This window comes from Pogonomyrmex barbatus, unplaced genomic scaffold (genome assembly GCF_055798465.1).
Source record: "Pogonomyrmex barbatus isolate J1 unplaced genomic scaffold, ASM5579846v1 scaffold11, whole genome shotgun sequence".
NCBI lineage: Eukaryota > Metazoa > Arthropoda > Insecta > Hymenoptera > Formicidae > Pogonomyrmex > Pogonomyrmex barbatus.
In genome coordinates this window covers 7,754,446-7,826,534 of record NW_028297107.1, presented here as the reverse complement: position 1 = coordinate 7,826,534, position 72,089 = coordinate 7,754,446, and positions in this window count along the sequence as shown.

Genomic DNA, 72,089 nt, shown 5'->3' with positions numbered 1-72,089 from the left:
CTAAAACATGTGATTACGAAAAGCATTTGTGGTGCTCGTGCGTGCGAGCGTTTGACAACACGCGGATCCGGTTGCCTAGCAACGTGCTGCGTATCCGATCCACGCGCAATACCGCGAATTATATCCGACTACGCTGCAAATCTCATAGCTGCAAACGCAACGTATACGAGCGACGTTACGCTTTGAGGAACAAAAATGTCTTTTGAATCACTTGGCTACCAACTTTTGTTTACAATAAATTTATTTTATTAACTAACCCTGGTGTCTGTGAATTTTTTTATCAAATTCGGCATCCGACGAGCATTTCCGAACTCCCGATATACGACATCCGAACCGCTCAGCGCTCCAACCGCGCAGGGACATTACAAATCCATAACCGTACGCTAATAATACTGTAATCGTATGATGACCGTAATCAAATGCAAATAGTGCAACTTTACAGTTGGTAAATCGATCGATATTTTGTTTGAAACAAGAGTCTCCTTAAAACTATGCGAGATGAGTTTAAAATGTTATTTTAATTATCGATGAAATTTCAATGATTTCTAATATTACTTTAATGTACATACATCTTTGATTGACAGAAATATTTAATACTAGTGAAAGACATCTATTAGATTCGGAAAAAATTAACGGAGACCGACTGGATTTGAACTCGGGATCCCTCGTCTAGCAATCCGACACTTAGTCTGCACGACCACGACGGCTCCTCTCTGTTAGCTGTTTATATTCCGAATCTCTTTCATGACCGCTTACGGTTGTCTAATTCTTACACTAGCGATTGTGATAACGGATGATGTGGTAAAAAACATATAGTATACTTCTTTTTGGATATACAGAATAATACTTTTAAATATACGTTTGAATATAATATATGAGGACCTTTAATATATCAGGGCACGCCAAGTGTTTGAGTCCCAAATAAGAAGGGAGGGTGTGCGTCACGGCGGGGCCCGACCACGAACCAGTCGTGAAAACTCGTAATTATTTTGCGAAAAAATATCACCTCAGTCAGGAATCGAACCTGGATCTCTTGCTTACCGGGCAGGCATCTTATCCCTTCGATTACCGAGGCATGTGATGATATTTATCGCAAATAACATATTTAGAATAACAACAATACAATGATACATATATATATATATATATATATATATATATATATATATACATACGTATATTACAATATACATATATACATGTATTCTTTTGAATCCCCACGACCGGTATTCCAGAGAGATGATAGTCCTATTCTCGATATAGAGCTTTTCCTCTGTCAATTTATCATCTGGATATTTGTTATTAAAACTTATAATACATATAATGTCAATTGTAAATATTAATTAAAACATAAAAATTATTTTTGCTCGATTTTTTGGAAAAATATTATGTCTCAAATATATACATATAGAAAACCAACAGAAGAAGAATAGATAACATAAGAGGAAGATAGATTAACATAAGGAAGAATAAATTAAAAAATTAGATACTTCTTTAATATGTGGACAGTATCAGTAAAAATTGTAACATTCAGATTATAACATTGATAATACATAATTATATACTTGGTTAATTGTTTTGATCTCATATCTATTTTGGTTGCAAACTTATTTTTTATTTTAAAACATCTGCTATTTTCAAAGTCCGAATATATACTTTTGTTATTATATTTGGTTATCTCTATTGTGTTCTTTAAATAACATTACAAAATATATTTGGCGATTTTTTTACATTTTTAATATCTTTTTTTAAGCAGATATAATATTACATATTATAATAAAATAATTTATATAATAATTATATAATATCTTAATATCTTCTATCTTTATTACAGGAATTTATTGCATAATGAAAGAGCGGAGGCGGAAATATGCAATATGGCGGAAATTCCGCTTATAAACGAGGTAAATTTGTAATTCTTTATGTAATTGTATTTTGAACAGAAACGTCTATAAAACGTTTTTAAATGTTTATAAAAATTAAAATACTTATTCACATTAAGGCACACAATTCTGATGAGCATAGCCTTGGTGTATATGTTATATGTATAGACGTGTGAATATCTTATATCTTCTTTATAAATTGTTTCATTATTTTCAGCACGTTCTCTGTCATTCGGACGAAGTTGTGGCCGATGCCATCCGTGTTACAAATTCATTCAAAAAGTATGTTGAAGTATGCATGTTGGAGTCCGATCAAAAATTTTTCATATATAATTATATACAATTATATAAGATTTCCACTCCTGGGGAGAAGAATGCTAACCCCGAGATCGACCAATCCGACCGATCCGACCGAAAATACCCGAGGTATATTTTTATACCCGAGGTCGATCTCGGGTATAAAAAGGCATCGCTCTCCATAGGAAATCACTCCTGTTCCTCGCTCGTTTTCCGAGAGCACGTCTTAAGGAAGCGAGCATCCGAAGCCTGGTAGAAAGCCTGAGTTTTGTTGGGGCCCTCCACAACGCGCCAAGTTCGCTTGGCTTGGCCGAAAGCCGAATCTTCGAATCTCTCACGGCAAGCCGAGAGCTGCTGGGGTCTCCCCAGCGCGTCGAGTCCGCTCGATCCGACTCCGCCGTTCCCGAGATTTCACCGCCGGGCATCGGAGTTCTCCCTATCACCATTCTTTTCCGAGCACCAGGGTACGCCTCGGTCGGCCGAGTACACTCGGCACCGACGCCTCTTTCTCTATACACAGCTGGGGCCCTCCCCGGCTGGCCGAGTTCACTCGGCACTCACTGAGACAGACGAAAGGTACACCCCCCCTCAGCCGAGCCCTCTCGACAGGGAACGGGCCCACCCGTTCTCCGACCTAAACGGTCAAACGCCCTTGCGAATACTTCACCCTCACAACAGCGCTTTAACATCACCGTCGATTTAAAGATCCGCGGCGAGCACGTGCGACACCGCCGCCGCCGCGCGCGTCCCGCGCCGAAGTTCGCGCAGCGAACAGTATCGCGCCGACCGCCGAAGCGATATCTCATTTCTATACGCGCGCCGATCGCCCGTCCAGTGCATTCTAATGCACCATCCACTATCGTTCTATTAAGTGAATAAATCATTGTTTCTTTATTACACGTCTAACACCAACAAGTGAATTTCTGTCTTCAACATCCTCGCTTCCCTCTCCTCGTAACTGACTGACCGCTCTCCGCGCGGGAAAGCGATTTTAATATGAATTGTAAGAATTAGACGACCGCAAGCGGTCATGAAAGAGATTCGGTAGAGATATAAACAGAGAGGAGCCGTCGTGGTCGTGCAGACTAAGTGTCGGATTGGTAGACGGATTGGTCCCGAGTTCAAATTCAGTCGATCTCCGTTAATTTTTTCCGAATCTAATAGATATCTTTCAGAATATAGAGAATGAAAGCTTTCCTATGTAGAACGTCATCTGTAATACTAATAAAAGCATATTATCTCACTCACTCTTTCATTTTCTACTTTCTTACGTGTAAATAAGTAGCTAAGGCCGTCAAAATAAACCCCCACCACTTTTCCACTGGCGCCAGAGGCGTGGCCTCCCGCTGTTAGAAACTGTCAGTCACATGGAAATGGAGCGTTCTGATTGGTCGGTGGACGTGACAGGTAATAATTAAGTAATTAGTTGGAGCGTTCTGATTGGCTGAAGCCATAGCTGCCCGGCGCGTAATTGGCTCTGCCCATATGTATGATTGGTTGTCGAAATGCTAGACGAAAAAGTAGGGGAAGGGAGAGAAAGTGTTTGGGATCGCTCGGGATCCGAAAACAAAATGGCGTCTGGAAAAAAATGTTGGGCATGTGAAAGGAATATATTTGACGAGAATGGAATGCGATTTTTATGACGCGAAGAATGGAACAAGGAGAAGGAAATTGATTTTTTGCGAGTTTTTATTACGTATATATGGGATATGAAAAATCACGTTTTCTTAGGACGAAAGGTTTCTTGGCGCCTCATAGCTAGCGAATTTAATAAATAATAGTTTCTCGAGTCATTTGACATTTTTTATATGGAGGAAATGTATAAACGTTTTGAAGATGAGAGATTTGTCGGAGTGTAATAACTGTTAGAGATATTTATCGAGTCATATGGTATTTGGGGGAGGAAAACAAAAACGGACAGTTTCGCACTAGAAGTTTCTGACGACGAACTTGGAGTTATACGAGGCTTTTATCCTATGACATACACGTGGGCTGAAAAAAATTTTCTTTCGCAATGATAACTTTGCAGGAATACTGAAAGGAGAGAGAGAGAGAGAGAGAGAGAGAGAGAGAGAGAGAGAGAGAGAGAGAGATAGAGAGAGAGAGAGAGAGAGAGAGAGAGAGAGAGAGAGAGAGAGAGAGAAACGTGCGAATCAGGAAATTTGCAATAAAAAAGCATAGAGATACTAGGAGACAATAGGAAAACACGTTCGTGCAGGTCCGCGTAAATGGCTTTTAAAAAAGGGAAGGAGTTGTGAAAAATTTAGGATAAAGGAAAAGATAAAGAAATGATGTAAATTTGAATTTATGTTATCAAATATAAGCTAAATTTATTGTACATTTTTCACATACATATGAATATATTTTGTTACAAAATTAAATACATGATTCAGTTATTATATAAAAATTATAACTCTCGATTCATTAAAATTATATTAGTAATTTCTTTAAATTTTAATGTAATTAATTCTAAAAATACAATACAATACAATATTTAAATATGTATCCAAAAATGGTAAATTATTTATTTGCGTTCTCACAGCAAGTTCTTTTTGGTTGCCTCGGAGAGTGAATTTGATGATATCGGCGTTGATGTAATTATTAGGTAGACATAGTTCTATCTCCTTGATTAGATAACGAGCGCACTCGTTAACAGTATCGACGACAGACGCTAGCTGGTTTATACGAGTATTGACACATTTGATGATATTCTCCATTCCTTGAAAAGTAGCTTGCTGCATTACAACTGCGACGGAGTAAGTGAACTAAGACGGAGTAAGAGAATCGTGTATACTTAGCATCGATCGTATCGACGAATCTGACGAGTCGATCGAATGTCACATCGATACATTCACTCAGATCAAACATTCGTAACGTCGATTCGATCATCGTTATGCGTACGTTCAAGGATTCAAGGCGTACGAGTCGTAACATCGTTCATCAGACAAACTCTAATGATTAACGGTTTATAAAATTCCAACATTTATAAAATTGTCTTTGTAATCGTTTCGCAGCAATTTATAGATATTCCATTGCTGTTTGTAGAATTCCTTCCGTTTCGAGAGACAGTATCAGTTCCTGTTTTCGATGATCTCCCAGAGCGATCTCCACGTAGCTCGGTGGACCAACATTAATTCCAATTTTCAAAATTTTTAAGCCGTGGCCGTCAGAGTATAACGTCTACTCAGTAAGCGCATCGCGCGACACTCCACCGAAATACTGTGGAAATTAAACATATAATATTGCACAATATTGGAAAAAAAAGAGAGAAAAAATGCAATTGAAACTTACGCGTTACGTTCCTTCTTTTGTTTTTCACCATCGTACGGTGCGCTGCTTTCTTTGGATTGGAATACATTGATCGTTCATACAAACGAATGATGGAGGAGTGGAGTACTTTTTGTGCAGCTCGTTCGATGGAGAACTGATCGCATCCGCGTAAATTTTGACATGGCAAATCGTTAATCCCTCCGCCCTCCTCCCATGTTTAAATTTTTATTACGGAAAAAAGCTTTGATAAGATGGCTTTTCCTAGAAATCGACGTACGTGTCGCGACATGTTAAGAGAAAGAAGCGCCAATACTCCGGCTGCTTTAAATAAATTTCAAAGACCATGCTCCGATTTAGACAAAGGGACAAAGAAATTACAATCTTTAATCCCCCTCTCTCTCTCCCTCTCTTTTTAGGAATTTCATTGTTGCAATTCAACGTTCGCAAAGGAGCGCAATGATATGTTTAAATTTTTTCCAGGAAGCGCCGATACTCCGGCTATAAACAAAATTGCAAAGATAATAAAAGTTATAAATAAATAGATAAACAAATTGCGAATCGGTTGCAAACGTCTGATGACTCTTCGGTTTAGACAGAGGGACAAAGGGACAAAGAAATTGTCGATGATATATAATGGGTCATGGGGCGCGCGAGATCACATTAGATGCAAGTCTAATGTGAGAGAAAGAAATAATTGACCATATAAATATTGTGATTTGAAAATATGGGAGAAGACATCGCGAATATAATGGACGAAGAAAAAGATTTGGAGATGAAGAAAAAATGGACATTAATGTTGAAAATATTGACATGGATATTGAAAACGAAGATGAAGAGCACGCATTGTCTGACGACAGCGATTACCTGAGTGATCAGAGTGAGGAGCTTACGGATTATGTAAAGAAAATTGTTACACATTCGGAACTCCTTGCACTAAATGGTAATAAAAAAACATTGTACAGTACAATTTTACTATTCGATGGATGGTGCACTAATTGTATGTGCCGAATGGTTCGTCTGGCGGACACTGACATTGGAATAATATATGCCGTTAGGAAGCATGAGATAAATACTCTTGATGTGCTATACGATCGATTTTGCTTCAATTGTAGTCAGTTCGTATATGTAACAATGCCAAGTAACATGTGTCCAATTTGCATCGCGTAAAAAAGACAAATCACGTGCAAGTGCTCAATGGGGACGTAATATAACATAAAAAAATGGAACACCTAGAGCGAGTGGAACGCGAACTGCTGGAACGGTGCAGCCAGATCGCTAACTTGGTGGAGTGTTTCGCATGGCTGCAACGATACGATGAGTGCATCGAACAACTAGAAGAACTTAGTCATGTTAAACGTTCTCGACTCACCGTTGCAAATAGACAATCTGTGGTGATGAGGATCGTACGACTCGCAGGTGCAAAGGTACAATTAGAAAGATGTTTCGTTGGTGACGAGTACGCGAGTAGAGACACTGGATCTCTTATTTGGCGCGATTGAAAGCCGTATATTGACTGGTGTGATGACCAACGTGGACTATATCGAGCCGCGACGATTTTTGGAAGACGCTAGTGGTATAGTGCTCGAGCGAGTGCGAGACATTGTACAAAGACACGATAGTGTGAAAATGAACACCGCGTTCAATGGCAAGTTTGTGACGGGCGATAAACGCACCAATAAAAGTATAAACACGAAAAATTATGAACTCTTTCGAGTGTCAAATTTGAACATGGTACGAGCAACACGTCATCGAACCCACGTTGGCGTCGCTCGAAGAATTCCAAGAACGCGACAGTGGATGGGCACTGTCACATATATATTAAATTTGACAATTAATGTGACTAAATATAATCCAATGCACGCGGGATGTTACATCGAATTGCTGCGGGTAATTATGTTAAAACGAGTGATGATCAACGATCCAAGGACAATGCGTGTTTCGCGTGGTCGGTGATCACGGCTCTGCATCCGACTGAAAGACATACGGATCGGGAATTGTTGTATCCGTATTATACGACAGTGTTAAATCTCCAATCATTACGTTTCCGATGACATTGAATCAAATTAAAAAGTTCGAACATCTCAACGACATCTCCATCAACGTCTATGTCTATGTCTACGTCTATTAAGGAAAAGGAGATGCTCTCGATATGATTGACAGATAAGAAGATGGAGAAACACACAAATCTATTGTACGTGCAGGTTTCGCGCGACGACAACGCGGGGCACTTCGCGTACATTAAAGACCTGTCCCGCCTTGTGAGCTCGCAACTGAATAAATACGAACACAAGAAATACTTTTGCAACTAGTATGTATTTTAACTAGTATGTATTTTAACAAATTTTATTATTTCTCTTATAAAATTGTTTATTAAATACTAAAAAATCATATTTTCTGTTTGCAGATGTCTACATTACTTCAGTTCATCTGAAAAACTGCATACAACGGACTGCGAAAAGATGAACAATTGTGTCATCCGACTGCCGAGCGAGGATGACAAGTGGTTCGAATTCAAGAACCACACAAATAAGGAACGACTTTCTTTTGTCATTTATGTGGACTTGGAGTGCGTATTACGGCGAATGGAACCGGCAGAGAAGGAAGACGCGTCGTACACGTATCAGTAGCACGAAGTATTTGTCGGATATTACGTGCGATGCTCGTACGACGACGGGTTATCAGTATATCGATTTCGTCGCGGCGATGACTGCGTTGCGTGGTTCGTTCGGCAATTCGAAGATTTGGCGCATCAAGTAAAATTCTGTTATCCGCGAATGTCCTTATAGAAATGTTGTCAAGAGAACAATGGGAGGCATATCGTAGCGCGACGCGTTGTCATATTTGTGAAAAACCATTTGCTTCGGACGACACGTGAGTACGCAATCATTGCCACCTTATCAATTGTTACCGCGAACCCGCGCATTCGAATTGCAATTTAAACTATAAAAAATCGTACTGCATTCTTGTAGTCTTTCACAATTTATCTGGTTATGACGCACACTTTGTTATCACGGAAATAGCTAGGGCGTACGAAGACAGGATCGACGTGCTACAGATAACAAAGGAAAAATACATTTCGTTCACTAAACATGTCAAAGATACCGCAGACTGATCAGATTCGCAAAATTGTATACGGTTCATCGATTCGTACAAATTTTTGAGTACCAATCTTAATAAATTGACATCTTTTTTAAGTACAGAGAAATTGAAAATTTTACATTCCAATTTTCCACATTATCGAACGAGGATTTTAATTTGTTAATGCGTAAAGGTATTTTTCCCTACAAATACGTGGATCGCGCGGATCAAGCTGCAGAACACGCGCCTACCATCGCGTGAATCATTTTATAGCTCGTTAATCGGTGACACAACATCGGAGAACGATTACGCGCACGCCGCGAATGTCTGGCAGCGGTTCTCTATTGAAATCCTAGGCGAATATAGCTGTGGCGGTCACTGCCTCGCGACCGCACCACCGACACACTGTCGCGCGCAGTCCCGCGCAGCATGGTGGTTCGCGCGCCCGCCACTAGATGGTGAATCGACAAACCACTTTCTCGTGTCTGAAACGCCGCAACGGAGCTATATAAGAGCGGCACTCAGCATCGCTCTTCGCTTCAGTCGCCTCCAACCAATTCACTGGTTACGAGCTGCACTGCGACGCCTGAGCTCTGGAGGTTAGCCCTGGCCTCATTGCTCAGTACACGGCAGTTTTTCCTGCTGGAAATCATTGACCAGCCTTCGATCGTACTCCCCGCGGCAGTTAACGCCGCGGATATCCTTCCGGCTTTACGTCTGACGGCCGTGAATGCCGCCATATCCTTCCGGCCTACGTCTGACGGCCGTGAACGCCGCCATCCTTCCGGCCTTGCCTCTGACGGCCGTGAACACCGCCATATTCATCTCGCCTCTCTCCTACGGACGTGTTCCTGTCGGCCGTGAACGCCGTAGCCGCACCACGTTCAGGAAGGACTCTCGCGGCCAACGACGCTGCCCAATCCGCCCGTATCCGGGCGACCTGCTCCAGGCCGCAGTCTCAGCACGCCGATCTCCATCGACTCGGGGAGCCGCTGCGCAACAGGAGGACCTCCGCCGGCGTGCCTTCTCTCTAGGGGCCGCCCACGATGACTCGTCATCTCCGGGACGATCGACGCTGCCCATCATCTGGCAGTCACCGGCACCACAACGCTCGCCGCCGCCCACTTCGCGGCCATCTACGCCACTGTCTGGGCGCACACTTCCCTCGCCGTGCACCGACGAGGAGAGACGAGTTTCCGGACGACGAGTCAGGCGCCCAACCGGTCGCTTCAAGCAACGGCTTCTGGACCTATTCGGGTCAGCTTCCTCCTCAGAGGATAGCCTGCCCCGGCCGCCGACTCCGCCCGCAGAGGATGCATCGAGGCCCTCGACCTCCTCGAACTCAACGGCACCCGAGCGACCACCGACTCCTGGCCGCTCTTTGGAGCTCGGCACGCAGCAGGACAGGCCGTGGCAACTCTGCGCCATCGAGCTCGGCCACGTCCAGCATCGGCCGCCGCGCCGTGACACTCGCCGCTTCTACATTGAAGCCGCCACGCAGACTGCGGGACTGCCACCGGCCCAGGTCGAGCCATCAACACTCACCCCCCGGCCACGCCGAGGAGGAACCGGGGCTCGTGAGAGACGCAGGGAGCGGCTACAAGAGCTTGCGCGCGCACGCGCAGAGACCGACGCGACAGACTCGCCACGCGTTATTCTCGCGGGACCCAGACGCAGTCCCGATAGCCTTGTAACATTTTTTATTTTTGTGTTTGCGAGAATATAATGGCTTTATATTAACTCGGAGTTCCTTGATTGTTAGCGTGCATGCAACCTTCACATATCCTTCAGTTTGTTGCAAAGCGGAAGGTTTAGCAGCTAAGTGTCGCTATGCGTTTAACACTCCCATTGTTAAACGCATAGCGACACTTAGCTGCTAAACCTTCCGCTTTGCTTGGGACCGACACCTGCACCATTGGTCTGCCACACAGCTGGTCGAGGACAGACACTCCCCTCGGACTGAGAACCAGCTTTCACCAGCCGATTGCGGGCGACGCAGTGCAGCAGGCCACACACTCGCTCGAGATGTTCGAGACGCAGTGTACAACACGCAATCATCATCCACACCACCAAGCACAGCCAACGTCCAATATATCAACACAACACTCACCCACATAGCGATCTGTATTTAAAAACCAATGTCTTGTTATTGGCCGACGTTTTTGAAAATCTCCGCGAAAGATACATCAAAAGTTACAGCCTCGATCCCGCTTATTACTACATATTGCCAGCTTTCACGTGGGATGCCATGTTGAAACATATGTGTATAAAATTTGAGTTGCTCACCGTAATCGATATGGTTATGTTTATCGAGCGTGATATACGTGGTGGCCTCAGTCAATGTTCCGACAGTTACGCGCAGGCCAATAACAAGTACGCGTTTGTACGACCCGTCGAAACCGTCGTCGTATTTGATGTACTACGATGTGAACAATCTATACGGATGTCAACCGCTGTCCTATGCCGAATTTCGATGGGGTAAAGACGTTGCGAACTTTGACGCGAGCGCGATCACTCCGGATTCACCTACGGGTTATATTCTTGAGATCGATCTCGAGTATCCGCATCATCTGCACGACCGACACATTGATCTACCTTTCTATCCGACGTGCAATAAATCATCCGGCATGCGGCAGAATAAACTTCTTGCGACGTTATATGACAAGAAGCGGTACGTCATCCACTATCGCAATCTGCAACAATGTACACGCCACGGTCTTCGTATCGCAAAGATACACCATATTACAATTTACTCAATCCGCTTGGCTCCGCGATTACATCGACTCAATACACACTTTAGAATGCGAAAAATGATTTTGAGAAAAATTTATACAAATTAATGAACAATGCGGTATTCGGTAAAACAATGGAAAATGTTCAGAATCACGTGGATATAAAATTGATAACAAAATGGGCGCCGAGGCAATGATCGCGAAACCAAATTTCCACAGCCGCGTCTTTGCGGAAAACTTAATCGCCGTCGAACTGCGTAAACTCGAGGTGAAATTCAACAAGCCGATTTATGTGGGTATATATGTATACTCAACATATCGAAAATCTGCTTGTACGAATTTCACCACGAGTATATGTCACCGCTATATCGCGACAAATGTAAGATCATGTACGAAGGATTATCTGCCGGACAACGTGTATGGGATGTCTCTCATGAATAAAAAAGTACCCGGCCTAATGAAAGATGAAAATAACGGTGTGATAATGACGGAATTCGTCAGACTTAGAGCGAAGATGTACGCGGTGAGGATTGATGACAAAAAGGATACTAAAAAAGGCGAAAGATGCGCCGAAAGATGTATAGGAAAAAGTAACGTCGTAGTGCGAACAATAACATTCGACAATTACACGGTGCTTGAATGAAGAGATCGAAACTCGTCGTCAGTCATGTATAAGATCCAAGTTACACCAAGTATATACGGTGTCCGAGTCGAAAATCGCTCTGAGTCCGTACGATGACAAACGATACATCGTACCGGAAACGTTACCGTGGGGACATTAGCGGATATCCTTGTAATATACATATAAAAATATATACATGTATATATTTTTTTATATATAGTTTTATACATATATATGTATGTATGCACGTATTTCTTGTAGTTTATACGTATATATATATATGTATGTACATATGCATGTATGTATGTATGTATGTATGTATGTACGTATGTATGTATGTATGTATGTACGTATGTATGTATGTATGTATGTACGTATGTATGTATGTATGTATGTATGTATGTATGTATGTATTAGATGTACAAAAAAAGGTCTGAGCTTTTTTTTGTAAAATTCAATCTTTATTCAAAAACAAACAAAAAAATATTAATCAGCGAAATATTCCTTGTTTGCATCAATGACTTTTTGCCATCTTTCGGATAGGTTGCGAATTCCTTGACGATAGAAATTCACCGGCTCCGAAGCGATAAAGTCATCAATGCATTTTCGTATCTCTTCAAATCTCACGAAATGTGTATCAGCCAAATGATGCTGCAGCGACCGGAATAGGTAATAATCGGAAGGCGCCATGTCTGAGCTATACGCCGCGTGCGGGAGAAGTTCCTAGTCTAACGCAAAGATATGGTCCTGAGTCGCTTTCGCAACATATGGTCGAGCATTGTCATGAAGCAAGATCACTTTACGTCCTTGGCCAGTAAATGGCCTCTTTTCTTCTAATGCATCGCTCAAATTGGTCAATTGTTGTTGTAGCGATCTGCCGTGATTGTTTCACCCGATTGTAACAACTCGTAATACAACACACCTTTCCAATCCCACTAGATACAGAGCAAAACCTTCTTGGCATGGATATTGGGCTTTAGCGTCGATGTCGAAGATTGACCAGGGTCAACCCATAATTTTCTATGTTTAGGGTTATCATAAAGAATCCACTTTTCATCGCCTGTAATGATTTTGTGCAGAAAATCTTTTTTCCGGAACTTTGAAAGCAAAGTGAGTGCAGTGTCACGCCGACGATTTTTGTTGTCTTCGGACAATTCATGCGGAACCCATCTGCCTTCCTTCTGAACCTTTCTCATCGAATGTAAATGGCTTGCTGCGTAACGCCAAGCTGTTCTGCAAGCTCCTTTTCAGTTTGCGCAGAGTTTATATCTAGCAGTGCTTGCAATTCGTCCGTTTCAATCTTTTGAGGGCGTTTGGATAATTTACCTCGAAATCAATTTTTCTTAATTTATATTTAGGAATTTGCTTAATTATTTTAGTTTTAGTTTGTCTTTCCAAATTTGTAAGTTTTAGGGATAATGAGAAGGGATTTTTATTTAAAATTATCATTTGATTTAACTGAAATCTTAATCTTTTAATTTGTACTTTGGGCCCTCCTCTTTTGGGCATGAATACATTTAAAAATAATTATTTATTATTAAAATTCTAAATTCAAATTATTCAGTCGCAACACCATTGGTTGCGACTAAATGCTACGCTACGCTATTGTTAGCGACCGGTTTTGGATTTAGAATTATGATCTTGATTTTAATTAAGAAGAATTTAAGATTTCAGTTTTCCCAATTATTTTAGTTTAAAATTACCTTTATTTAATCGAGAAGGCTTTTAAATTCTCCTAAGAGAAATATTACAGAAATTGATTATAAATTTAAGAATTTAACCCTAAGATTGACCACGCGCTACTGACTAATGTCACCGCCTAGTTAGTACCAAAGAAAGGCCGCGGCTGCTTTTTCCGCACGCATATTTATAAGTGGAAATGGTCAGAATCCCCGCGCGAGCTTCTCACCACTTCCTTCTTTCAAACATAATTAAGAGGGGGAAGGTTCTTTCTCAGAGGTGTCATTTGAATCTTCGTTGGTAACAATCGAAGCCTGGTACCGACAAGAATTCAATCAATAAATCAATAAATCAATATTTTATCATATTACGCGCATTCCTTCATTTAAAATTATAAGATTTAGATAGCCGTGACACCTCCTCCCTTAAGTCATACGTAGTACCTTATGTTACTACGTATGAATAATACTAATTAATCTGATACAAAATTAGCTTATTTCTATACAGAGATTACTATTATTCTTATTATCATTGTATTTATATATTTGTTATTATTTTGTTTTTTTTTACGAGCATGCATGCCTTCAGAAAAATATTCTTAGAGCGGGGAAATGTGTGTCCATTCGAGGAATGTACAACTATCCCTTCAACGTGCATGAGAGTTTTTCGAAAAAACTTTTTGCGCGAAGGAGAAATAGGAATCATTCCATCGGGTGGATACAGAGTTAAAAATAACCAGTCGCGCATAGTCGTGCAATGGCTAATTTTGAAGGAACGCGAGATCGGTCATTGAATAATTCATGCGGGACGTGGATGCGAGTATTGATTAGAAGGTATGCTTGTCAACGGATATTACGAATGCGAGAATGGAGATGAGACGCAACATCATGTCTTACAATTTCACGGATGCTTTTTTCACGGATGCCCGTCTTATTATTCAATAAATCGCAATAAAACGCTTGAAAAATTTTACGTTTGACGCGCATTATGAACGAACGGTTGCAATGTCTTGGTGATTATGTCAGCAGGGATATATCCTAACGGAAAAATGAGTGCATTTTTGATAAAGAAATGTGTGAGAATCGAGTGACACGAGAATTTCTTGAAAAGAGACATCAAGTGACACGAGAATTTCTTGAAAACCCTATGGTGCAAATCTCACCTGTCAATCCTCGTGACGCATTTTTTGGCGGATGCACCGGCAATATCGCGACTTGATATGAGGTTTCGGGTACCAAGAAGATACATTACGTAGACATATGTTCTCTGTACTTGTACGTATTCAAGACTGAGTTTTTTCAATCGGTCATCTAGATATTTATCGGGGCGAGGAATGCAATAATTTAATTGGAATTGCGCCAAATTTTAATTTCAGTCCAGTCGAGGGTCTCGTACGTTGCCGAGTACTCCTCCCACGTCTTTTCCATCCGATACTGTCGTATCGTGTACGCGGTAAATTATTATTTGCTCTTTGCGGCACATGCTGAAATATTTTCTCGCGATGCATGCACTCACGATCCTGCGAAGCGTGAGTTCGAGGGCACATAGATGTCCTGTGAATTACGCAAAGCAATCGAAAAAGGATATCTCCTGACGCGAGTAGACGAGATTTGGCAATACAAATCCATGCGATATAATCCCGAAACACAACAGGGAGGGTTGTTTGCCGGGTATATCAATATCTTTTTACAACTAAAATAAGAGGCGAGTGGGTGGTCGAGCGAGTGCGAGGACGACGATGTTGCTAAAGAACGTTACCTGAGGGAATATGAAGTAACCGAAGGTATCATTCTTGATAAAAACAATATTGTACGTAATTCCGACTTACGCTCTGTCGCTAAACTCTGTCTCAATTCGTTTTGGGGGAAATTCGGCCAGCGAAGTAACTTGCCGAATACGGAAATAATAAGAATCCCTCAACGTTTCGCCGAATTGTTTTCAAGCTCGGAACATGAGATAGTCGGCATATTACCCGTCAACGAGAAGGCAATATATGTTTCATGGCGATTAAAAAGCGAAACGATGATATCTTCATCAATAATGTGGTGATAGCGGCATATACGACACAGGCGCGTTTAAAGTTATACGAGTATTTGGAAAAATTAGACTGTCGCGTATTATATTATGATACAGATTCTTGTATATATAGCAGCAGTGATCCCAACGAGTACGAACCGCGTACAGGTAATTTTTTGGATGATATGACTGACGAACTCGTGAGTTACAGATGTGATAGCTTCATCGAAGCGTTTATATCTGACGGACCGAAATTTTACACGTGGTACGTACACCAGACGGACGCAAATATGAAATATGTACGATAAAGGAGGTCAAATTTTAAAAACTCGCGGTTACTTAATTTTAACAGTATTTATAATTTATTATAGAGAAAGAGAGGAGAGAGAAGAGATAAATTTGCGATTTAAAGCAATTCGTCGCACCGCGTTTCATGAGGTAATAACGCGAAACGAAGTAAAAACATGTGCTCCAGTTTTATTAAAACGCAGATTTATCGACAATCCTTTCTTATTCGTACGGTTTTACGTGATGTAATATTTTAAAATTAAGTTAGATTCAAATTTTCCCCGTCCTCAAATGTAAATATGCTAAATAAATATGTTTATAAAAATTAAGTTTATTTTATTTTTATTAATTATTAAATTTAAGAGAAAAATATAATTCGAAAAATGTTTTATTATTCTTTAAAGTTTCGATTAGAAAATGATTGTAAAATTACAAATGTAAATTTGTACTTTTAGTTATTAAGAGAAAATGTAATAAAAATGTTTATTTCTCTAATTGTAAGAAAAAGTATAATAAATCTTTTATTTATAATTTATAATTTAAAATTAAATTTTTTTTTAAACTCCTAATTTTCCCCCACATTTGCTATAACTTTCTTTTAAAATTTGCTATAACTTTCTTTTAAAATTAATTTGTTATACAAAAAAATTTTGAATTTTCGATAGAGAATCGCGTTAAAATACTTTGTAAAAGAAAAAGTACAAATTTTTACGTCCGCGAATAAGTATTCAATTTTTTTCTGCAAGCAAGTTTCTTTGGCTTGAATTAGCTTTCGAGGAGCACCGTGTACAAGCTCGTTAGCGTCGGTGCTCTCGCAGTGGACGCTCGCACGAGCGTACGACCGAAGCTTGTCGTGGTCAAATATGAGTTCGCTATTCGAAGATGCTGGCGCGAGCACATCCCCGCCGCGGAGGAGCCCTTCCGTGAATTAGCTAATCTCGCTCTGAGAAAAAAATCAAGAACCTCAAATGTCCCAGCTCATTGTTTATTAAACTAAGTACGACATTCATTGCGTAAGACATTCATTTCGCGAAATGGATGTGCGCTGGAAACATCCGTGAATGTCGATCGTGTGCGGACCGATGGGATGTGGGAAAACAATCTTTGTAAAGAGATTTCTTCGTCATTTACCCGTTATGTCAACTGTCTGCTTTGAGAGAATTTTGTTTTATTACGCCGAGTGGCAGGATGCTTATCAGCAGCTTCAATACGAAACTCGAAATTCCGATTCGAATTTCACGAGGGATTACCACATCCGGAAGATTATTCTAACAATCCATCCCATGCGAAAATGATAATAATTGACGATCTTATGAGGGAATCATCCTCGAACGAAGCGATCGTAGATCTGTTTACCAAGGGAAGTCATCATAAGAATCTCAGCATAATTTTCATTACGCATCTCTTTCATCAGGAACGTGGACAACGCGATATATCTCTCAACGTGAATTACTTTGTAGTTTTCAAAAATCCACGAGATCGCGCGCAAATTCGTCATCTCGTCAAGTCTATCCGAACGATCCAAAGTTCCTCGAGAAAGCATATCATGATTCCACATCTCAACCTCACGAATATTTATTGCTCGATCTGAAACAATCGACTCCTGACGAGTATCGTTTTCGCACGTGCGTATTTTCCGGTGATACGGCGAACTACGTTTACGTACCGCGCAGATCCTTTTCCGGAAGTTTCATATAAAAGTATCATACTCGCATTCTCTCGCGACTGTCGCGCAACTTCCTTGCAATGAAGAGAACGTCTTCGGTTAATGCGAAAAAATTCGCAGAACATTCGATCGGTAAGAAAAATATGTCTTCTCAAAGCACCGTATTATTTGAACAAAAATCAGCGCGTCTCTTCCTTAGGCCAAGCGGACGAAAAATTCATTCGTTGTATCTGCGAGTGCGTTTTCAATACTCTCAAGAGTAACGTTTCGCTCGAACGCTGAAAAAAATCACCTAAGCAAATATAAAACAACTTTGCGTCGCATAGCGAGAAAAGTCGATAATTGGAAAAGTAAGAAGAAGCTATTATTACAGCGAGACGGATTTTTACCGTATCTCATCGGGCTTATACTATCGTTCCTATTTTTGAAAATTATCGGTGAGTAGTCAAAGAGAGAGAGAAAGAGAAGAGAGAGAGAGAGAGAGAGAGAGAGAGAGAGAGAGAGAGAGAGAGAGAGACAGGTAAACCAAGTTATGGAAAGGGCAAAGAAAATGGTCTTGATTTCCACAAAAAGTCTCGAAAGAATGCAGCACCGCCTCCAACAACATTAGCAATCAGTAATAGACACGAGGGAAAATTCCACGCGGCAGAATTCGGAGACGATACATGGAGAAAATTTAAATTCCGTACAAACACCCGGTACGCCTTTATCACGATTCGATTCAGATATGAGCAGGATTCTTAATTCACCCGCTCCGCGCGATGTAAGCGAAAAATGGAAATTATATAAGGAAGTATTTTGGCGATATCTTCATTTTGATAAAACGCAAAAGGAAGATTCGACGCGTAACGCCGCCGATGAGAACAATTCGGCGTGGGAGGGAGAGTAGCTAAACTGGCGCGCGAATTACCGAACAAATCTCCTCCTCTCCTCTCGAAGAGTACGTAAATAATACACTACGGCCGAGTCTTTGCGTAGGCGCGAGCGGCAAAGCGTCGAAAAAATATTAGAAAATGTGCCGAAAAGTTTTCGTACTAAGGCGCGTTTACTTTTGACATATTTAATTGATAAATCCGTACCCGCGAGAATTACTTGGGACGAAGAAATCGTGACTATCGACGTTATAAAAGATACGGTTATAAAACGTTATAAAAGATTCGAATATCACGGATAAACGATGCGCGAGAGAAAAAATGAAAGCAATAGGAAGAGATCAGTTTGCGTGATTACTGCGTTCGGCAAACACCTCGGCTGTACTTGTAGGAAATAAGGAATTATTAGCAATCACATTTGTCAAAATACCATAATCCATAATACCAAATATCACCACCACGAGCGAATTCCACTCCGAAAGTACCTAGAAAACTTTCAACAACAACGACAACAAGGAGGAGAATATGACGCACGAGAAAGTGACAAAAACGCAAGACCGGTGAAGAAGAGCGAGCAAACTGCGCATTCTTTTGCCTCGTTTTCGTAAAGCCGATAACCTTATAACCTTCATGAAAGATTCTCCATAGGCGAGAAAGAGACGCCTACTCGCTTGGAGCGAATTGAAATGATCGGACTCGAAAATTTGTACTACGATCCTGCATACTATGCGGGGTATTTGGCAACGGATAACTGTCGCGTGCTGCTAAACCGAATTCGTTGGCTCGAATCGCAAGACGCGTATACGCTACACCATCCGTCGAGACGAAAATTTCCACGATTACGTTACAACATGACGAATCGACGATCTGTGGGAGGCCGATTTGATCAAACTCCGTAATCTCAAAAGTTACAACGACGGATTTTCTTATCTATTCGTGATTATCGACGTACTTAGTAAATTTGTCTGAATCATTGCGGGATAGAACGAGTAATTGCGTGACAAAGACCTTCCAAAACATTCTCTCGAGAAGTGTCGAGTACCCGTGTACTTACAAATCGACAAGGATAAAGAATTTATCGCGCGTCCGTTGCAAGATTTTTTGAAAGAAAGAAGCATACGTTACCGAATAGTTCGCAATTATGGCCAGGTGTTTATGAAAATAAAGAGGATCTTATCTACGCGATTAATAGAGAGTATAGATACGTCGATTCGCATTTTATTTTTGTACTACAAAAAGGCTGTGGTGGTAATATCCTTATAAACATCGAATGTGATGAAAACTGTACTCTCGTCCATTATATAAATCTGCCAGCTAATATTTTTCAAATATTGGGGAAAATCAACACAATAATGCTTTTTTATCATCACAAGTTATTTAATTCCAACGATTTAACTCCGTTTTCTAAACTTTACGGTTTTATCATCGGTGGTGGAGGACGCGTTATATCTTCCTGGACTATAGAACCCTGTAGCCTATGGCATGATATCCCTGATAAAATGTACGTTTGGGATATTTGCGAGCCTTACATAACCGGCGATACGCTTCTTCAAATCATTCCAATCGAAATACCCGGCTGTAATACATGTACGGGACGAATCTGGTAAAATATTTCCCCACTCTACAATATACTCCATTGCGTCAAACGAAATTCCGTAAAATTGAAATAGATATAAAAGATCATCGTGGAAAAAAATATCATTCGTATCCGGAACGCTGATAGTGACATTACACTTTAGACGTGTCCGTTAATTAGCATTTGCGGTGAAAAGTCTACGGAGCTTTGAGAAAAAACTAATCTCCCATAGAATACGACGAGTGTTACGAAATACAGAACGGTGGAGGTAGGGAAGAATGAATTCCTCGAATTTTCGTCAGTTCAGCTTATCAGCGTGGTCATGGGATCGAAAGTTTCCTCGGAGAATTATTTAGAAGAATACTTCCTTATCTAAGCAGAGGAATGCGCAGTCGAAAAAGAAACTTTACGTGCCGGAATTGACGTTAGAGGATGTTGAAAACAACACTCCGTTCAAGGAAGTAGTCAAAACGCGGCTCAAGGAATCGGGCAGAAATCTCAAGAGAAAAGCCAAAGAAAATATAAGTATATAATTTGATGAAGGAGTCAGGATATAAAACATCCGCGAAAATACGAGTGGTTCAGTTTCCCTTCGGAAGGCACGACGCACCCACCGGTATCCGGGAGAAGCTCGGTTCGTAAACACAGACAAATCGGAAAAAAGAAATCATCGAAAATCGGCGTGAAAAAAACGATTAAAAAAAAAATCATCGAGGAGGAAAGCGGGAAAAAATAAAAACGCAACGAAACATCGACGAAATAGCGAGAAAAAGCGTATCGTATCCGATATATTCGCTTAACTGACGTGAGTGCGATTCGTAAATTTGAAAGATATGTCTTTTCTTCATACTCACTCGAGCGAGTGTTTAAAGAGCGTTCGACTTTTTCAGTTTACCTCCTACCTCAAATCAATGTCGAGAGTTCACAATGGATTTATTACAAACCGGTAACCTCGCTCGCGGACGACGCACCTATAGAATTCGTCGTATCTGGATACGGAGAAGGTTATCTAGATTTCACGCATACCATGTTAAGCCTTCGCGTACAAGTAGAAAGTTTACCCGATCCTGGAACATCAACAGAAGGGGGAAACAAAGTAGGCCCTGTAAATCACCTACTACATTCGATGTTCAACCAGATCGACGTGTACTTCAATCAAAAACTCGTATCACTCCCAAACAATGCCTACGCGTACGGCGCATACATTGAAGCATTGTTAAATTATTCTTCACCGGCAAAAACTTCCCATCTGACTTCTTGTCTATGGGACACGGATGAACTCGGTTATATGGACGCTACTAGAATCGGACAACTCCAATCAAGCTCTCGTGAGATGTGCCCGATACATCCAAGGAAAATATTCGCTAGATCTAATAGGTTATCTTCATTGCGACGTCTTTAATCAGGATAAAATTTTAATTAACGGAATGGAGGTTAGAATGAGAGATGCGTCGTTCGCTCGAGAGATGCGTTTTGTCTCATGGAAGGCAACTCAACGTTGAAAATATGTCGCAAATATTCTAGATGCTAGTTTTGTTCATAAAAAGAACAAAATAAGTCTTGCAGTTTTACTTGAACGTGCGAGAATGTTGAGTAAAACAACCGCCAAGTATCCTCTGACGCGAGTCGAAGTTAAAACATTCATGATTCACGTCGGAATGGTAGGAAAATTGATCGATAACGCGATACTCGGGCAACTTCCGAAGCGTAATAATCGGATTCGTTGATAACAAAACATTTAATGGTGATTTAATGGTGAGAAAGCTAAATCCATTTAAAAAATTATTGGTTTAAATTTCTTCTCGTTATATGCTGATGGCGTGCAAATTCCGAGTAGACCACTGCAACCAAATTTCTCAAAAGACCAGCCGCTCTACATCGAAGCTCATAACACCCTTTTCTCGGGAACTGGCATTTTCTAAACGGGAATTCTACAAGCAGAGAAGATTATGCCTTTATAAATTATAAAGGTTTCATGCTTTTCGCTTTCGATCTTACTCCCGATCTATCTGTAAATTGCGCGGGACATTGGAATTTTATCAGACATGGAAGTTTATAATTAGAGAAAGTTTATGATTGCGATTTGAAAAAGCTATTACCACAACGATTAATTGTATCGTATACGCAGAATTCGATAACGTGTTAGAGATCCTCGCATCAAATTATCATTGATTTTAGTGGATAAGGTACTCGAATTTCTCCCCTTTTCTCCGTTATCTACTTTTCATTTCTATTTCTTCAAAAGTGTAACGAATAATAGCTGCAGTTTTGCTTTAGACGCGAACGTCGTCACTTCGTGCAAAACTGATTGAAAGTGCATTCTACGCATCATGAATACAGTTATTGATATTTCCGCGACGCTGAGAAGAAGTTTATATCGAAGGAAGTGGCAATTGTCGCCGTTAACGAAGCATTCATAAGCTGCATTATAATGCCTCCATATCCATTTGTCGAATTACCCGAAAAATACAGACGAGAAAACAATTGGCTCTCTCGAAATTTCCACGGAATTGAGTGATTTGACAGAACAACCAATTCCAAACATTTCATGGCGGAACTACGTGAAATTGCACGGCAAGCGCGTTACATATATACCAGAAGCCGAGAGAAGATACATTATTTGCAAAACACACTTGCAAGAAACGTATATAATCTAGAAGGAATCTTTCCCACATTCAAAAATTTGGAAGGCGAAGAGCATGAATTATGCTGCAGTCATTACGGGTTTCATTAAAATTCCGTCAAATTTCATTGCCCGTTACGCAATGCAAATTGATACTGGCTATAATCGCAAGAAGAGAACTGCGACATAAGCAGCGATAATTCTTTTATCGATGAAAGCTCCAATGACAGCGATACAAAAAGCGGGGTTTTTACGACAAAACGAAATTTCCCGAATCTCGTTACGTAGAGAAATAAGAGATTAGAAACAGAAGCGAGGTGCGAAATAAAAGCGGAGAAAGAAGATCTGTCGAAATTGACGCATAAAAAAAGGAAGCTCCTACCGTACAATCCTCGCAAGAGGATAAAAATATAATGACACCGACGAGCCAGGAAACAACTCAAATCATTCCTCTCTGCGAAAGATGAATTCGTTCGAAATCTTACAAGCGTTGCATCATCTCAGTGTCGGAAATGTGTATCTTGCCGACAGAATCCCGAGGATGTGGACGAAGTCGACGGCCATCATCGAACACCGATAATCACGATCGTTCTGGACAACACTGGGTTGCTTTCTATATAGACAAGCATGGAGAAGGCACGTATTTCGATAGCTACTGACTATCCTTGGATTCCAGATTCAATGTACGACTCTAACGAAACTCTACTACTTATAAATGGAACATCATGCGATTACAAAGCACATTTTCTCAGACTTGCGGACAATATTACTGCGTATTTCTTTATTATTTGTCTCGCGGTTATAAACTTAAACAATTTCTCAAAATATTCAGCGAAAATTACGAAGATAATGATATGCTAATCATACAATTATTTCGTAAAATCTTTCTTCATGGAAAAAGGAAATGCGAAAAATCTCATGTAACATGTTGTCATATACAAATGTGTACTTTTAAAAATAATTAAATATTAAAGAAACATAAACTATTATGAATTGATATAATATGTATAATGATATAACAATAAACTTAATTTTTTTGTAACATAAATTCCAGTCTTTGTTTATTTTTCCCGCCGACCTAAAATCTTAGCTACATAACCCCAAGCTAGAAATATTTAATCATTTTTCAGACATTTTTCGTTTGTTTGCTAAAATTAAGAAAAATAACCTCGATAGTGTATAACTCCAAATGTTAGAAAAATCTAGAGTTTTATCTAGAAAATCTGTCCGTTCGTATCCTCCATCTCACAAAATGTCATTGCGAAAATTTAATTCAATAAATCGATTTTTTGTGAGCAATATATATTTTCTTCTCATTCCCTCTCCTTACTCTAACGTAAAATATAACTTCATAAAAAATAATCACACTTTCACAAATTAATTACAGATACGTTATGTTGTAGCCAGACCTACAACTAATAATAAAAGTAGTTCGCATGGCAATAAAATTAATCCGCATGAAATCGGAAAAAGTCTTTCGAAAGACGACACAAATGCGTGATCGCCAAAATTACGATCAGTCTTTCGAAAGACCGCAGAAATGCATCGCGCGAGAACATTGCGAACATTTGCGAAAAGTCTATCAGCAAATTCCTCAATTTGCTGATCGAACCAGGCGTGATATTGATCAATCAATATCGCGATCAATCGACGCAACTGATCAGAGTGCTGATCGGGCATCGACCAGTCTATATAATCGACCATACAAGGCAGAGTCGAGAGAGTCGAAAATTACGTATCGTCCGGAATCGGATTTATAATAATCGCACGAGATATTACCGAATCTCGTAGCGAAGTTCCCGCGAGCCATACTATCAGCATCTCAGGTGACATATTCGGTCGTCAGAGTAACGCGATACGCACCGAGTCACCCGATGACGTTTAACCGTATGTAAAATATAATCGTTAATATATCAAGCATCTGTGCACTTGTGAGAATAAATCAGTTAAAATAAAGAAAGTGTATGTTAGTGAATTCAAGAAAATCCCTATATTCTTATGATCCTGCTCGGAGTCCCAACTCCTTAGGCTTAACGAACCCGACTATCCCTAATATTAACGTCGTAGCTCATCCGGGGTACAACAGTTACTTCAAGCTAGAAATGTCTAGAAAATTTTTTCAGCCCACGTATTTGTCATAAAATAAAAGCCTCGTATAACTCCAAGTTCGTCGTCAAAAACTTCTAGTGCGAACCTGTCCGTTCCTGTTTTCCTTCCCCAAATATCATACGACTCAGTAAATAACTCTAACGGTTATTACACTCCGACAAACCTCTCGTCTTCAAAAAACGTTTATACATTTCCTTCATACAAAAATGTCAAACGATTCGAGAAATTTATTTAATTTCGTTAATTATGAAGCGCCGAGAAACCTTTCGTCCTAAGAAAACGTGATTTATCATATCCCATATATACGTGATAAAAACCCGCAAAAAATCAATTTTCTTCTCCTCGTTCTATCCCTCATGTCATAAAAATCGCATTCCATTCCCATCAAGTATATTTCTTTTACACACCCGTCATCTTTCTTTTTTGCAGACGCCATTTTGTTTTCGGTCCCGAGCGGTTCCAGACACTTTCTCCTCTTTTTCTTACTTCTTCGCATTTTCTTTAGCATTTCGACAATCAATCACACACATGGGGCACTATGGGCAGAGCCAATCACGCGCCGGGTAGCTATATATAGGCTTCAACCAATCACAACGCTCCCACTAATTACCTAATTATCACCTGCCACGCCCACCAATCAGAATGCTCCATTTCCACGTGACTGTCAGTTTTTGACAGTGAGAGGCCGTACCTGGCGCCAGTGGGAAAGTGGTGGGGATTTGCTTTGACAAGCTATGGCTATCCACTTACTACTTGCGTATACATCACTGCGGAAACTGCAGAATCTTGGACTCAATAGAGATCTTTTATTAATAATCAGCCAATCAGAATTGCGACATAAGGAGTAGAGATTAATTAAAGATATATATTATAATCTGCCCGCAAATGATTCGCTGAGTCTTACAGTAATTTATCGATTTGATGATCCGTGATAAGATTAATAATAATAAATACGTGTTTATCAAAAGGGACATATTATCAGTAATCTAGAAACATTTAAAAGTGCATGAATTATAATCGCAAATAATTGTAACGAGAAGAATACTCGACTAATTACTCAGCATAATTTATAATTCGAAGCACAACATGTTATGAAATATATGTTTATATAGATATAAAAATCGGTACGAATGAATAATATAATGATGAAGATATAATTTATGCGTTTTTTTCTAAATTAGAGAAAGAGAGAAGAAAGATGAAACAAATAAAAAGAATTAGTGTGTTTATTATATTAATATTGCTATTTATTATATATTGCTATGTCCGTTTTAATATGCGCGTGTAATTATTACATTATCTTATCGATCCTGTGGATAAATCAGGTCGATAAGTCAGGGTCACTGCAGAACCCAGCGAATCATTGAAGGACAGTGTATATTGGATCTAACTTGAGTTCAGTAACCTCTCGCGCAAAAATTACAATCGCACAAAGGCAACGACGATAAAAATGATGATAATGACGATGTTTCTTAAAGTAAAAATTTTCAAATCAGATTGCGTAGCAATATCTTCACTCGTAGAGCACATAGCAGAAAAATAAAAATGCTTTTATTATGCAAATCAAACTCAAGCCGTCAATCAAGCCTTAGAACTTGATCGGTTCAACCATTGTTGAGATCCGATAATCTCGGGTGCTCGCATGTCGCCGGCTCGCGTAAAGTCACACAGTAGTGTTCTCGGTTGACTTGACAGATACTATAGTGTCTCCTGATTCTCTTAATAATTATTCTTTTCATATTTTCTTATATACAGTTTTATTTTTATATATTTTTCACACACCTGATGAATACAATTTCAATAATAATTCTCTTAATTTAGCGTAAAATATCTCATAATTTTTTTAATTTTTACCAATTACATGAATTAATTCCGGTCCAGCTGCTACAGAGTCAAGTTTAATTATATACCAAATATGTTTATACATGTCCATACATATTTTTTTTCCACATATAATTTTTGTACATATGCAGCGTATTTCCATTTAATTGCCTGGGTAAATATCTCAGGTGAAAAATATGCAAAATATTTACGAGAAAATGTTTCAAATAAAAGTTTTATGGCTTCGAGGGGGAAAAATTATATCAGTTTTATTATAAATGGTGCCATCTTCGATATTTCATCATGGTGGCCATTGTTTTAAATAGCAATAGATTTTTTCTTGAAATAAAAGTTGCAGCTGACAATGAATACAACGGTTTTTCATTTTCTTTTTTAATTGGATCATTTTTTAGTGAGTTACAGCATAGCAAAATATTAAAGCAAATATCAATAACAAAAGTATTAAGGTAAAATTATCGGAAACTGAAAAAGTATTAAGGTAAAGTATTAAGGTAAAATTATCGGAAACTGAATATTTTATAAGATATTGTATTTTATGTCAAAATATTGTAACAAATTGAATTAGATAAGGCCAATAACGAGCGCAAAAAATAAATAAATAAACCCTTAATTAGATTTGAAAAATGGCTTGTATATGTAAACAAGAACTCTAAATCGCAAATCGATAGTACATTAAATCTTAATAAATTTGCTTAAACGTTTCGGGCTGTACTGAGTCTTCTTCAGTAAGTAATACACTAAATTGACCGAAAGAGAATAAATAAAAAATCTGAACGGATACGCATTAACGAGAGTCGGCAAACGTCCTCATAACCGTTGCACAATCGTCGTCTTTAAAAAGCTGTTTCTTCGTTCGAAGGCGAGAATAAGTTGAGTATCAAGAGGAGTAAAAAGTAGTCTTAATGTCAAAAGAGCAAGGATCAGAATTAACGTACCAAAGTAAATCTATAGGGGAAAGAATGAAAATAAAATAATAACAGTAGTTAAGGAATTTGAACTGTTATCTGAATATTAAATTGTATCTCAACTTACTCCGAGCGTCGATGGAAACTAGTCAAATCGTTAAGACTATGCAATAATTATGAAGAGGCATCGCAATTGAGAGATATTATGCCAACGATGGAAAAATAATAACTGCTAGAGCTGACAATGTTGGGCAGACAAAAGTATAAAAGACAAAAATTCGGAGCTATCGAAAAGAAGGGGAAGAGTTATTGTTATTTATTTGTTCAAAAGAATGCCGAGAAAATATATCAAAATAATATCAAAATAGGAGTCGCTAAGTAACTCCGTGTCTTTAAATTAATGCCTTTCTTTTGTTCTTTTATGTGTATTATTTCTCAAATCTCTTGTAATAATTGGATTCGAAATCAAGAATCTTTACGTTGTTCCAGTCGAATTTATGTTAATAATATGCTTCGAGATGACAAAGTGTTTAGACGGATCAGAATTTATATTATACTTATGTTCTTTAATTCTGATCTTCAGCAATCTTTTCGTCTACCCAACGTATGAAGCCTCACATTCCCCACATTCTATTTTATATACATTGTTGTTTAATATAGTCTGGATGATATATTTGTGGCCTCTTATAAATCGACCTAGGCTATTCACAATTCGATATCCCACCATAACATTCCGCATTTTTATGGCTCCGTATACGTAATATGTGAATGCTCCGTTACTAAACGCGCACTATACGGCCCACACCGTCCGGGACCGCCCGAACATCTCCAATTCCGACCGAGCGAATACACGCGCGTTGCTGATTTGTCACGCACCGACGGCGTCGATCAGCTGTTTTAAAATTATTTAACAAATCGCCTACTGATGCACAAAATAGGTATATAAACCCGGCGATTTTTGTAGAAAAGAACCAGATTTATCCGATTATCCGACCCGTCCGCTAAATCACTGATCCGTTCCGAACGCGAGAATCTTCTCGCACCGAATACCGAGCGTTCTCAGTATTCTATCCTTTCACGAAAAATCGGAGTGTTCTCGGGTTTTTCTTCCACGGGATACCGAGCATTCTCAGTATTCTCATTTCCTTCTCGTCTGGAAAGTCGAAACGTTCTCGGATTTTTCTTCCACGAAATATTGGGCGCTCGCGATATTCTCATTTTCTTCCTGTCCAGAAAGTCGGAGTATTCTCGGACTTTTCTTCTATGGAATATCGGACGTTCGCGATATTCTCGTATCCCTGCCCATTCAAAAATCGGAGTGTTCTCGGACTTTTCCTTCATACACGAAAACACGTGTCGCGAAAGCGTCTACGGTTGCTTAGCAACCCGTGCGTCTGAATGTTTGGCAACACACGGGCCCGTTGCCTAGCAACGCGCTGCGTATCCGACAATCCGACCCGCGCACTATCCCGCGAATATACCTCGTCGCATTCACTATTCGACCGCGCTGCGACAATCTCAAATATAGCAAATAGAATCAACGCCTATTCGAATGACGTTGCGCCTTGAAAATCAAGAACATCATTTTATAAACTGCCAACTTTTGTTCAGAATAAACCTAATTAATTTATTATAAATTAAACCCAGACGTCTGCGATTTCTTTCCCGAACCCGGCATCCGATGAGCATTTCCAAACTTCCGAGCTACGTCCCCGCATTCGTACCGTACATTATCCGGCCGAATCAGAGACGTCCCTCAGATAGGGAATGACAAAAAATCTTTTCTTATTATTATTAGTGGAATTCTCCTGCGTTATGTTGTCATTATGTGAATCTCTCTTTTTTGGGTTTTTTAGATTTTTTGTCATTCCCTATCTGAGGGCTGTCTTTGATTCAGCCGTGTCAGCCATAAAAAAAGCGAAAGTTATGATGGGATGTCAAGTTGTGAACACCCTAGGTCGATTTATAAGAGGCCACAAAGGTGCCAGCCAGACTATGTTAAACAACAATGTTGTATATGAAATAGAATGTGGGGAATGTGAGGCTTCATGGGCAAACGAAAAGATTGCTAAAGACCAGAATTAGAGAACATAGGTATAATATAAATTCTGATCCGTCTAAACATTCTGTCATTTCGGAGTATATTATCAATACAAATCATAAATTCGATTGGGACAACATAAAGATTCTTGATTTCGAATCCAACTACAAGAGATTGATTTCAGAAATGATACATAAAAGAACAAAAGAAAGGCGAACAAAGGAAATTAATTTGAACAAAGACACAATAATTATTTTTTTTTAATTTTGGTTCATCAAATTGAAGCTACATGTGTATAATATAAAATGCCGTTTGATTTTTCTGTTTCAGATTACCTGGAAGATTAATATCGTGCACACCAGTGGACGACGAACCTTGCGTGGCGTGATATTCAATTGTTAATAACTTTTACATTTATTATTAGAATGTAATATAAAAAAACTAAGTTGTTCAAACGTAAATAAAAACATGGTATAAATTTTACATAAATCGAATTGCTAGTTTCTTAAAAAAAAATTCCCAAATTTTGTCATGTTTTTAGCCAAAATAATAGGATTCCTCCTTTAAGAGGTATCATACCTTATCGCGTCCCTCATGTTTGACAAAAGAAAACGCGTCATCTATCGCAAGGTGGTGCGGAAATAATAGCATTTTCTTATCACGGAATAATTTTATTTTGCAGAAGTGAGTATAAAGCACATATTTTGTCGATTTCTGTTATTCAATATTTTTTTCTCATAATACAACTTATTATGTTTTTTATTTTACTTCCTTTATTTTTTTATAATGTGATCTCGCAATTGAAGTCACAAGTGTGTACACTGCAAATCCTTGTACGTTATTTTAGACTCTAACAGGCTCCAATAAAAATTTTGTTTTTTAAATCTTATGATTAAACACAATGAAATATATTAATTATATCACTCAATATGATTAAACGTGTTAAATGATATAAACGGCATAAAACATGGAAAAGGAACCTCAAGCAAATGAATCTTTTTTTTATGTTTGTGCATTTAAAAATAATATCTGAATTTGAAATGTAACGGCTAACGACGCGAGCTTAAGTTATAAATCCAAGTGTATTATTTTTACCCATAAACATGTCAAAAAATGACACATTTTATTTTTTTTTTATGTTTCTAGTTTTACGTTATATTTTATTATATTTTACGTTATTTAAGAATGCATACAGACTAAGCGAAACGAATGGCGAACGAATAGCGAAAATGAATTTAAGTAATTTTTAGATACATACTAGGCAAAACGAACAACGTAAACATTACATTTGCTATTTGTAATTCGCTGTTGTTTGGTCGCTTGGGATATACCAATCTTTGTAAAATAATTGTTTCTTTATTGCTCGTTTGCTGTACACTCACTATTCATACGTTCAGTCTGTACGTACCTTACATAGATTTAATTGTATTAAATAAATTGTATTAAATCATATTTAATCGTATTCAATAACGTGATCTAAAACGATAAGAAAAATTAAAAAAATTTCAGTTTACAATTTACAGTTTATACAATATAATATTAATAATGGATTTGTAGTATAAGTAGGCGTGGAGTATACATGTGAAACCCAAGATACTAAAAAGATACTAGAGGCTAAAGTCATGAAATTCTGCAGCCTCCTTTAAATAGAGGAAAACGGAAAGAGATTAATATAGAAAGTATAAATATTTTATTATATAATTATTATAATTAATATAGAAAGATTAATATAGGAAAGAGATTAAATAGAGGGAAACGGAAAGAGGCAAAGCAGCACAGAAGGATGTTCAAATTTATGAAAAAGAAAAGTAAAAGAAGATTTGCATCTTGGAAATGCAGATACACCAATAATATCTTCATTGGATATACTCCGACATGCTAAAAAAGAAGCACTAGATGAAGATTTAGTTACAAAAAAAAAAAGATGTAATACAAATAATTTATCGTCTAAATTTTGAAAATCCTTATAAAGGTGCTATTGCTCTGGTATGTTACTTGTCGTTCAAAGTGTGTTATGGCACTAGTGAACAAATTAGTGTTGTTTGTGAACAATACCACAATATGTATAAAAATGCTTTTTCTATTAGCATCTGCTATGCAACTAGCAGTAGGAGTTGTTAGAAAATTAAAAAGATCACACGAATCAAAATCAGTCCATATTTTCTTATACGTACATATATTTTGATACATACAATACATCTTCATCGATATATCAATTATTAACAGAATCGCAAGAAACCGAGACAATTAAACATTGGTTGAAATTGTGATTAAATTTCGTAAGCCAATCCAAGTGGTTGTTGATTATTCTGGAGCAATATTGGCTTGTTCAAAAGTTTTTAATGATATTACTGTTACGTCCGAACTTCGAAAGGAGAAATTATGTTTGTGGTCAGGAGGGGAAACTCGGTGGACGCACGGAACCGTCTTTGATCTTCCGGATCGACGTCGTAGGGTCGAACGCGTCACCAAGGGGCACAGGGAATGGGTCAACGTCAGTGACGCTATAACTTCTTACCTGCGCTAGCGCGGTCGGTGGTCCGTTTTAGGTCAAAGAACTGAATCTCTTTAACCAGGGATGGACTTCGTGCGACCTTCAGGGAGGGGTGAACGGTTCGAGGTCAAGATTTTTGTAAATAAATAAAGACGAGATTCGGATTAGCTACGATTTAATTAAAGGTAATAAAAAAAGGAAAATACAACAAATCTTATGATGAAATAATGTAATGTTAAAATGTACATTCGGATGTCGGAAATTTCGCACACAAACCTCAAACAATAGGAAATCCGGTATCTAAAACATGTACAATTGAAAGGTTCGAAATCTATATTCCCAATTGTTCTAATTGGGACAAAAAGTTAGTTTGCAAACATATCAACGGGATCGGGACGAAGGTAGGGGAGGATTGGGGTGAGGCTACGAAGGCTTTTACAGGGACAAGGTAGAAAAGGGGGTCACGGGAAATATACATTGGGATTATATCGTGGATTTGATAGTTTGAAATTTGATCCCAAAACTGGTTGTCGGGCTTGAATTTTCTTCTAATGTAGAAGTGAGTGAGAGAGCGAAGAAATTGGCGGACAAGATCGTAAAATTTCTCTACGTCGAAATTTTCTGGAGTACATTGCCTCTCGAATTCTGCCGCGGAGCGGAGAGCGTATTCTCTTAGAGAGATGTCGGCGAGTCTCGGTTCTATTGCGGTCAATCGCTCCGCGAGTTCTTCGGCGTGTTCGTTTTCACAATGAATCCGTTTATTCTGTTTTTCCCGACGGTGTCGCAATACCCGCTTCGTTTGTTTATTCGGGATGGCTTCTGTTTGGTTCACTATGTAAATGAGAGAGAGAGAGAGAGAGAGAGAGAGAGAAAGAGATTGAATTAAGAGAGATAAAAGAATTGAGGAATCGGGGGAGGAGGCAACTACACCGAATCAATCGGCGGCTTGCCAATTTGAAATAATTTTTTTCTTTTTGCGATAGATAACTTTGTCGGCACCGAAAAATTTATGACATACCAATAAAATTCAAAAATATTAACAAAACCAAATTCTTAACGGATAAGAAACGCGTCGGATCGTTCGAGAGTGATATTCCCCAAATTGGTGGGGAAATGCCAATCAAGAAGAAGCGATTAGCCGGCCGTTGGCGGGCACACCAATGAATGATTGAGGGTGTGGAATGGTGGATAAAATTTTCACTAACAAATTCCGTCATTCGCTAGGAAATCCGGAATCAAAAAAATAACCACAATTCAGTTGAGGAAATTGGGGGAGGCAGCTACACCGAGTCAATCGGCGGCTTCCCAATTTGGGATGTTGAGGTGATTGAAAGAAACAATTTAAAACGCGCGAACCAAATCGATTCCATGAGGGATCTTCTTACAGAAGATGTTAATATGGATGCCGCGATTCCTCGCAATCGCTTTGGACTTTACGGCGGAAAAATCGGCGGATCGTTTGCGTCTGCACCTCAGACATCCGTCTTATTGGATCTTTTTTGGAACTGACCGGTCCAGAATACTCCGACCTACTTGTTCGGTGGATGTTGTCCGTGATAATAAGAGAAAGAAGAGAATGGCCGAGGATCGTGGTGCAAATGTCCCTTCATTTTGAAAGGAACTCGGGTCGCTCTACCCATTATGACCTTGCGGTGAGAATCCTAGACTGACTCGATTGCGCACTGGCTCCGCTAATGTGTCCGCCGTTTTGAACATTATATGGGGGAGACCCCTCGTATTCTTCAGTCCTTAGTAAAGCAAAAAGAAATATCCTCGAGGAATTTGGTATATCGGACATACGTGTAACGCGTGCCCTGTCTGGCGGGATATTATTGGAGATCCTGGGAGAGGACTCTGCTCGCAAAATAAACTTCCTCGCTCATAAGGGTCAATAGACCTTCCAAGATGGCGGATATTAGATTGTCATCGTTCGACGATTCCGTGACGTTGTCAAAAATCAAAAATCAGATCGCTACAGGCGAATGTCCGCTTGATGTTGTTGGAGTGAATCTGATTCGCACGGAACGGGCTTGGATCAGCAGGGTTCAATGCCTGCTTCATGCGGCGATTAAATTGTCAAATATGGATACTATTAAACTGAGGTGGGTCAATTCGACTAGAGTTGAATTGTTCCCTCCTCGTCCGGTTTGCTGTTTCAAATATTTTGCGCAAGGATCAGGCATCGGTGTCCTTCGGACGCCAAAAGGACAGGATCTTGCTTTAATTGCGGCGATTCATCGCACAAGTTTAATAGCTGTAGAAATCGTTCCAACTGTCCAGGATGGAGGGACAGGGGTCTCAGAAGCGATCACAAAGCGAGTAATATGGCTTGTCCCCCGGTCTCCTGTTAAACTTAAGAGATAAATCTCTCGGAGGATTGCCCCCGTTTGCCTCAAGTAATATCGAACCGCTCGTTACTCGTGCACACACGGACAGGATACTTGACGATTGTACTTCTACAAAATGACTCTAATTAAGGGTGTCTCAGGTCAACCTTAATCGATGTTCGCTCGCGAGAGATCTATTGATGCATTCTATGAGCGCCGAGAGCATTCATTTGGCAGTGATATCTGAACCATTTCACGTTAATAACTTGGATAATAGGTGGATCTCTTCAATGACAGTCCACCTTTCGCCGCCGTTTATGTGGCGGATAAATTTGCGAACGACTTTTTTCTTTCTTTCCCTTTTTCTAACGCGGTCCTCGTTTTTCTATGTTTCTCCATTTGTTTTCATTGATCTGTTCATTCGTCATTGTACATTTTCATTTGATTTCATAATTAGATTCCACTCCTCAAATGCGAGAGAGAACTCTTGGCGTACTAGCTGTAATGCCCCCTCTGTAAAAATTTGATAAATTTGTATTAACTCGATTGTTTCGCGAGATTTCCCCCCCCCCTCCTATTCGTGCAAAGATTTAATAACGCGTCTACCGTCAAATTCGCGAGAGTAGAGCTCGGTCTGAGCTGAGCTTACGTTTGATTACCGGGGCCTATAATTGCTCTTACTAATCTTACTTTAACACCTTGTGCTCTTCCTTCATCCTTTGTCATCGAGCAATATATTCTTCTTTATCCGCAGTGTAATCTCGGTGATTTTAATTGAAAGTTTATATCCTTTTGCGCGCACTCTTAATTTTGTGCCGCCTTAACTTTACTCGCTTTCTTTGCATATGATTCGTTTTCGATACTCCCTTCGATCTTTTATTCTTGTACCTTTTATCATGTACCTTATTTTCCGCGACGAGATTCATATATTGTGACGTAGCGCCTTGAGATCGTCCGTTACAAGCTGCGACTGTTCCGATTCGGAGCATTTCTGGGTCCTGCGTCCACTCGTTTGATAGAGGAGAGCGCAAGCAAATTCCGAGTAACGCGAACCACATATATAATTGTGCGAATTTCTTTGCTTTTGTTTGTTTTTGTAATTATCGTTTTCGAGTTTGATTTTCACGGTACTATATCAAATTGGCGAGATTGACAACTACCGCAAAATTCATGTGTGATCGCGTGCCTCCCGACGATCCATGGCGACCGAAGACGAAGAAGATGCCGCCGCTGGATGCGAAGACGAAATAGGTCGTATCACTCTAATTGTCAATTTCTGTACATAAAGTTTCCGTCATCTTAAGTAACGCCGTTACAGGGACAATGTTGCCGATTACGACAACGCAGGGACGAAGGAGTGATCGAGACGGGAGGCGCCACTCCTCGTGAAGTTGCGAGGAGACCCCGAATCGAGAAAGGCTGGCTGAAGAAATGGAGGAAATACGTAAGAGTCGAAAGAGATAGCCATCTTCTACTGGAAGAATCGATTAAGAAGAATCTTCCAGGATCATAAGCCCGCCGAGGCCAAAAGATCACTTTTTTTAAATCTCCCGCGGAATCAGCGAATCACGGGCCATCTAGGGCCCACAAAAAATGTCGAAATACAGAAGATTTATCGATTAATCGCGCCGCGGCGCTAATCGATACTAAGAAAGAGGATGACGACTGTGATGATGTCGCGAGGATCTTCACTTTCCGTTCGGTAGTGAAAAAGACGTAGGAGCCAACTGCCGAGAGCGACGGAGATAAGGATCGAAGCAGAGGATCGAAAGAGGATTGCCGTCTGATGAGACGAACTACATAGAATCTATTGTAAAGTCATTGTTACGTTCGGCGGACTTCACGATTCTTCTTTCTTTTCGAAGCAAACGGGCGAGCTCCAATACAGCATAAAAAAAATTATTCTGTAAACTAAGATAATTTTTACGAGTTCTAGCTCCGTGGACGCCGAACACGTGAACGTTAGACTGTTGAGGGCTCGCTTTTCGAACTAACAAATAAACTATAAAATCCAACTGAATTGCAACTAACAAGGGGAACACCAGGTGACTGGTCGGAATATTTTGATGCGCTTTATACGGGCTGTTCTTGAGCGAAAAAAAAACGATACGTGTCCGGCCGTTCTTGCCAATGGCCCATAGTTTCGAAGAAATTGATTTTTAAAAAATGCGTTTAGTCGGCCGATATACGAGCGGGACACTTTATATGTTTAATCATCGCTATTGAGCAAGAGCAGCGGTAACACAGGCAGTAAGGCGTTGGCTTTGTACGATGTAGATCGTGTGTTCAAATCCTGTCGCGTATATATTTTTTTTTATTAAAAATTAGTTCATATTTATAATTATTTATTATTTGTAATTATTTTGTTAATGTAGATGTTTAAAAAAATTATTTATTTAATTATATCTGTATATTTTTTGTAAATAAAGTTTTTAGTTATTGTAATAATTTGAAAAATCTCTATAAAGAAATATTAATATCTTTATAAGTTTAATTTTAATTTAATGTTATTAATTTTAATTACTTTTTGATTGTAATAAAATTTCATAAATTTACAAATAAATAATTAAATACTCCTGTAAGAAATAATTATTCCTAATCATCAATTTCATCAGAAATTATTCATCATAAATTATATCAGAAATTATATTATTATATTATATTAACGGTCTTTATTACATTCTGATTTATGCGTCCATATGAATAACGACGATGATGACAATGGTAATAGTAATTATTTCATAGGGGAGTAATTATTTCAGGAGTATTTAATTATTTATTTGTAAATTTATGAAATTTTATTACAATTAGAAAGTAATTAAAATTAATAACATTAAATTAAAATTAAACTTATAAAGATATTAATATTTCTTTATAGAGATTTTTCAAATTATTACAAGAACGTCAATTCTCGCCAAAATAATCACAGATTTAGTTATTAAAACTTTAGTATCGGGACGGATAAATTAAAATAAATCAGTAATTTCTTTTAATCTTCATTTTATTAAATTTGACCGGGAATGTTTCTTTTGTACGCCCGTGCTTTTTTCTACTCTGCTATGAGATTCCAGGAGCACCCTGTGGAGAACCGCTGGCCATTGGTCCTGACTCCCGCTTGTCTCTAGTCGATCAACCTGCAACGACATTTCTTTATAATCATCGCAGTAGTAAGTCGCATGGATTAATATGATCTACCCATCACCACTTAAACGTCGATTGTTCCCTCTTACTCCCCTGCCCCTTACTTACCTTTCTGAGTCTACCGTGCTTTAACACTTTTATACTTACATAATTATTTATTTAAATTATTCTATTTTTTTTGTTCATTTATTTATTGTAACGGAGCATCCGAGAGATGCTCCGTTGCTAGCGCGCGCTATGCGGTCCGCACCATCCGAGGCCGCCCGAACACCCCCGACCGCGACCGAACAATACACGCGCGCCTCTGAGCTGTCACGCGTCGACGACGTGACCGATCCGCTGTTTTACTTGACAACGAATAACAAATTAAACGTTGACACGTGGCGTGAAAATGGGTATAAATACCCAACGAATTTCGCGTAAAAGATCAAGACCTGTCCGCTCATCCGACCTGTCCGTTCCGAAGCACCGATCCGACCAGAACAGCGAGATAAGATTCTCACAAAGAATACCGAGCATTCTCCGTATTCTTGTTTTTTCCTTCTCGAAAAATCAGAATGTTCTCGGATTTTTCTCCCCACGAAAATATCGAGCGTTCTCAGTATTTTCGTTTCATCCAGAAAGTCGGAGTGTTCTCGGACTTTCTTACGGAATATCGGGCGCACGCAATTTCAATATTCTCTGGCGTATTCGAAAGTTGGAGCATTTTCAGACTTTCCAGCGACATCCGCCACCACGCGTGTCACGACAAGCATCGACTGTTGCTTAGCAACCCACGCGTCCGAACACTCAACCACGCGCGGGCCCGGTTGCCTAGCAACGCATCACCGATACGACCACGATCAGATTGCCGTCATCCGTCGCATCATCAATCTAACCGCGTTACGAACATCGCAAAGCGACGAGCGAGAGACGACAACGAGCGACCGCGCTGCAAGAGGCATCATTTATATTTATAACGAAATCATTATGAAACAGTTAAAACCCGGCGATTGCAATCCTCTCACGAACCCGGCATCCGACGAGCATACTCCGAGCGCACGTCCCCGCATCCGTACCGTAGAATAACCGTAGAATAATAACAAACGCGCAGGGACAAACCGTTACATTATATTGTAAAAACCGGGCATGGCCCTAAATATTTTAACGTAGAGCCTTATCCTGAACTGCCATGCCCGACGACCTCCGCACTTTTGTAACACCCGCGTGCTACACTTACATGCAATTTTAATCCATTCTCATGCGCCCATTCGAAAGGATATTAACCGTTATTATTATCTACCGAGTAATCACTATGCTATCATTTCTCCTTTAGTTAAGTACTTTGCATTTTAATTTTGTATTTTGTATTTTGTTCGTTTCACTTTAATTAATTAAATGATTACTTTAACGATAAATCAATTCATTATTCATTAATAATTATTCATTAATAATTTTTTTTCCTCTCGTCACGCTCATTCTCGCCCGCTCTCGGGGATCACATATGGTCCTATCCCAGACAAAAGAGATTAAATTCTCTTGCCTAAATTAACGAACTGACGGACATACGTCACGCAGTCGGAGTCATAGCGTCTTTTTCAAGACGTTGACCCGTATCGGCTGACTTGTACGATGCGTTCGACTCGCAGGCACGCTTCAGAGCGGCCACTTGCGAGAGGATATTCGGTGCATTCTTCCTTGCCCCATCCCTTTAACTAATAATTCCGGAGTCTGGACGTAACATATCCAGAGATAGAAAATTGGAGCCTCGTCCGGGATGAAAATTGCAATCTTTACAAATGAGAATAAGTACGACGAGATCTAAATCGGACCAAACGGAAGTAACTGAACAATATAAATATGTTATAGAGTCACAGAACAAATCAAAATCTAATTTAAAAGGCTCAGCTCCTATTCCTATCTTAACTCCCGTCAGGACTTTGAAAACACCCCAACACGTGCATTTTCCTGATGACAGTATAATTACTATTACTAAGAGAAATATAGAAACACGTGCCATTATAAGTGGTATGCGAAAGTCAGTGGTATGATAGATCCGGACATACCGAGTAGTTGTTGGAAGAAGCAGAGCGAATAATGCAGCTTAGAAAATAAAAATAGAATTATTTGCCAGATGTGTAATAATTTTGGGCATGTTGCAAAGAATTGTCGAGCAAAATTAATTCAATCCAAAAACAACATGTTTTACTGTTATTGTAAAGAAAAGAGACATTTCCTTGAAAATTGTCAATTGAGAATTGCAAGTAATAATTGTAGGAAGAATACCGATTAGGAAAACTCCAATGGTCCCTCGATATCGGGTGTGCAAAGGTGGCCCGAACGAGTTACCCTTCGAAAACTCCAGAGTCCAAATAGACAAAAACGCATCGGAGATTCGACCCATAACTGTAAACTTGGATAAACATAGTTGCGTGCCTACTGTGTAGGTTGAGATCCGTAATATAACAGATGACGTAACTCTAATGTTAGACACCGGTTCGAGATCAAACGATAATTAAAGAAAATCTCATACCCGAAGACGAAAAAATCAATTATACAAATATCTTAAAATTGAATGGTATGAATAATTATCCTGTTTACACTCTCGGAGAAATCACTTTAATTCTTTCAATAAACGAGTAACCTTTCATATTGTAGCGGACAATTTCCCGATTCCGCAATCTGGTATATTAGGCAACGATTTCTTTAAACAAACATCATCGAAAATTGATTACGCACAAGGATGTATAAACGTATCCGGTTCTTTTCTCACGCCAGAAATTATAGTGGCATCACCAAGATCGGAATCGTTATTTTATGTAAGAATTGGCAACCCTAATGTTAAAATTGGATATGTACCAAAATTGAAGATAACACATGGAATTTATCTAGGAGACACAATCGTGGAAAACGTCTCGGGAAAAGCATATTTAAATATCATAAACACACGGGACGAAAAAGTAGAGGTTAGGGTGTCGACCATAAATCTTAGATCTCTGAATGAGATGATTGATCTTTGTGAAACCAGAATAATGACGTTAGACTATCAGGAAGAATTAACAAATTCACACCCGAATTTCTTTTCGAAGGAAACCGAAAACAATATTGATCCTAATAAAGAAGAATTGTTAAATGAAAATCAAAATAAAAATGTAATAATGTAACGATGCATCCCGCCGCATCGTTCCGTCCGATCCTTCATCCTGCGGATGAAAGCCGACCGACTACCTGTCGGCTTAAAGGCGCAAAAGCGCCGATAAACGCTTTGAATTATTATCACGGTCTACGGGCCATACAGGGAAATCTGCGCTACTTAGCGCGATGCGGTGAAGATATCCGAACGCGTCTGGAGAAGCCCGAACCCACTTAAATCACAAGAAGTTAACGAACAAAGCTATTTTGTTATTGTAAATTAATTCGACAAAATAATACCCGCGGATCGACCCGAAGATACGCCGAATTTAACCGAATTATCGATCCGCGAGGTATAAAAAGCCCGATCCGACCGTAAAAGAACAGATTCTTGGAATCATCCGCCGGGCTCGCTTAGTGAAACCGACTCCGATCCCGAACAGAGAATTCGCCAAGCAGAGGTTGCGAGTACGTCGTCCCAGGAATTACTGGCACTGGCTAAGCATCTCCTCTGACTCCCGAACAATAAATGCAACGTACGGCAAACTCGCCACGCCAGGTATTTCTGGCCGTTGCACCCTGTGGCCGAACATGCCGGCACCCGCCGCTGTGAACCGCCGCTGCCGTCTTCGCCTCCGAGTATCTACCCGCGATCCGCGTCCGCTGTAAATATTCGCGATCCGCGTCCGCTACAAATACCCGCGATCCGCGCCGCTGTAAATATCCGCGTCCGCGCTCGCAACGAACCGCTACCGCGTCCGCGCTGCTCCGACTCTCGACCGCGCTCGCCGTAAGTATTCGCATTCGCACCGCTGTAAATATCCGCGTCCGCGCCGCCGGTAGTTACTTATTTCCGCTATATATAACTGCGTCCATTCCATTGAATAACAACTGCGCTGATTAAATAATTGTAAAACGCGCTGCGATCGTCACCATCACGATTTACCATATTAATCTGTCATTTAAAATTCCTTGCTGAATAAATAAATTAGTATCAAGGACACTTATTCGTCTTGCCGCTTTTTCATCCTGAACCCGGACAAACCGACGAGCGTATCCGCGTAGCGTCTTAGCACATCATCTCGGAAATACAAACCGACGAAAAGGCAATCCGTTTTAATAAGTAGAGAAGAAGACGAGATTATGAATATAAATGGCATTGAGATTGTTAATGAAAATAAAAATGGAAACGAAAATAAGAATGAAAGTGAAAATACAAAGACGAAAGAAGACGGAATTATAAATAACAAACATAAAGAAATTAAAACGTCATCAATGGAGAGAGAATTAATAAGAATTTAAAGATCGAAAATAAAAATGAAATTAAAATGAGAGGAAGTAAAAAGGAAAATTTCGATACTCAGCGAGAGGGAAGTTACCAAACCTCCTCTGAGATATCCTTCCATCTCAAAATCCTCGAAGAGGGAAGTTACCAAACCTCGTTCGAAAATTAAAAAATTTTTAAATTTCTTGGAGATGAAAATTGTCGAATTACTTTAATAAATAATTCTGGAATTGCCGATGAAAGTTTCCGCATTCCTCAAGTATTTTCCAACTCCGTCGGTTACGAGGAGGGAAGTTACCAAACCTTGCTACATAATCCGATACAATCCTGTCTGGAAGAAAATGAAAATATTAATTCCTCAGTTTCGTTAGAAGGTGTTAAATTCCCGAGAATTGGGATGATCTCGGAAAAAATGAATGGAAAAAAAGAACTCTCTCATATTATCGCCAAAGAGCTTATAGAAAGGATACAAATAAATAAATCAAATGAAATAAATCGTGACAAATTAGGAATGAAAAACAAAAAATCGTCTTCAAAAATTTTTAAATTAAAACAAAATCAATCTCAAGAGATATTAGATGAATATATATGAAAGCGTAAATCAAAGCATAAAGAAAAAGCTGTACAAGAGTTACAGAGTAGTAGCAAAGAAAATGTAGCAACTAAATGCTTAATATTATCGGGAGAAAACCAAAAGGATAGATTCACAAAAATCATACAATTATTGCGATTAGAACACTTGAATGATTATGAAGAGGAGAGTGTGATAAATCTTATAATTAATAATCAAGACAGGTTTCATATATCTGAGGAAAAACTGGCAACTAATGTTTTACAACATAAAATATCAACAACGGATGACCAGCCAATAAATACTTGTCAGTATAGATTTCCGTAAATTCATAAAGAGGAAATAAACAAGCAGTTAGGAGAACTGTTAGAAGGGGTATAGTAAAATCTTCGCAGTCGCCTTACAATATGTCCATATGGATTGTACCTAAGAAAGAGGATTCTCAAGAAAATAAACGATGGAGAATGGTATTAGATTTCCAGGCATTAAATGATAAAACTATCGGAGATTCGTATCCACTACCAAATATAGTTGATATCTTAGATCAACTGGGAGGAGTCCGATATTTTTCGGTATGCGATCTAGCCTCAAGATTTCATCAAATAAAAATGGATCCAGCAGATAGTCATAAAACCGCTTTTACAACACCTTTTGGGCATTACGAATTTGATAGAATGCCATTTGGATTGAAAAATGCTCCCGCTACTTTCCAACGATTAATAAATTTAGTCTTATCAGGATTACAAGGAAAAGAATTATTTGTTTATATGGACGATATTGTTATTTACGTGTCATTAGAAGAGCATAAAAGAAAATATAATCTTATAATAGATAAATTACGCAAATTTAAAACTACAGTCCGATAAATGTGAATTTTTAAAATCAGAGGTTATTATTTGGGACACGTTATAGGCAAAAACGGAGTTAAACCCGACCCGAAAAAATTAGAGACTGTACGATGATTTCCTAGGACCAAGACGCCTAAAAACATTAACAATTTCTAGGACTAGCAGGATATTATTTAAACGATTTATCCCTAATTTTTCTAAATTAGCAGAACTCTTGACAAATTTATTAAAAAATGACGTATGTTTCGAGTGGACATAAGAGCAAGAAGAATCATTTGAAATATTAAAACAAAGATTATGTGAAGAACCCGTGTTGCAATATTTTGATTTTTCAAAGCCTTTTATCTTAACGACTGACGCTTTCGGAGTAGCCGTAGGAGGAATACTGTCGCAAGGTGAAATAAATAAGGACCGACCAGTCGCGTATGCGTCACGAACTTTAACTGATAATGAGTTAAAATACGAAACATACGAAAAGGAAGCGATGGCTATACTATATTGTGTTAAACATTTCCGCCTATATTTATACGACCGAAAATTTACTCATAGATTATAAACCTCTATTATGGTTTAAAAACGCGCAAGATACCAACAGAATATTACGATGGAGATTAAAATTAGCTGAATACGATTACGATGTTGTATACAAAGCAGGAAAAACTAATGTAAACGCCGATGCGTTCAAATCCAGAAATCCGGTGAATTTTAAAGAAATGGATTGCAAGGCAATTACTGATAGAAGAACTTTAAATCCCAACGAAGCAAAGGATGTGGAAATAATTTCCAAAATGTTAGAAGAATCCGACGAGGAGGAAGAAATAGAAGAGGACGAAGACTTCGAGTTATATCTTTCAGATGACGAGCAAACAGAAAATTTACTATCTGACGACGATCTGTTTAGGGATAATACGGATTCAATATTCCTTTACACAAGAAAAATTAAACGAATTACCAGTGCAGCAGACAGAGAAATCACTAATACATGAGCCGCTGAGAGCCAGAAGAATGCTCACTTGTAGCCAAACGACAAACGAAAAAAATAAATGCTTAAAATTAACGCAAACTCAAGGAGAAAATGAAATTAATGAAATTGAAGATCAAATCAGCAAGAACGAGAAGAAAGAGGAAAATGATGAAGAAACTGACTACGAAGAGGAAGTACGATATAATAAATGAAAGAGATAAAGAGCTTAGTACAAATAAACTTAAACCGACTATCATTGACAACAAACTAATAAAAAACAATGTTGTTGATTCCCGCGAATTATTATTTTTGCGGAAAGATAACGTAGCATATTTTGTTGATGTCAATGGAAATCCATTAGATTCTGGAGCACAAAAATTAGTCGAGCGCAACGAATTGCCTACTCTCAACGAACTCACTCTATGTAGACCGCAAGTCGTAAAATGCAAAAACTATTTTCACGTGGCCTTACCCATTGATGGAGGGTTGAGAAGGGCCAACAATGATTTTAAATTATATAACGCAAACTCTGATTGAATTACAAAAAATAACAGAGGAATTAAAATTAGAAACTATTAGTATTGCTAAAATGGATTTTATTTGCAACATTCCGTCGAATAATATTAAAGCACAAATGCAAATGACCTCACTAACTTCTCGACTCACTAACTAAACTAATTATTTGTAATGGATTGATAAAATATTTTCCGAAAGATCTTCGTCTTTCTATAATAGGCGAAACACATTGCTCGCCTACAGGTGGACATAGAGACGTTATTAAAACGTACAACAGAATTAAGCACAATTACTATTGGGAAAATATGAAATCCGATGTCCAATGGTATATTCAGCAATGCCTACAATGTCAATTGAAGAAGTTAGTACGCGTTAAAACAAGACAACCCATGATAATTACCGACACTCCGGGAACTGCTGTGACGTCAGGAGAGTCGCCGGATATATTTTTTTTCTTTTCTTTTCTTTCCTCGTTTTCTCACCTGCACAGCAGCGCCAATGGTAAACCGCCGCGAGTAGCGATGACCGACTCTCCTGCCGTCGCGCATCGTCGCCTTGCATATACACTAAATATAAGTTCCAAACCAATAAATAGAATTCTTAAACTTAGTATTAAAATAATTATTAACTATACGAATAACCGTACGAATAATCGCTATTATGAAGTAATAAACTTTCCCAATAAATATAATAATTACCACACTGTATGAATTAAGCACTTAATATTAGTAATAAATGATATACTCCCTATCATAGTGATACATTACCGACTCATCATGATACACTTCAATTTAACGAAGGTTCAATAGCTCGCAACACCTACCTACACTAACCATAAGAATTAAACATAGGTTACCAACACTCTTCGTTACCGTCTCCCTGTATTACCCACGCATTGTAAACGCCACCTACATTACCCACTCACCATGTTGTTACCGACATACCGCAATGCCATCTGCACCGCTACTGCCATATTGCGACGCCACGCCACGTGCGTTGGCGTACCCACGCTACCGCCATATTGCAGCGCTGCGCCATGAAGGTCTGCGCATCCACGCCATTCTCCGCCGCCGCAAAAGGGGCGACTCAGCGCGCGGCCATGTTCACTCTAGTGCGCACCGTCGAATAGTACACATCGTGCGAGTGTCATTCCAAATCCCAACTCCAACTCTAATTTTAAGTCAATCCTATTTCGTCTCAATCTAGTTAGGCTAACTTTAAATAATCATTTGTATTATCCTAAATTTTGTATTACCCTAAATTTAACTAAGTGTTACGCGAGTGTAATCCGATTCTTGAATGCTTGAATATAGTAAGTAGTGTATTCACTATGTGTCCTTCATTGCATCACCCTTCCTATCGAACGCCGCGGGAAATCGGAAGTGTCCGCGAGGCTTGTGAGGCTTCACGCGTAATAAAGTAATTTCTAAAAATTCATACCTCGTTAATTATAACAAGAACGCCGAGCGTCTCCCGGAGCAGGTGTTGTGCGTCCATCCGCACTTACCACGACGGAGATTCGAAATTCTTGCTCGCGATAAGTTCAATCGTTCCTACGCGAAGCCGAAACGCAACGCGAACTGACTCGTCGCAGAACGCTAATCTTTTGTTTCACCTTCGCATAACATTTAACCAACTCGAAGCCTCACCCGAATGCCAAAGGACAGAAAGAATCGCGCTGGTCGTAAGACCTCTATTCGACACCTCTAGTACGACCTCCACGTGGCAGCCATCTACGATCATAACGAGATTATTGGCGAGGAGGTCAAGTTCGACGGAGAGTACGAACTCCTGGTGCCCGACCGACTTTGGAGTGCACGGCCGACCTCGATCATCCGACAGCGCTATCAAGAATATCCAGTTCCGGCCATGGATCTCCCTGGAGGAATACCTGCGTAGAGCGCCCGTAGAAATGGTAGGTGAATTATTTCATCGAATAAAGTAAAAATCACGCGCACATATATATTCGAATGATTTTATTAATTAAAGTATAAAAATCATGCGCACGTATATCTTTCAATTATTTCATTAAATAAAATATAAAAATCACGTGCATGTGCATATTTTCGGACGACGCCCTGTGCGCTCAGGAATTTTCCGATTGTATCAGTCTAAACGCGTCCGTGTCTGTTTATCGCACAAAAACCAGAAAAAGCAACCGGAAGGGTTTTACGACCGACCCTCTTTTTTTGGGGGTATAGTTTTGCCGCTCTCACCGATTTCACTCGGAAAGTGCATGCTTTTAAGATTCGTTTCAAATCCTTGGTTTGGAAATATTACCGAAATATTACTCAAGAAAATGCGCTGATGGTTTCTACATTCACGACAATTATTAAACAATTAGCGTAATGTGCCTTCCTCGCTCTCGTAAGTCACGGAACTCGCGCACCCACCTGGTCGCTGTTTTTCTTCATCGCGTTAGTTTAGTTAGGTGCGCTACTTCCTTCGGTTATCGCCGCGTAAATACTTCAACCGACGGTAATTTCCCTAATTGCGCGGATACCCTTTGCTACTGCCGTAAAGAACTAATACCCAAAGGTACCCTTACTTATCGCCTAGCCCTGACTCATTCGCTTCAATTCGAGCTTACCGAACCGTTAGATTATTGCGAGTGCTGCCACACCCTCCTTTCTATAGTCCGCGAGATAGAATATTGCAACACGTGTTCCGAGGTATTTGTTGTCACTATACAAGTCCTTGAGGAAGAGGGGGAGGCTGTCGAAAATTTTAGAGTACGCTATTTCGTCGACGATACCAACGCCGCCTCTGACGTCATCGTCTCGCACCGCTTGACGAATTTCTCCCTTTCGTTGCTTAATCGTGAGAAGCAGTAGGCGGCTGAGATCGCGCTATCGTCGGGAACTGTTTTACCTATCGTGCGATCTCGCGTCCTTTCCGGGCCTTCATAACGCTCGCCTTAACCTTCCTTTAAATTCCCCCGATACATTGCTTGCGATTTGCCGCTCGATCGTCGGCAGCGTTACCGAACGGTAGACGTAACCCCCCACTTGTCCGGTGCAATGTGACGTTTAGTCATCGCGAAATCGTCGCCGTCCGGGACGTAACACCACCCTCTTTTCGGAGTGTGCGGGTAAGATTTTCAAAGTATAAATACCGTGCAGAATTATAGAAAAGTCTATTTCCGAGATTATACTTTCTCGGGATGACTTGGCCGGTTTTTACATTACTGCGCCGATTCGTTCGCTCTCTTAATTCTAAAATAGTGAAAGAGTGAAAAAATGGCACTCTGTGAAAAATTAAGAAGATTTTTTATCGTGTGCGCGAATATCAACCCGACGATAAACGCGAATGCTTATATTTCATTATTAACAAATGAAGAAGAAACAAATTTGCAAAATTACATTTGCAAAATTCGGAGTGCTCGAAAACCCTATTAAGTATTATGTTCAGATTAGAGTATTTCGTGGACAAAAGACTTTTGAATATTGTAAAGGAATAACCGGTGCAATGGCTGGTGTGGGGGAGGATGATTCTGGCGGACATATCGCTTATTTTACAAGGTGCACCGGAGGAGATAAATATTTATTTTTAAAGTAATTGAAATTAGAATATGTAGGTATAAAAAATTCTAAATTTAAATATTTTTTAAGCGAGAGATAACATCGCGGTTGTACATCCGTACCAACTAGGAGGATTGACGCACCGCCGAAGACGAGGCGGAAGAAGTAAACGAGCGTGAGTAAAATAATAGAAAATTGATATAATTGAAAATCTAGATTTCTAAATTTTCAGATTTTTAAATTAAAATATCGAATTTTTAGGAGGAGTGCGAATGCGGATAGACGTGCAGCCTGAGGAGGAGGGTATCCCAATGGTTGATCTAGTTTCAGGTAAGAAAATAGCAAATATTGCTTTCAAAATTAGCTCACTAAATATCGAATTCAATTAATAAAAGTTTAATTTTGTTTCAGATGCGGAAGAAAATATCGATGAGGAGCCGACTGTGAGCGAAGCCGACACCGAAATTTACACTACGTGAGTAATTATTTAAAATAATAAAAGTTATAAAACTCGTATTAGCTAATTCTTGAAAAAGATAATAATAATAATAATAATAATAACAACGATGTTTCTTTTTTAGTACAAGCAAACGACCTGGATAAATCCGAATATAGGGAAGAAGAAAATGAGGGGGAAAACGAAGAAGAACAAGAAGATGTAGATGAAGAAGGAGAAGTTGACGAAGAAAAACAAGAAGATAGAGAAGGAGAAGAAGATGACGATGATGATGACGAAGAAGAAGCCGATAGCGAGGCTAAAGAAAATGAAAACAGAAGAAGAGCCTTTGAGCAAATGTGCGATGAGCTTTTAGAAGAAGAGATCGAGGTTTTCCATCAGTGCGAAACACGGACTATTCTCCGGAAAATTACGAAAGTAAATTTAATATTAAAAATTTTAAATTTTAAAATAATTTATTCTTTTCGATAAATTTATAATTAAATATTTTTTGCTAGATTAATACGCTCTATAAAAACTTTGTAAAAGCAAAGAGGAAAGCTGCTCGAGGTAAGAGATACCTTCGGTATGCTGGAATCTATTCGCTAACATAAAAATCGAGTATAATTAAAATACTTATCATTAATATTTTTTGTTTCCCATTTTCAGTACAAACAGGAGGAGGCGTTTCACGCGAAGAAGAACAAGAACATCATTATTTACACCAGCTTCAGAACCATTCGACGAATCTTCAACAGCATCAGCAGCAGCAGCATCAGCAGCAGCAGTAGCAGCAGCAGCACCGGTTAACCGACGAGGATGCCTCAGTCGACGACAGCGACACGGTCAGTGAAAATTTCACTTATATTGAATTACGGACGGAAAACTCTCGAAAATTTCAAAAATTTGAAGTACTAGGTAGGGAGGCGACATTCGCGATACGTCCTCTCGCGAAAGGTACTAGCGATATCGTGAATTATTTAGAAAACGCGTTTCGCAAAATTCACGCGTATGCGATACGTTTGAGCGGACCGGGCGATTACGTGGGGTTATCCTTCGATTCGACAAATTTATCGCATGGCCCGGCAGGTCTTTCGTTTCATCCGACGCGAAACTTGACTTACGAGGACATATAGAAACTCATGAGTTCGGTAGCGCAAAGCGCCGGGGGTTTCGATATCGCGATGGATTTCACCATACGCGTTTTTAACGTAGCGGTACCTTTGGGGCGAGAGAGATCAAATAAATTAACGCGAGAAAGCGTCGTGAAACGCTTGATTTTACAAATAAAAAATTCCGACAATCTATGCCTTCCTCACTCCTTCGTAGCGGCGAGGATTTACTGCGAACGTGGTACTCTGCGCACGGGAGAATTGCACGAGCAGTGGGAATCCGTAAGATACGCGACTTCTTCGTTACAGCGAGTTGGCGATTGAGTTAACAAGAAGCGTGGGTATCGTGATCCCCGAGGAAGATTGCGGATATAATGAAATCGAGCATTTTCAACGGTTTCTCGCCGCGGAAAATATCGCTATAATAATTTATAATTTTAGTAGTTTTGGCCGAGGTGAAAAACCGAAGTACGACGGTCGCGCATTACTCGCCTCCCTCGGACGCGAACCTTCGTATACATTAAATATAATATATTACGAGGATTTGCGTCATTATAACCCTATATTAAATTTAAGAGCTGCAGTCGGTTCGTGAGGCGGTTACTGCGAAACGTGCAACAAGGGCTTTCGATAGGAGACATCGTTGTGCAAAAAAATGCCCTCGTTGTCGTGCCTCACCCTCGTGCGTAAATCATGATAGAGAAATAATTAGGTGCGAAGCGTGTAACCGTACGTTTTTCGGTAATTCTTGTTTCGAGCGTCATCGAGCGGAAAAATCATATAACAGGAAATCTCGTGCGAGCATATATAATTCCGTTAAAATTTGTAGCGATTGCGGGCGATTTATACATGCAAACACGGTACATAAATGCGACACGGTCTTTTGTAAAACATGTCGTTCGTTACAACCGTCGAATCATCTATGTTTCATGCGACTTCTTGCTCGTAAAACTAGTGACCCCGGCGGGTACAAGTACTCTGATAATACGAGCAGAAAAAAAGATGTGTGAAAATGAAAATGATAACGTTGCGATGAACGAACAAACAAACGGTCGTGTCGTGTTTATATTTTACGATTTTGCGGCAAGACGAGACGCTCGTAGATATCGAAAACGTGAGAATTCGTGTACCGATTTTTTGTGTAGCGCAACAAATTTGCGTAGCATGTGCAAACGAAGACAACATGATGATGTGATGCCGATGGTGCGGAATGCGCGAGTTTGTATTCCGTCTCGACTCCGTGAAACAATTTGTCGATTTCGCAACGTGAACGACAAAATGTTTGAAACAAATTATTTGTATCGCGCATAATGCAAAAGCATTCGACGCGCAATTTATCTTAAAATATTTAGTAGAAAATCCGAAGAGCATCCATGAACCACGCGTTATTTTGAACGGAACAAAATCGTCGTAATAACGATCGGACATACGAAGTTTATCGATAGCATTAATTATATGCCGATGCGTTTATCCGATTTACCTAAGGCCTTTGGTCTGAGCGATACGTCGAATAAAGGCTGTTTCCTGCACTTATTTAATACTATCGATAACCAATCGTATATAGGATCAATTCCCAATGCTAGATATTATTCTTCCGATCACATGTCGCCGGAAGAACGCGAAAAGTTCCACGCATGGCACGCGGAAATGGTTCATGAAAATTATATTTTTGACTTTCAACGCGAAATTATCAGATATTGTCGAAATGACGTAGATATCCTTCGACGAGCGTGCATGAGTTTTAGAAAAATATTTTTAGAACGTGAAAACGTGTGTCCGTTTGAAGAATGTACGACTATCACTTCCACATGCATGAGAGTTTTTCGTAAAAACTTTTTGCGTGAGGAGGAAATAGGAGTCATTCCGTCGGTTACAGAAACGTTGACAGGCAATTGCACAAAGCTCTGCAATGGTTGGTGTGGATGGAACACGAACTCGGACATCCCATTATCTACGCGGAGCGAGGCCGTGAATATAAAGTCGATGGCACGCCCGTTGATAGATATTACGAAACGGTTACGGAAAATGAGTCACGACGCTGGGTGCTACAATTTCACGGTTGTTTCTGCATGGGTGCCCTTCGTGTTTTAAAGTAAATCGCGGGGATATGATCGGCGCGCTACGAATGAATGCTCGCGATGTCATGGCGCCTTCGTAAACGCGGTTATGGAGAAATGAAAGTGCTCCTTCGACCGAGAAATTTCGAATAATACAGAAATGCAGAATTTTCTTAAGGATCATCCGTTGATAAAGAACACTCCTCTCGATCCTCGCGAAGCGTCTTATGATGGACGCACGGGAAATATCGTCACGCGATACGAAGTTTTAGATACGGAAAAAATACGTTACATCGACGTATATTCTCTGTATCATTTCGTATTGAAAACTGGCGTTTTCCCGATCGGGCATCCTAAAATTTACGTAGGGCAAGAGTGTTCTTCGTTGATCGAGGTATCACCAAATTATAATTTCAACTCGGTTGAAGGTCTCGTGCGATGTAAAGTACTCCCACCACGTGATCTCTTTCATCCGGTACTACCGCGTACCGGATATCGCGTACAAGATAAATTATTGTTTGCGTTATGTCAGAGTTGTTGGGAAACGTTCTCACAAGAGCCCGGTGGATCGAGAATTCGAGGATATCTGGGTATCTTGTGAATTACGCAAAGCCGTCGAGAAGGGTTATCTCGTGACGCATGTGAGCGAAATTTGGAAATATAAAGTCGCGCGATACGATAGCGATACTCGTCCAGGTGGACTGTTTACCGAATATATTAATACCTTTTTGCAATTAAAACAAGAAGCGAGCGACTGGCCGAGCGAATGCAGGGAAGACGCTGACGATGATGCTAAGGAGCGTTACCTTCGGGAATATGAGGAAACCGAGGGTATCACACTCGACAGGCGAAACATCGCACGCAATCCCGGTTTACGTTCGGTCGCTAAGGTTTGTTTAAATTCATTTTGGAGAAAATTCGATCAACGATCCAATTTGCTGAATACCGAAATTATAAAATCTCACCACCAATTTATGACTTTGCTTACGAGTCCTGAGCACGAAATAACCGGTATACCTCGGTATTACCCGTAAACGACGAGGTAATATATGTTTCGTGGCGATTCTGAAAAGAGGCGGTCGTGCATTCTCCGCTTACGAACGTTGTGATCGCGGCATACACAACGGCGCAAGCACGATTAAAATTATACAGTTACTTAGAATTATTGGATAAACGGGTTTTATATTATGACACGGATTCGTGTATATATGTTAGTACCAGATCCGAATGAGTATGAACCGCGAACGGGGAATTTCCTGGGCAATATGACAGACGAGCTCGAGAGCTACGGCCGCGATAGCTACATCGAATCGTTCGTTTCCGGTGGCCCGAAATTCTACGCGTACATTGTTCGTACTCCGTCAGGGTGCACACACGAAACATGTAAAATTAAGGGTATTACTTTAAATTCCTCGAATAGCAGATTAATCAATTTTAACAGTATTAAGAATATGTTATTAGAAAAAAAAGAACAAGACGAGACGAAGCCGGTCCATCGATAAATCTATATTTCAGCAATTCGACTCACAGCGTTTCACGACGTTGTTACGCGAGATGAAACAAAGATATACTCACCGGTATTGCTGAAACGTAGATTTATTAATAACCGTTATTCGGTTCCGTACGGTTATGCACCGAAATTTTCTCATCCTAATCTTTCTTAAATAATCGAGTTTTTCGCCTCTAGTCAAAGATTGTAAGAAATTTTTGTAAAATATATTTTTTCAAAAATAATGTAAATGTGTACATGTGCTAATATTTTATTTTTTAATTTATATCTTAAGTAAATATTGTAATTTTAAAATAAAGAAGTTTTATTTTTATAAAATTGATTTTCGATTTATTTTAAATAAATCTATAAAAATTATATTTTTTAAAACATTTTTTCCCATAACTCCTTTCCGCCTTCCTTCCGCCATTTTAAAAAAATAAAATATTTACATGCACAGAAAAATTTGATCTCTTTAATTTCCTTCCCTCGCTGTATTTTTAAAAAATTTATAAAAAAAAACTTTTATAGAAAAAGTAAGAATATATATATATATATATATATAAAACAAATTTTAAAAAAGATTTTTCATTTCATATAAAAATATTTTATATTTAAGAAAAATGATTTTATCTTTAATTTTTTAACGCAAGCTATAGCTGGCTAGCTTATAATGCTGTATCGCTGGCGCGAGCATCTTCGAGGATAAGCTTGCTCACACCGCGGGGGTGAATCAGCTCGCCCCGCGATGTTTTTCGCTAGCCCCGCGAGGGAACGCTGGCGCGAGCGTATTTTCGCCGCGGTGGGCCCCCCCGGTCGCAAGAATAAACTTACAGCCCCCTCACAACCATCAGCCTTTATGAAATCGCGCACAGACGCGAATCTGGCATTTCGTAAAATGGATGTACGGTGGAAACATCCGTGGATGTCGATCGTATACGGATGTGGGAAAACGATTTTTGTGAAGAGATTTCTTCGTCATTTATCCGAAATGGCCAATGTACGTTTCGAAAGAATTTTGCTTTATTACGCGGAGTGGCAGGATGCTTATCAACAGCTTCAATACGAAACTCGAGATTTCTTTGCGGCGAATTTCACGAGGGATTACTGCGTCCGGAAGATTATTCTAGCGATCCAGCTCGAAATTGATAATAATTGATGATCTTATGAGGGAATCGTCTTCGAGAGAAGCGATGATAGATCTGTTTACCAAGGGAAGTCATCATAAAAATCTCAGCATAATTCTTATCACACAAAATCTCTTTCATCAGGAGCGTGAACAACGCGACATATCTCTGAACGCGAATTACTTTGTGATTTTCAAAAATCCCGCGCGCAAATTCGTCATCTCGCTCGTCAAGTCTATCCGAACGATTCAAAGTTTCTCGAGGAAGCGTATCACGACGCCACGTCCCAACTTCACGGATATTTATTGCTTGATCTAAAACAATCGACTCCGGACGAATATCGTTTTCGCATGAGCATATTTCTCGATGATACAGCGAATTACGTTTATGTAGCGCGCAAATCCTTTTCCGGAAGTTTCGTATAAAAGTATCGTCTATGCATTCTCTCGCGGCAGTCGCGCAAGTTCCTCGCGATGAAGAAGAGAACGTCATCGATTAATGCGAGAAAAATCGCGGAATGCTCGATCGGTAAGAAAAATATCTGTCGTCTCGAAGCGCTGTATTATTTGAATAAAAATCAGCGCGCCTCTTTCTTACGCCGGACAGACGAAAAATTCATTCACTGTATTTGTGAGTGCGTTTTCAATACTCTCAAGGGTTTCGCTCGAATGCAGTGAAAAAAATCGTCTAAGCAGATATAAAACAACTTTGCGTCACTTAGCGAGAAAACGTTGTAATTGGAAAAGTAAGAAAAAGCTATTACTACAGCGAGGCAAATTTTTACCGTATCTTATCGGGCCTATACTATCCTTCCTATTTTCAAAAATTATCGGAGGGTAGTTTGAGAGAAAAGAAATCGAGTTATGGAAAGGGCAAAGAAGATGGTCTTGATTTCCATGGATAATCTCGAAAGAATGCAGCATCGGCTCCAACAACATCCGGTAATAGGCACGACGGAAAACGCCGCACGACAGAATTTGGAGATGATACAGAGAGAAAATTTAAATTCCGTACAAACACCCGGTACGCCATCACGACTCGATTCAGATATGAGCAGAATTCTTAATTCACCCGCTCCGCGCGATGTAAGCGAGAAATGGAAATTGTATAAGGAAGTACTTTGGCGATATCTTCATTTTGATAAAACGCAAAAGGAAGATTTGACGCGTAACGCCGCCGATGAGAATAATTCAGATGCGCGGGAGGAAGACGTAGCGGAACTGGCGCGCGAATCACCGAGCAAATCTCCTCATTTCGAAGAGTACGTAAGTAATACACTACAGGCCGAGTCTTTGCGTAAGCGCGAGCGGCAAAACGTATTAATCGAAAAAATATTAGAAAATGTTTGCTGAAAAGTTTTCGTGCCAAGGCACGTTTACTTTTGAAACATTTGATTGATAAAGCAGTACCCGCGAGAATTACTTGGAACGAAGAAGAAATCGTGACTATCGAGGATAACATTATAAAAGATTCGAATATCACGGACCTGATAAATTCTGCGATGCGCGAAAGAAAAACCGTGAAAGCAACAGGAATAGGTCAGTTTGCATAATTACTGCCCAGTGATTTCTTCTTTGTGGATCAATGGAAGTCAATATTGCTTGGTATTAACAGGCTGATTATCTATCGTATGAACTGTCGCGTTCGTACATCCGAAGTGATCGGAAGGGAGCTGGAATAGGTCGGTGGTCTTGTCAATAAGTTTACTGACATGTTCCATTTCCACTTGGTTGAGATGTTTCAATTTGAGGAGTTCGCGGCTCGCTAAGATCTTTTCCCGATTAGACCTTACCTTCTCGGTCTGGTTTATGACCGTACAGTTGGAATGAAACGCTTCTTTAAGGAGGTAAGCACAGAATGTATTTCACGTGCGGAATTGTAAGAAATTTATATTGTCTATGCTGACGCGCCACCGATAAAGCATCTGTTTTTGTGATGTTAAGGGAGAATTTACATCTTGACAGAAAAGCACAAAACAGAAAAGCAGAAGTCAATCAGAACTCGCGCTAACAATCGCAGAATGTTCTGTTTTTTTGCTTCTATCTTTCTACAAAAGTTTTGGAACTAAAGAAATTCTAAGAATAAATAATTATTATTTTTTTTAAGTATCATTACTGTGAAAAGAAATTAGTAAGTAGAGAAATTAGTATTAGTTTAATAAAATTTAGCAAAGGAATACCGATACAAAATCAAGAAGCGACAACAGTAGCGAAAGAATTTGTCACAAAAGTTATATTAGAAGTTATATTAGAATATGGAATTCCAGAGAAAATCCTGACCGACCAAGGAACAAACTTTACCAGCAAATTATTTAAAAATACGTGCAAATTATTAAAAATACAAAAATTGCGAACGACGGCCTATCATTCAGAAATAAACGGAGCACTCGAAAGATCACATCGGACATTAATCGAATATTTACGACATTATATTAATAATGATCAGACAGATTGGGACGAATGGATACCGATGTTCGCATATAATACGACACCGCACACCGCTACGGGATTCACGCCGTTCGAACTGGTCTACGGGTACCACTACCTACGACCCTAACTAACTCACCGAAATCATCATACACATACGATGATTATGCGCAAGAACTCCGTGAAAGAATACGAGCCGCGAATCAGATAGCGAAAGAAAATGTAAAAGAGGAAAAACAAAAAGCGAAGGAAACCTACGACAGAAAAACAAAACTACGCACGTTCGAAATAAGAGATAAAGTCCTATTACACGACGAAACAGTTCAGCGAGAGAGATCGAAAAAACTAGACGCATTATGGATCGGATCTTATACAATTTTAGAGAAAATAGGCGATTTAAACTATAAAATAAAAATGGGCCGCCGAACAATAAATGTACACGCGAACCGAATTAAATCGTTCGTCGAAAATTAAAAGGAGATAAAAGAAAAGCACATAATACAAAATAAGAATAACAGAAAAATAAAAATAGTATAAGTAAAACAAATATATCTTTTTAATTTTAATAATAAATTGATTATGTTGGTCGATTAAGAATGTAACATTTTTATATTCATAACCTGTAATTATTTTAAGTTCGGTTAAAATATTAAAATATTTTTAAGACATTGTAACGGTATGTCCCTGCACGGTTAGTAGATGAGCGGTACGGAAGCGAGGACGTGGTTCGGTTATACAGATATGCTCGTCAAATGCCGGGGTTCGGTTTACAGAAGAATCCGTGATGCTTGAGTTTGATTAGACAATTAATGATAATTTATTTTAATATAATAGATTAACATTACTAGGCGTTGACACAAGTCACTTGTTGTCAGTGGCAGGACGCCGTTCGTATATGATCGGTTTACAATTCGTGAGATTCGTGGCGCGGTCGGATATCGAATGTATACGCATACACTTGCGGTATAGCGCGTGGATCTGAGACGCAGCGCGTTGCTAGGCAACTGAGCCCGCGTGTTGCCGAGCGATCGGACGCACGGGTCGCTAGGCAACCCTTGATGCTTTCGCGTGTTTCCGCGTATATTGAGGGAAAAGTCCGAGAACGCTCCGACTTTTCGTGCGTAAGGAACGGAGAATACCGAGAACACTCGATATTTCGCCGAAGGAGGGTGAAAAATCCGAGAACGCTCCGACTTCTTCACGTAAGAGAAGGCGAAGATATCGCGAGCGCCCGGTATCTTGCGGAACACTCCGAACACTTTTCGGAAGGAAAGAAGGGAAGAATACTGAGAACGCTCGGTAGTAATACTTCATGTCAGTCGGATTGGAATATCGGAGCGGACGAGTCGGATGGTCGGACGGAGATCCGGGACTGGGATCCTTTTGCCGAGATTCGCTGGGTTTATATACCCATTTTTGCGCTATGTCAATGCGTGATTTGTTAAAATTATTTAGCAAAATAGCCGTCGACGCGTGACAGATCAGCGGCGCGCGTGTATCGCTCGGTTGTGTTCGGGAATGTTCGGGCGGCCCCGGACGATGCGGGCCGTATAGCGCGTGTCTAGTAACGGAGCTTTAAAAAACGCTCCGTTACAATATAAATCCTCTATGCAATTATAAGATTTTAAATTATATTTTTTTATATATACTCAAAGATATATATGGATATATTATGTGTGAAGAAAATTTATAATTCGACAGTGACATTCTGCCCTGAGACTCATAGTTATGCACAAGGCAATATTGGCGTCCTATGTAATAGATATCTACATCCAAGTAAGTAAAAAGATTAATTTTTAAAATATATGATATAAGCAAATACTCATTTTCTGATGAATATACAATTAATATTCATTAAATTGTTTTTATATTGTAAACATATATACTGATAATAGAAGAGTATAGAAGATAATAGAAGAGACCTTATGATATCCAGAGGAATATGGAAGGTGAAGAAGAATTTATGAGTGAAGTACCTGAGCAAGATGAGAATACAGACTATATTAATATATATGGAAACATTCAAGATTTTACTAAAGTACTCCTTGGCGAAATACAGAAACGTCCTGCATTGTACAATATTAAATCATCAATCCAAAGCAGGAGTCGAGTAATCATTATTCAATTGTGGCAAGAGATTTTTGAAGTCTGAACGTAAATACAAAGAAATGCAATAAAAGTGTATGAGTAAAAATTATGAACAATTTGCGCTAACGTTTCATTAATGATCGATTAACCAATTTAGATTATTTTAATAAACTAAGTTAATAGTGGACTATGCTAGTTGAAATTTCCTATTTCCTTTAGATTTTATATATATTATATTGTAACAAACTATATATTGAGACAAACTGTAAAAAACTATCAGGGAGCTTGTTTATCTTGTGTGTTAAAATTTTTATTTATTATAATTTTATGTAGACTAGATACCAGTCGAAGTGTTAAAGAGACGCTGGAAAATTCAACGTGATCGATATATGAAAATCGGAAGTGAAATGAAAAAAGAATTAATCAGTGGATCTGCGATAGCCAAAAAACATCCTAACTATAAATATTATGAATTAATGTCATTTTTAGATGATACTATGGAACAACGAAGATACGTATATCATATTTTGATTAATATGAATTGAAATTAATATTAAAAAATTAATGTTACGATTAGACACTTATTCACATATTTTATAATTTATTTTAAGCATGTGTCGAATGTATGTCTTAATAGAAAATCACAGCCGCTTATTTCCTCATCAAATTATAATACTTCACTATTGAGAACTTCCCATGTTGACAGTCTGCTTTCATCATATATTACTCAGGTTCAACCTCCGCTTACGTCATCTACATTTGATTTTTCCATCCAATACATTTTCCCATAAAATATTTAAAAAAATGGAAGAATATTATAACAATAAATATCGTCGGTTTCTGTTTACATTATACTCCTATTTATTGCTGAGACGTCGAAGAATAAAGAGACATTTGGGTTCGAAATATATTCCATGAAATGCAAAGAGACGAAGCTGGTGCACAAAGACTTATTAACGAAATGCGCTTGATGGAACCTGATAAATATTTCAATTATTTACGAATGACACTAGAACAATTTAACTGTTTACTTGGTCTCATTGAGCCATATATAAGCAAATCAGTAACTTTGTTTTGTACACCAGCAAGAACAAGACTTGCTTTGACATTATGATAAGAAAATTTATTAAAGATGTATTAATTATGTATTATCTTATATTTTATTTATAATATTTAGTAAATTGTTACTTTCAGCTATCTTGTATGCGGGGATGACATGATATCACTTACAAGGGAAACACCAGATGACTGGTCGAGGCATTTTGATGCGCTTCATACAAGCTGTTCTTGAGTGAAAAAAAAACGATACGTGTCCAGCCGTTCTTGCTAATGGCCCATAGTTTCGAAGAAATTGATTTTTAAAAAATGAGTCTAATCGGCCGATATACAGGCGGGATGCTTCATATGTGTTTGAGATCGAGGGAGAGAACTCATAAATGAGAGTTCTTAGTAAATTAAATAAGTTGTAAATTAATTGGTCATAATCAATTCTTAAAAAACTGAGATCGAACTTGGTTGCATATTGCGACGCGCCCGCACATCTCGAGTTTTCACTCGTATTCCGCGCCGTCGGCGGCGATTGTCGCGCCGAGCTTTGCGCGCCAATGACCCGTGAACACGGAATCACGTGTTTTCGCGTTGTCGTCGAATCAATGGCGGCATATTTGAAGTGAAGAGTCAAGAGGCCAATTAGCACGTGACAGCAACTGTTGTCCTTTTGACTTCTAAATATTATGATGAATACAAAAAAGTTCCGAGCTTTTTTTTGTAAAATTCAATCTTTATTCAAAAACAAACAAAAAAATATTAATCAGCGAAATATTCCCCGTTTGCATCAATGACCTTTTGCCATTCGGGTAGCTTGCGAATTCCTTGACGATAGAAGCTCATCGGCTTTGAAGTGATAAAGTCATCAATGCATTTTTGTATCTCTTCAAATCTCACGAAATGTGTATCAGCCAAATGATGCTGCAGTGATCAGAATAGGTAGTAATCGGAAGGCGCCATGTCTGGGCTATACGCCGCGTGCGGGAGAAGTTCCCAGCCTAGCAAAGATATGATCCTGAGGCTTTCGCAACATGTGGTCGAGCATTGTCATGAAGCAAGAACATTTTATGACGTCCTTGACCAGTAAATGGCCTCTTTTCTTCTAATGCATCGCTCAAATTGGTCAATTGTTGTTGGTAGCGGTTTGCCGTGATTGTTTTAATTGTTGCCGGTTGTAACAACTCGTAATACAACACACCTTTCCAATTCCACCAGAGCAAAACCTTCTTGGCGTGGATATTGGGCTTTGGCGTCGATGTCGAAGGTTGATCAGGGTCAACCCGTGATTTTCTACGTTTAGGGTTATCATAAAGAATCCACTTTTCATCGCCTGTAATGATTTTGTGCAGAAAATCTTTTTTCCGGAACTTTGAAAGCAAAGTGAGTGCAGTGTCACGCCGACAATTTTTGTTGTCTTCGGACAATTCATGCGGAACCCATCTGTCTTCTTTCTGAACCTTTCCCATCGTATGTAAACGTACGGAAATGGTGTGCTGCGTGACGCCAAGCTGTTCGGCAAACTCCTTTTCAGTTTGCGCAGAGTTTATATCCAGCAGTGCTTGCAATTCGTCCGTTTCAATCTTTTGAGGGCGTCCAGCACGCGGTTCATCTTCAAGACTGAAATCTCCTTGGCGAATTTTTAATACCATCTTTTACATGTAGTATGATTTACAGCGTTCTCTCCATATGCAGCACAAATCATTGCAGTGGCTTCAGCAGCATCTTTCTTCAGATGAAACGCGAAGTGGATGGAAAATCGAATATGCTTTTTTGTTATTGCCATCGTGAACACTACTGATTTTTGAGATTATGTGCATCAAACGCCAAACTGTATGGCATTTTAGAAGGCCAAATGTCAACGCTTTAAAACCGCAAAAGGGTGGGAAGATATATAAAAATTAAATTGTTATTTCGGTTGTATGAAATCTAAAGCTCAGAACTTTTTTGTACACCTAATAACAATAATTTGTTTAGCCAATTTATAAATAATAATAAATTAACGAAAATTACTAATCTGGATCTTGTTCTTTTCGTGACGCAAGTTTCGACGACGTGGCGAAGGGAACAATTTAGAACGTACGCAGTATAAAAGTTGAGCGGAGACAGCTTGTGAGGATACAAAAATAAATTATCAGTTTCTCCGCGAAGCGAAGTCCGTAATCAGCATGAGTTGCTTGCTTCATCATACAGACTGCTAAGTTAAGTGAGCTTGCTCGCTCCCTTTCCGCAAACGATTTCGTTGCCTGCGAAATCGGGCGTTTCACATCGCACGAACATTGTAGATTTGTAAATAAGTGATTTCGTGATTGTTAATTGTGACTTTATGAATTGTTAAAATAAATGTGACTTGCATGTAATTTCTGAGTGCCTTTTTTTTCTTTGTGTTCGTAGAAGTCTTCCTCATTGACATTATAAGTGGTGACATTATAAGTTGGTGATAGAACAATATATTTAATCGTCGCTATTAAGCAGCGATAATACAGGCGATAAGGCGTTGGCTTTATGCGAGATAGATCGCGTGTTCAAATCTTGTCGTGTGTATATTTTTTTTTTATTAAAAATTTGTTTGTATTTGTAATTATTTATATTACTGTAGATGTTAAAAAAAATTATTTATTTAATATTATATCTGTATATTTTTTGTAAATAAAGTTTTTAAGTAATTATTATAATAATTTGAAAAATCTGTATAAAAAAATATTCAAATCTTTATAAGTTTCGTTTTAATTTAATGTTATTAATTTTAATTTCTGATTTATACTTTCTGATTGTAATAAAATTTCATAAATTTGCAAATAATTAAATACATATATGAAATAATTACTATTATCATTGTCATCATCGTCGTTATTCATCATTGTCATTCGTTCGTTATGGACGCATAAATAAAATTGTAATAAAGACCGTTGTAATTTCTGATGAAATTGATGATTAGGAATAAGTAAGTCATACATGTGTCAGTCATACGTGTATAATCTCTTTAATTTTGATTAATCGATTTATTAATGAATAAAAGAAAAAGTTATGTGTTTGTAGACGAATATTGTGCGGAATGATAGAGATCGTAGAAACAAAAAGAAACAAATATTTATTACATTGTGAACATCTAATAAATGAATAAACATTGAACGAACAAGAGCATTTGGAGTCAAGCGCAGTGGAAGAGCGCAAATGAAAAGTCCATTGATATACTTCTATATATTAGGTTCTATTAAATCCATACGTTTCGGTCCAACTTCGGATTATCTTCAGTAGATACTGTCTTCAACTTTGAATTACATACGACGTGTTGGTCAAAAACTTAACAGATTCGCACCGATAAGAGCGATAATGCAATACATCCGTCCAAAACAGTTCCACAACTGATATAGAAGAACTGTACGATAAGATCATTTGGATAATTTAAGTTGAATTCAAAACAGTAGAGTTTTAAAAAAAAAGTGTCAAACAATAAGGTGGACGAAGAATTGTTAGAGACTCACCTCGATGATATCGTCAATTATCCCAATAAAACGCACACAGATAATAAATAGTGAATATTGCAAAAGCATGGTCGAAAATAAAAAAGTTGTACAATAAATAAGTTTAACGCGGTTAACGAAAATAAAATAAAAAAGACGTCTTAACTGTTGTGTTAACAATTAAAATAAGTAAATTAAGTAAATAAGTAAATTAAAATAAAATAAATATTAAAATAAAATAAATAAATAAGTAAATTAAAATAAGTAAAGACGAAGATGGTAAGTGAGAAAGTCAAGAATGTTGTGAAGAGAGATACGGTCACATGTTTATATATTGTTTATAACAGGGGTGTACGTATGGCTCAGAAATTCTGTGTCTATTTGCAAATTGATTCTATTAGTTTGTTGTTTGATATGCAACATTTCAAGAATTAATCGTTTGTTATAATTCCTCTTAACATCCAAAACTTTCACGTTGGACCAATCGAAATCGTGTCCTATCTGTACCCTGTGGTCTGTGATAACTGAATGTATGGAGGTATTTCATTGTATGTGATTTCGATGTTCATTAATTCTCAATTATTAGTAAATTGCAAAATTTTTATTAACAATAATATAAACAAATAAAACCATATTATCAACCAATCACTTTCTTTATATTGTCAAGTAGTATTTAAAGAACCAAGAAACTTTTGTATATCATATTTTGTTTTATTTTGATAAATGTAAAAATTAATAACAATAGGAAGAATGTTGATAAGGAACAAAAATTATATACCGTTGTAAAGGTAATGACAAAATAACAAAATCTATGAAAAAATATTTATTCAATGATTGTTCATTTTTAAAGACAAAGAGATAAATAATTTTAAATTAAACAATTAACAAAGGAAAATAATATTTTTGTATAATATCTTTCGTAGCCAAACACCTTTTATTATTAACTTTTTATCGAAAGTCTTCAAGATAACCCGCTATAAAAATCCAAAGGGAAGGACACCCGGTATAACCCTAATTGACCTGGAGAAGCTGGCTCATTCCATGTATACATCCATGTATACATAAATATATGTGTATGTAAAGAGGATGTCCAGCCCTTCAAACTTCAATCTTAGTCATCTAAAATATTAACTCTAAAATTATGATTAATATAGCGTCATATAGCTTGAACCTTTCTCTACAAATCTATACCAGAATTAAATTTTTCATTCAATCCCTATATTTAATTAATCTAAATAAACTAAACCTCTACATCCCCACATCCCCATTTTAAGGAAACTAAGAAATTAATTTTATTGACGTCCTCATAAGGATATATTTTCTTTGTATATATACATTCTTCATTAAAAATCCTTTTGAAAATATAAATACAATATGTGCCTACTACTTTCGGTTCTCAAGATATAAATAAAATTATGTGTGTGTGTGTGTGTGTGTGTGTGTGTGTGTGTGTGTGTGTGTGTGTATACAGGGTGTCCCACAATTCGCGACCGAAATTTTTATGACATATTCCTGATTTAAAAATAAGACGAAAATTATAATACGAAAATACCGAGGCTATAATAGTTTTTAAATTAATAGCGATTAAAGTCGACTAATCATCAGAGCTAACATTTCGCGCGCTTAGGCATGATGATATAACAAGTGATACAGGCGCTATCACGAGAGTCCTCTTAACGTCAATCGAGGTTATTATACAAATATATTGGTATGATACACTGCCTATGCGTTGTATTTAATCATAATCATAAAACGGTCCGCCTTTTCGTCGGTTCGTGTTCTGCAAAAATATGCTACATACGCTCGTCTGTCCAGGTTTGGTATGCAAAAAGCGGCAAGACGAATAAGTTCTCTGATATTAATATATGTATTTCATATATGCTGGACGACAAGATTGCTATAATTAATCGTGATGGTGACGATAGTAGCGCGTTTTACAATGATTTAATTAGCGGCGCAGTTGTTGTCCAAAGCAGTAGACGCGGATATTTACAGCGGACGCGAATCGCGGATATTTACAGCGGACGCAGATCGCGGGTCTGTTACGGCGGCGCGGGTCGGTGGCGGCGGTTTGGGTCCCACAACCCGTTCGTTCGGGCTCCAGCGTTGGTTTCGGCGGTGTTGGCTCGGTCGCTGTTCGCTTCCATGGCTGTAGCGGAGGCGGCGGTGTTAGCAGCGCTTGGGTCTTTTGCTGCTGCTGTCGATCGGACCGCTGTATGCGGGTGCCGATTGCTAGCACGGTACGGCGGCGAATCGGTGGTCGTTCGGCGAGCGCGCCGGTCGGTCTTGCGCTGGTGGCGGTTGTTGCTTCGGTGGTCTGAGTGGACGGCCGTCATAGATTACGCCATGCCTCCTCGATCCCGGGATTCTCGGGATCGTATTCCCAATTGGCGTACTCTGCCAATATCTTCGGGGGCTCGAGCCATGCTTGATGCAATCTCTCCTGTCGTGCTCTAGGAGGATTATTTTTATATTTGCCAATGGCGTTGGAGGGTGTCGCCGCTGCAGTCCGACCTGCATCCATCGAGAGAATAGGACCATCATCTCTCTGGAGTACCGGTCGTGAGGATTCGAAAGAATACATGTATATATGTATATTGTAATATGTGTATATATATATGTATCATTGTATTGTTGACGTGTTATTCTAAACGTGTTGTTTTAAACATGTTATTTGCGATAAATATCATCACATGCCTCGGTAGTCGAAAGGATAAGATGCCTGCCCGGTAAGCAGGAGATCCAGGTTCGATTCCTGGCTGAGGTGATACTTTTTCGCAAAATAATTACGAGTTTTCACGACTGGTTCGTGGTCAGGCCCCGTCGTGACGCACATCCTCCCTTCTTATTCGAGTTCTCTCAACTGGTCGTCCATCCTTGACGGTGTTGTGGCGATCGGGCTTGTCTTAAATTTCTTCATAGCGATCGTTTTATTAGGTGTACAAAAAAGTTCTGAGTTTTAGATTTCATACAACCGAAATAACAATTTAAATTTTATATATCTTCCCTTTTGCAGTTTTAAAGCGTTGACATTTGGCCTTTTAAAATGCCATGGTTTGGCGTTTGATGCACATAATCTCAAAAATCAGTAGTGTTCACGATGGCAATAACAAAAGAGCATATTCGATTTTCCATCCACTTCGCGTTTCATCTGAAGAAAAATGCTGATGAAGCCACTGCAATGATTTGTGCTGCATATGGAGAGAACGCTGTAAATCATACTACATGTAAAAGATGGTATCAAAAATTTCGCCAAGGAGATTTCAGTCTTGAAGATGAACCGCGTGGACGCCCTCAAAAGATTGAAACGGACGAATTGCAAACACTGTTGGATATAAACTCTGAGCAAACTGAAAAGGAGCTTGCAGAACAGCTTGGCATTACGCAGCACACCATTTCCGTACGTTTACATACGATGGGAAAGGTTCAGAAGGAAGGCAGATGGGTTCCGCATGAATTGTCCGAAGACAACAAAAATCGTCGGCGTGACACTGCACTCACTTTGCTTTCAAAGTTCCGGAAAAAAGATTTTCTGCACAAAATCATTACAGGCGATGAAAAGTGGATTCTTTATGATAACCCTAAATGTTCTTTATGATACTTTATGAATCTTAAAAGAAAATCATGGGTTGACCCTGATCAACCTTCGACATCGACGCCAAAGCCCAATATCTATTTACTGGCTAAAGACGTCGTGATCTTGCTTCATGACAATGCTCGACCACATGTTGCGAAAGCGACTCAGGATCATATCTTTGCGTTAGGCTGGGAACTTCTCCCGCACGCGGCGTATAGCCCAGACATGGCACCTTCCGATTACTACCTTCCGGTCGCTGCAGCATCATTTGGCTGATACACATTTCGTGAGATTTGAAGAGATACGAAAATGCATTGATGACTGTATCGCTTCGAAGCCGGTGAGCTTCTATTATCAAGGAATTCGCAAGTTATCCGAAAGATGGCAAAAGGTCGTTGATGCAAACGGGGAATATTTCGCTGATTAATATTTTTTTGTTTTTTTTTTTTTTAATAAAGATTGAATTTTACAAAAAAAGCTCAGAACTTTTTTGTTCACCTAATATATTTATTGTTGATTTTCTTCTCCCGCTGCCTCGCTTTCGGAGTCTTCGTTGATGTGCGCGTGTCCTTAGTCGGATCGGGGCGGACATCACGCACATGTATGTTTCGGTGCCAGCGTCCTCGGGCGTCTCTTAGATCCATGATCACTGGGGATATTAGCTTTCGTATCTCGTACGGTCCTTCATAGCGCGGTGCTAATTTGGCGTTAAAGGCATCGGCTTTGTTGGACAAGAAATACGTTTTCTTCCAGACTTTCTCGCCGATCTTAGGCTTCCAGTCGCGGTGCCTGAGGTTGTAGTGATGGGCCTGCCTTTGGAACGCTCTTGTCAAGTTCATCTGTACCACCTTATATGCCTCCTGGAAGTGGCGGTTTATCGTCTCTAGATATGTGGCGGTGGTCGTTCGGTCTGATCCTGTGGCGATCGGGGTGGCGAGTTCTCGGCCGTGATTTATAATAAATAGACAGGCGTATAACCCGTGGCGTCATATACAGCGGTGTTATAAACGAACTGTAGCTCGCTTAGATGCTCGTCCTACCGGCGATGATTCTTGTCAATGTATTGCGTAATCATCGTCTTTACCGTGCGATTCGTGCGTTCCACCGGATTGCATTGCGGTGTATATGCCGGCGTGAATTTTTGCCGGATGTTTAGGCTGCCAACATCCGTTGCAGCTTTTCAGAGCGTAGTTGCGTCCCGTTGTTTGCTAATATTTCTTCTGGGCAACCGTGGCGGTAGATGATTGCTTCTGAAAAGCTCGTGGTGACGGCGGCAGCGGTGGCCTTGCGTAACGCATCTCCACCCACTTCGTAAAGCGGTCCTGCATATTGAGTAGCCACGTGTGGCCAGTGCTAGATCGGGATAGCGGTCCCATCAGATCTATCGTGACCTGCTGCCAGGGTCGCTTTACGTCGGTGGCGTGGAGTACCCGGGAGTACCCGAGCGGTCGTTGTTGCTCGGTTTTGTGTGCGATACAATTTTCACACGTGCGTACGTATCTGGCGATTTCCCGGAACATTCCCGGCCAGTAATACAACTCCGCAATGCGCGCTATTGTTTTTGCGATACCCAGGTGGCCGGCGGTCGGCGCGTCATGATATTGTCGCATGATTTCGGTGCGTTGATCGGACGGTACGCAGATTTTCCACTGTTCAGTGATGGGTGTCTCGCGGAAATTCAGACTGTGCAATATATGTCGGCGTAATTGATTGTCGCGTATAATATAATTTGGTGCGGTGTGCAGTGCGGATTCTACTTGATTCCATATTCGACGGAATCATCGACAAGCTGGCTGTGTAACGGCGGCGAGCTCGGGCTGGCGCGAAAGGGCATCGGCGACTTTATTTAAAACCCCCCTTCGATACTTGATTTCAAAATCGTATTGCTGCAACTCTAGCGACCATCGTCCCAAGCGTCCGGTGCGTGATTCTAACTTTTGTAGCCATCGGAGCGCCTGATGGTCGGTTATAACGGTAAAGTGATACCCCTCAAGGTATCCACGCATTCGTCGGATGTCCCATACGACCGCCAAGCATTCCAGCTCGGTCGCGCTGTAATTACGCTCAGGTCCGTTTAACGCGCGACTTGCATAGGCGATAACGCGCTCGCCCTCGGGGAGGTTTTGTGTAAGTACGACGCCAAGGCCATGCGTGCTGGCGTCTGTTTGCAAAAATTGTCGGTTAAAATCTGGGCATGCCAGTATCGATGCGGATGTTAGGTATGTTTTCAGCGTAGTGAATGCTGCGTCGGTCTCGTTGTTCCATTCCCAGCCCGCGTTTTTCCGCGTCAGGGCGGTCAACGGGGCGGCTACGGTCGCAAAGTCTTTGATAAACTGGCGATATCACGACGCCATCCCTAAGAACTGCCGGACGTGTTTAACTCTCGTCGGCATTGGCCAATTCTGGATCGCGCTCGTCTTCTCGGGGTCGGTACGGAGTCCGTTGCGATCAACGATGTGAGGTAAGATATTTAATTTGCTCCGTACAGAACCGGCATTTCTCAGGGTTGATACGGAGTCGTGCGTTGCGTTGTCGGCGGAATACATCGGCCAGCACTTTGATGTGATCGTCGAATGTTCGAGTGGCGACAACAATGTCGCCCAGGTAGACAAATGCGGTTCTAGCTCTGGCCCGATAATTGCGTCTAGCAATCGTTGGAACGTTGCGGGCGCGGAGTGTAATCCGAAAGGCATTACCAGGAATTGCATAAGGCCCCGGCCCGGGGTAACTGTAAACGCGGCACTTGCTGGCTTGACTTCCCGGCTTTCGTTCGTGAGCGGCACTTGCCAGTAGCCGTTCTTTAAATCGAGGGTGGAGAAATATTTGGCTCCGCGAAGTTTATCAATCGTTGCGGGCACTTAAGGTAATAAAGGATAGGCGTTGCGGGCGGTTACATCGTTTACCCGATGGAAATCGATGCAAAATCGCCCGTCTTTTTTTCGGACGATAACGACAGGAGAACTCCAGGCGCTGTGCGATGGTTCGATTATTTTATTCGCGATCATTTCGTCCATCTCTTTGTTAATGATCTCTTGCATCGCCGGATTGCGGGGTCGATATCGTTATTTGATCGGTATCGTACCGGGTAATACTCGGATTTTCGTTCTATTCGGTCAGTCGGTCCCTTGATCGTATCGAACGCCACGAGTTCTTCTCGTAAAAATTCACACAACCGTTCGTTCGGTGTGACCGTGGTTGTTACGGTGGTTTCGGCGGCGGCTCTATGCTGCGGCGGTCGGAGAATGATGTCGGTGGTGGCCCAGAAGTCTACTCCGATCAGCATGTCGCTGCGGAGTGATGGTAGAAGGTAAAAGTGATGCGCCGTGATTGCGTGCCGATTTTCACGCGGATTAGCATCGTCCCTTGTGTCTTTACGGATTGCCCATCCGCCAGCCGCACCTGAGTCTGGCAGTTGTTCGATTTAAATTTTAGTCGGCGGGCAATCCGGGCTGTTGCGGCATTGATAAACGATACTTCGGATCCGGTGTCGATTAATGCTAACATCGGTACTGTGGTCACGATGTGAATGGTTAGGTGCGGTCGCGGTAAGTATTCTAAGCGGAGGACCGGAGTGCGGCCGCGACTTCCCCAGCCCGAGCAGCGTTTTCCGACGGTGGATGGCAATCTCGCGTGTAGACTCCGTCTTTGCCGCACTGTGAGCAGAAACGACGCGGGCCACGACGGCACTCGAAGTGGGTGTACCCGCGCTGCTTGCAACGCCAACAACGTGCCTTCGCGTCGTACTCAGCGGATGCTCGGCTGGCACGGTTTTTCTCGCTTTCCATGCGAGTCTTCTGTCGTTGTCGTTGGATTTCCTCGTATTCCACGGCGCGTTGCTGCAATTCACGGAGGGTACGGATATCATTGTGGCGGATATATAACTTATAGTCTGGATGGAGGTTCTCGTAAAGGAGATAGACTTGCGCGGCGCTGGAGTATTCCCCGGCGCGTCTCATGAGCATTTGTACGTCGGTCGCGTATTTTGCGTAAGCTTTCCCCGTCCGTTGTATGCGCGCGATTATTTCGTTTTTTGTAAGTGCACGCGATACCGGTTGGGCAGATATTGCGCCCGGAAATCCTTCGTAAAGTCTTCCCAGGACGCCCACAACTCTCGATGGTTTTGATACCAAAGTAGCTATTTCCACGGAGCATTTCGGGCAGGTGATGACCGGTATAGCCATACGCGGCCCTGCGTTCTTCCACGTGCTCGAGAAATGCCTATGGATCACGTCCGTCAAAATGGCAACCCCATTTCCTAATCTGATTCATGATCTTCGCCGTAGTCTGGCTCTCGAACTCGGCGGACTCTACGTCGCGGATTTCTACTGTTTCGGTATGCTCGCGTTTCGCGAGGCTAGCTCTGGCGATGGCGTGCTGTTCGATGTATTCGCATAGACGCAGACGCAATTCTTCGAGAGTCCCCTCGGCCGGCAGTCCCCGTGACCTTAATTCTTTTTGGATCTTGGCCTTCGAGAGGTCTTGAATTCTCGACATAATTAACCCGCTGCGAGATCATCGTATCACACAAAATAAAATATAAAAAGAAAATGTATTCGTCTTGGTTCAACGGAACAGTCCCTGTTCGGGCGCCATAAAACGGTCCGCCTTTTCGTCGGTTCATGTTCCGCAAGGATATGCATACGCGGATACGCTTGTCGGTCTGTCCAGGTTCGGTATACAAAAAATGGCAAAACGAATAAGTTCTCTGATATTAATATATGTATTTCATATATGCGGGATGATAAGATTGCTATAATTAATCGTGATAGTGATGATAGCAGCGCGTTTTATAATGATTTAGTCAGCGGCGCAGTTGTCGTCCAAAGCAGTAGACGCGGATATTTACAGCGGACGCGGATTTTTACGGCGGCGCGGGTCGCGGGTATTTACAGCAGACGCGGATCGCGGATATTTACAGCGGACGCAGATTGCGAATCTGTTACGGCGGCGCGGGTCGCGGGGATTTACAGCGGACGCGGATACTTGCTCGG